Source organism: Acartia tonsa, chromosome 12, assembly GCF_053477335.1.
Source record: "Acartia tonsa isolate MP-2025a chromosome 12, ASM5347733v1, whole genome shotgun sequence".
Lineage (NCBI taxonomy): Eukaryota > Metazoa > Arthropoda > Copepoda > Calanoida > Acartiidae > Acartia > Acartia tonsa.
In genome coordinates this window covers 39,900,609-39,972,697 of record NC_137271.1, presented here as the reverse complement: position 1 = coordinate 39,972,697, position 72,089 = coordinate 39,900,609, and the positions used below count along the sequence as shown (strand labels likewise).

The 72,089-nt window shown below is 31.7% G+C and overlaps 2 protein-coding genes, 1 long non-coding RNA gene and 1 pseudogene across 3 annotated transcripts; all 4 read left to right on the top strand.

The window, feature by feature from the left end:
- Nucleotides 1-12,528: 12,528 nt before the first annotated feature.
- Nucleotides 12,529-14,310, top strand: LOC145333528 (uncharacterized). Its single transcript, XR_013884529.1, has 2 exons — nt 12,529-12,719; nt 13,879-14,310. It is a non-coding gene; the product is annotated as an uncharacterized LOC145333528 (long non-coding RNA).
- Nucleotides 14,311-35,763: 21,453 nt separating this feature from the next.
- Nucleotides 35,764-36,427, top strand: LOC145333527 (superoxide dismutase [Cu-Zn] pseudogene; annotated as a pseudogene).
- A 3,826-nt stretch (nt 36,428-40,253) lies between these two features.
- Nucleotides 40,254-45,357, top strand: LOC145333597 (uncharacterized). The gene is made up of 9 exons (XM_080178757.1): nt 40,254-40,271; nt 41,627-41,751; nt 41,898-42,155; nt 42,711-42,771; nt 43,044-43,120; nt 43,327-43,446; nt 44,359-44,423; nt 44,677-44,746; nt 45,209-45,357. Exons 2-9 carry the CDS (start codon nt 41,628-41,630, stop codon nt 45,214-45,216), a joined length of 783 nt encoding a protein of 260 aa, XP_080034883.1. The 5' UTR covers nt 40,254-40,271; nt 41,627; the 3' UTR covers nt 45,217-45,357.
- A 10,443-nt stretch (nt 45,358-55,800) lies between these two features.
- LOC145333982 (uncharacterized) lies at nt 55,801-61,348 on the top strand. The gene is made up of 7 exons (XM_080179252.1): nt 55,801-56,103; nt 56,712-56,849; nt 57,488-57,592; nt 58,082-58,219; nt 58,407-58,524; nt 59,784-59,866; nt 60,313-61,348. The coding sequence occupies exons 1-7, from the start codon at nt 55,830-55,832 to the stop codon at nt 60,528-60,530; spliced, it is 1,074 nt and encodes a 357-aa protein (XP_080035378.1). The 5' UTR covers nt 55,801-55,829; the 3' UTR covers nt 60,531-61,348.
- Nucleotides 61,349-72,089: the final 10,741 nt, after the last annotated feature.

Below are 72,089 nucleotides of genomic sequence, written 5' to 3'. Positions count from 1 at the left end.
AATTTGACTATGAAAAGTGGTGTTTTTATTGTAAATAAGTAATCAGTTACTGGCAACCTAAGTTTCTGACAAAGATAGGGATATAATTTTGTGTCTAGGCAACGTAATTTAATATTGTAATTTATATTATGACCAATGGAGATCTTTTAAAATTGTCATTGTACATAAAATGTAATTTTGAAATGCCTAGAACTTTTTTGTTATAGTATCTAAAGGCTTCAAATCTGGAGTATTAGGTCTACTTGTGGCAGTCTTTCAGCAGTTAAAGCGTTGTAGTTCTTGCAGGGTTCCTTTAAAAGCATCATTTATTTATCTTTTGTACTTTCTTTCCTAAGAAATTTAAATTCATTACCTCAAAAGAACATATAAGCTGAATCAGATATTCAAAGCACTAATGGGGATAGGTTTTTTAATGGTTTGTACAATGGGTATCAAATTTGAAGATCGCTTTTTAGAAAGAAATCTACTCTATCACTTACAACGTCTGGCCTACACTGCAATTTTTTTTCTTTGTTAAATATTTTCTCACTGAAAACTTAACAAAACATTTGATTTATATGTATACTACCTGTTTTTAACCAAAACTTAGTTTGATTAAAGAACAATAAATATTGTCTGCTATAAAGGTAACACCTTGCAGGTAAATTAAAAAAAAACAATTTTGATTCTATAATGGTTGTGTGTGTTTTAAGCTTATTTTAATCTTGGGATATTTTTGTCATTATATAATTTGTCCATTAATAATAGTTCTAAATTCAACATAGATAATGATTTATAACAAAAAATTCAATTTGCTGTTTTAGCATTCAGAAAGAGATTTACTCACTTGTGAATGGCTGAAGAAGTATGATCAGTTAACAATGTTGCATAATCAAAGATTACAGTTTTCTGAGATCAACAAATTTGGAGATTTTATCATCTCCATGAAGAACATTCTTATGCCAAGAAAGAAAGACAACTATGCCATCTTGTATTATCTAACGGAACATCAAATAATACAAAGTCAATCTGAGATTACAGGAACACTAAACAAAGTACTACAAAATATGATCAGGAATGATAACATTACCTGGGCATTAGATGAGGCCATAGATATCTATCTTACCACAGGTTCTGGGAGAGTTACAGGTAATGATAACTTTTTTACATTAACATTCTCCATTTAACTATATTTTCTTTATAGGTTCTAAGATAAAAACACATGGAAATGAATCCTTCTGGTTTGATTCTTCATCAGAAAAGTGGAATAGTCTCTCTACAACAGAACAAAAATGCATAGACTTAGAATATAGAAATGTGCTCACGACAATGGCAGAAAAATTTCATGACCCCTGTACTACACCTACATATTTGTGCAAACAATTTTGCTCAAACTCAAAGATTTTAGAGAAGTACATTCACTCTCATTCTGACCTGGAAAAACTTATGTTTTATGTCTCATATCCAACTTTTGATAACAAAAAAGGACTGAAATTGGTCCCATTTTGCTTTGGTGGTGTAGAGACCAAATCTTTTAATTCAAAAATAAAGAAAGGACAAATAAAATTAACAGAGCCATATAACTTTTGTTCACGAACAACACAAGTCATTACAGATGTAGGAATTTGTACAACAATTCATTTCAATGTAAGCTATTTAGAAAAAAACAAGTATGACAACATCCAAAGGTAGCAAAGCAAAAAATCATAGAAGGGAATACATACAAGTAGATTTTAAGGGTATTTGTTAAAATCTAGAATGGATTTATTAGAGAAAATAAATTCAAAGCCTCATTTCATTTTGTATGATGACTGACAGACTGATGGTCAAAGTAAATTACATACTGGATGCTCAAACTATTAAATTTGGAATGGTAGTTGCTTTAAAGGGGTATAATGTGGATTTGTGAAAAAAACAGTGCCGAATTTTGTTTTTACATTTTCTCTTAACACTATTGGTAGAGTTGGGACATGTTTTGAAAATTAAAATCATAACAATCTTAAATGTCATTGTCCATAGCAAATAAGAGTTTAACTTTATTAAGAAATAATAAGTTTGTCTTAAATGTTTCAAATTTGAATAATTTAGCGCAAAAAAAGCAAAAAAAAACTTTGCAGAATAAACCCGCTGCGGCTGTTTTGCTGCCGTTTTCTTTATAGTTCTATGTTGTACCACATTTTGGTCTACCAAATTTTAGAATTCTACTCCTATTTTAAAGTCTTAAAATACACCCCTTTGGAGAATTCTGTGAAAGCTACCGCTACCTTATTTGGACACTGCCATCCCAAAAAAGTTTTTAATTTTAATATCCTTAACTACAAAAATTTTGAAAATCGGACCATAAACACCAATGATATAAGGAAAAATGTGAAAACCTGCTAAAAGCAGACTGACCAACTTAACATTTCAGCCTTCTATTTATTAAGAAGCTGAGTAAATCCCATTTTCCCCATAGCATTAAACTGTTTTTAACCTATTTTTAAAAGTTATATCAAAAATATACTCCGACACCTGTAGAATCGAACTGCAGAGCTAAAAATGAGAAAAATAGCCCACATCGATTTTTATTAGGATTTTAAAGTTTATTTTTTACTATGGATTAAGTAAACTTTACTGAATCGTGAACTGTCTTTTCTTTTTGGGTAAAATTCTTGCTTCAAAGCAATCTTCATAAAATGATAAAAAGACAATGATAGTAAAAAAATAGCTCTTTTAATTTTATATTCAAAATTATTCATTAAAAGTGAAAGATGTAGGATATATCTTTGAATTAACATAAAAACTATGAGGATTCAGCATTAACCAATGACAAAGCTAGAAATCTTTAAATTTTAGATATAGTGTTTTCACAAAGTGACTTATTTCCAATATAGTAGAATAACTTTTATCTAATTAGAATAAAAAGAAAGAAAACTATACACATTAAAGATACATACTTTTTTAAAATATTTTTAAAAATAAGTTTTAATAATCTTATTTTATATCATATTTGTAAGTGTGATAAAGATAAATTTGTTGTATTGAATAAATATTTATTATTGTTTTTTACAAATTTAGTCCTCTACAGCCGACTTTTATGTGTTTTAAATGGATAATAGACATGAAACATTTTTATGTTATATTGTAAAGAATTAATTTTTAATTAGTTTTGATAGATAAAATCAAAAGACCTAACTTTACTGTATACTAGCATACAATATTTATGAAGCAATACACTCTAAAAGCTGAGTATTTTACCCACAAAGGAAAGAAACATCACAATTCGGAAAATTTATTTAAAATTGAAAATCCTAATAAAAATCGATGTGGGCAATTGTTCTCATTTTTGGCTTTGCAGTATGATTCTACAGGTGTCAGAGTATATTTTTGACATACCTTTCAAAGATAGGTTAAAAACAATTTAAGGACTGATGGACTTTATTATATTATGTAGGTAATTAAGTTTTATTTTTATTAGGATTCAAATCTAGTACCAAATCACAACAATAACAAATTATATAACGAAGGCATTACACTCATCGTTGATTCATTTTCTCATTCAAATCCACAAATTATGAACACCAAAAAAGACTATAGTACCCTAGAGATGTTTGAGAATGGAGTTTATGAGGATGAAGATACACCATTAGAAGATTTAAATGAACCAAAGATATTGATTCACAGCAGAAATGAAATACCACTCTTTTTTGGTCCTGATTCAAGAGTTGCTACTGTGAAATCATACAGCAGATATGAAATAGGGGAAGTAGTTATTCCTTTAGAGGTAACTTATCTAAATTTGTCATATGTCATTTGTCTTAAAGAGCTCAATAAGACACCTTGCTTTCTAGCAACTATAACATTAACCCTGTAATTTATTTTTTAAAGGGCGAATATAGATTCGATATGATATGAGCTTATATCAAAGGTGCCATTACATAGTTTTAGAATATCTATGCCAAATTTAAAAATTCAAAAAATCCTTAAGTAGATTTTGCAATTTTCATGTTTACTTCAACATATAATAAATCAGATGGCCTACAAAATCGTTTATTTTAGCCCTTTACAAGACTTTTTTTGACTAGTTTTCTCAAGTTTAATTGATTATTTCATTGACATGCATCTTAAATGATAATTTAAATGTTTATTTTCTTTAATTATATACTATTTTATTCAAATTTTAAATAGCGTCAACAATTTTGCTTTATAGTGCATCATAAAGATAAATATTAAGTTTTTAAATTTATTTTCTCTACTAAGATTTTAGATTGAATACAATATATTTATATAAAAATATATAATATGTAAAATATATTTACCTTATGGAGCCTGCGTAACAAACACAAACATGATGCAACTTTTAGCAAACAAAAATAATATTTTAATTTTGAAATATTTTTTTTTAAATTAGTTTTCAGCCCTCCCTTTTTCAATGTACTTTTACAAAATTATGTTATGAAAAATTTATTTGATCAAAAGTAAAAGTTGCAGCATCCTTTTTTTTCAAATCCTTTCGTCTTCATTGTGACTATGATTGAACAAAAGCTTTATGATACAACCTTCCGACACAGCCTTGTGTGATGCAGGGATGTTTGGATTTCTTAGGGAACCACACTAGTTACGTGAAATGACTTAATTATTTTGACGAATCAGTTCGGTTTTAGGCTAGAAAAGGACTTATACAGTTAAAATGTCAATGTCTTTAAGTTGATTATAATCTATATAATTGCACGCTTAAAATAAGCTCATATCATATCAAACCTATATTCGCCCTTCAAAATGTTTGTGGCTGTCTGTCCTTATTAAAAAGGTTGGTCCGATTTTTGTTTAACCCATTAGTGCCGAACCGGGTTTTAAAACCCGGTTCCAGAAAATGTAAAAAAACCGGTTTTTGGCTTCATAATTGCATCATTCTCAGTATGAATCCCCCCTCTACTACCCTGGCTTTCATTTCCCCCTGGAGCAGGTAGTTTTGCCTACTTCCGTTTGCCAGTATAGATCAACAAAGTTTGAAAATCATGAAAATTCAAAATACCCCATCTAACTTTTTTGTTTTTATAGTAAAGTCGCTGATTTTTTTAGTTAAATCTAAAGTTTATTGACAAGTACATTTATTTGTGAATTCGTTTTATTTAAATTATTATTTTTTATATGATTTTTTTATTGTTTTTTTACGCCCTATATAAGCCCGGTTCGGCATTTCCATTTGGAGTCTGAAATTTTTATTACCTGGTTTCACTAATAGATCTTTTTTGACAACAACAACAAAACAGGTTTTTTTTACCCGAAATCGCCGGCTAAACACTAAAGGACATAGGAAATCTTCTGCAAATCCCTTATCCCTTATCCCTGATTGCATGTTTGTATAATATATTTGAGAAATTTTTTACGTAGATTTCTAAAATAATGTTGATTTTAAAAAAAATTATTATTTCTATGTTTTTTTTAATCCAAAAATTTAATCGACACATATTGACAAGTTTCCGCATTATGGAAAAAAAGCTATAGATAATTTTTGATTTAAACCGCTTCTTCAGAACAAGTAGCAAAACTAATTATTACATGTGTTCTGAGATATTAAGAAATTTCAGAAAGTGAATTGAGAGAGAGAGAGAATAGAAAAGGGGGAAAGGTGTAAGAGTTTTAGAGGGAGAAAGAGAAAGAAGGGGTGGAGTGTTCAAAATCTGTTCTTTTTTTCTGCTAGTGAAAAGGTAGCTTTGTAAATAAAAAATTGTTTTAGTGTATTTAAATACATTACATTAAAAAAAACGTTATTTTATATATACATATATACTATATGAAGCTAGCTTTTTGACAAGAAAGTGAAAAAAACCGTGAGATAGATTACTCCCCCAACTTTCAACCCCCCCCCCCCCCCAACACCAACTAGACAATGTACATGGTTTTATTTTGGAGATAAATCTTTTTTTATCTAAATCTAAAAGTTTAAAAACTTTATATTTTCATTCTTATTTTCCTTTTTTTACTGTAAGTAATTTTTAACCGAATTTAAATAATAAAATTGCAAATTAAATCTACAAAATATCACCCCCTTCAGACAGAGAAAGAGAGAAATCAAGAGAAAGGGAGAGTGGGTAAAGGTTACGAAACTGAATGATATCCAGTGGATTAGAACCGGTTATGTTTTTGATTGTACAGGAGGAAAGATGACTATGATACGATGCGATAATTGGGTGAAATATTCTCCATACAATGGGTTTATTATTATTAGATAAACAATTCTAATAAACAAATACAGTTTTTAGACATCATAATTTCCCTAAACAACTTTTATCCGAAGCTAAATTCAAATATTTTAAGAAAGTTGTATTAATCAATTATTGCAAAAATACCTGTCAAATTGTTAACTCTCAATTAATTTTTTTTGTGGTATTATTGTGTCTATGTATTATTCCTATTGGTCATATTAAGTGATTGGGGATTTAGACATCCTATCTATCGTAAAATATCTATAACTGTCCAGAGAGCGGAAAATAGTTAATTTTCTTTGATTAAATTTTTTGTTTAAAAAAAACATACAAATAATCAAAATTTTAAAAAATTAACACCATTTTTGAAATCTACATAAAAAAATTCACAAATATATTGTACAAACATATTACAGGGATAAGGAATACGGGATTTGCAGGAGATTTCCTAGGTCCTTTGAAATTAATCGCTTCGTATTGTACTTGTAGCTCTATAGATTACATGAGGTTGTGTAATTTTCAATTACGGATCGTATCAAAGTCTTAAAAAGTGTTCATCTCACTTTTGGCGTTCAAAAATTACATTTTTCGATTTTTGGTCAAAATAACCGGGTTTTTACAGGAAAACCAGGTTTTAACGCCGGGGGAAAGCACCAAAAACGGGTAATAATGCCTGGTTGGTATTTATGGCCGAGCCGAACCGGGTTTTTTTGCAACTTTCCTGTGCACGCCACTAGCTCGATCGGCCCATAAAAGTGGCGCTCGGCACTAATGGGTTAAAGCACTTGTAATTTTACATCCTTCCCTATCACTTTAAAAGACTTCCTTAAAATCTATTTGTTCCATGGAGCTTTGCTATTTTGATACAAATTTTCCGTAAATAATATTAATAAGTATTAAACTTACTCTCTCGAACAGTCCTTCCAATCTAAAAGTACTTCCTAGCTGGACCTGTCTACCCTAGCTTTCAGAGCCTTCCTTCTCCCAAAGTTACAGTTTAAAACTTAATTACTAGGCTTCAAAGACAGTAAATTCAGAGGAGTTGCAGGAAAAATTCAGTGTTAACACCAGAAAATGTAGATATTTAAATGAAATCTACAATTTGGATATTTTTAAGTCTTATACTCAGGTATCTTCCATATTGATATCTTGTTATTTAATAGGAAATATACTTAGTAAGTGATTATATTTTTATCTTCTTAAGAAAAACTGCATATTTGAATGCAAGCTACGATACATCCGAAAGTCTTGTGGTTGTTTGCCATGGTTTGTGCTGAAAAAACTTGGAAAACAAAATGATGTAGAGATTTCTGTGTGCAATTTGTTTGGGAATAAATGTTATGAACAGAAGATGCTTAAAGCTAATGATGAACTTTACTTTTCATCAGTCTCTTCAAGTAAGTAACACATCTGAATATATACATATATACAGATTGATTCAATAAAAACTGCATTATCTTAAATCAGACAAAAGAAATGGGAATATGTAAAAAAATCATATATAGGTCCTATCCCCTGTGAAAAAATACATCAAACATTTTTTTTAAATCTCTTAAAACGACGGAGCATTATAATACATAAAATTTAAAGTGTGTGAGATGACTTTTTTGGATATTATTTTGTGCTTTTGAAGTTGATTCCTTATTCCTTAGTAAAATATTTCTCCCTTTTAAAAATATGACCACACATATTCTTTACTCGTTAGAATTTTTATTTAGCAGATTATAAATATTTTACATTTTAAGAATACAATTTATTTAAATCAAATTATTACAGTGCAGTGTAAATAGATCGTTTTGACTATTTTTCATAGCATTTCATCATTATTTAAGCTAAGATCTGCACATTTTCTGCACCTAGAACTGGTCTACAGCACATTTTATTTATCTGTATAACCTTACATTGAAAGCTGCCTGTAATTCATTCAGATTATTTGGTATTAGAAAATAGACACAAGATTTTAGATAACCTAACCGTGCGTGTGCGGTCACTGTAAGTGTCTATTTTTCTATTTTAACAGTCATTTCTCCCTCCTTTTCTGATTCAATCACATCCAGCTACTTGATTGGTTACTGTTAATTTATGATTGTTTACTTTTTTTATACTATAAAAATGCTATGTATTACGAAAAATAATGCTCTGAAAGAATTAATTCAACCAAAATATGAAAATCATTGAAACGAAATTAAAAATGAACCTAAGCACAGTTATGGAATCTCAATCATAAAGTTTTTTTTTTCAATCTTTGAAAGAAAGGTATTTTTAGAAAGAGGAATATACATAGAAAACGCCTATGTAAATTAGAAAATCCGCAGAAATCATAATTGCAGGTTATTTGCAGAATCAATTTCATGCCTTAAATGACCGATTGAGAAAAACATCTTTATATGAAAGTTGTTTATCTTTAAGTTGTGAATATTCTTAAAACAAAAAATATCTTCAGTGTTTCGTTTTCGCCTTGTATAGGAAAAGAGCTGTTTTACATTTAGGATGATAGATTTTAGACCATTTAAAAAATCATCTATTTTGTTTCGGTGCCTTTTTTTATCATAAAATGTTAGAAACAGCTTTTTTCCTATATAAGGCGAAAAAAGTAACAATGATGATATTTTTTTTTCTTAAGTATGTTCTAAACTTCAAATAAACAACTTTCATATAAAGTTTTTTTTAATCTGTCATTTAAGGCAAGAAATTAATTTTGTAAGTTAGCATTGCTAATTTCTGCAAATAACTTACAAATATGATTTCTTCGGATTTTCTAGTTGCAATCACTTTTTATAAATATCATTTACAACTTAATTAATAATTAAAGATACACACCATCTGTTTATTTTATAAGGAGAACCAGATTGTTCTTGTTATCCAGATTGTAAAGCAGTAGAGTACAAAATGGATTTCAAGGCGAAATCAGTGGAAGTAAGTTTAGCTGAAGATTTAAATCTTGCATGCACTGGAATCTAAAAAAATGTTGTTTCGTTAAAATATTTTATTACACCCTATAAAATCCTTTTTTTAGCTCTTGCCAACTCCAAATTTGGACATATTGGATTTAAGTATACTCCGTACTGGAGAAATTTCAAAATGGTATGATGATGATTGGGTAATTAACCATGGAGCAAACAAGTTTTTGTTACCTTACACACGAGATTTGTTGCTAGGTAACTATTGAACCAATTATTTTTTGTCTGTAATACAATTTTTGATAATATTCAATTGGATAAATTAAGGACCAGGTAGTAAATGGTTTGACAATGGAGACAATGCAACATATGATGTTATTACTCTGTATGATAAAAAAAGGTAAAGAATTTGAAATCTAATAATTTATTTTAAGAAAATATATTCTTAAATTAATAAATTTTTTTTGGTAAATTGGTAAATAATTCAGAAAAAAAGATTTAGGACTTTAAGTACTTAAATCAATTTATATGATCAATTATATGATTTTCAACTTTAGATATTTAAATGCTATATTGTCTAAGATTAATATGTTCAAATTCTTTAAAATGCAAATATTATCATAGTATAGCAAAACATTTACCAATTCAATTTAAAGGGACTGTGAACGAGAAAATTGCTCATCAGATTATCAAACCTTAACATCATCTCATTCAAATAATCTCAAAGATAGGGCAAAACTGTCTCTGGTTTCCCTAAAAATCGGCTTTTTCCGCCGATTTTTATTATGTCCAAGAGTGGGAAAATATTTTCGGACTATATAAATGTGCAGTTAATTGTCTTTTTTTCCTTCTATAGCTAAAACTAAACTTTTTGACATAGTGTGGTAGCGGCCGCAGTTTGTCAGCCGCTTCCCAAGTTCGGGTATTATGGCAGTGTGAACAGACGTGGACAAGTATAATTATAGAGAAGCTGGGCTTCTCTATGTTTCACCAAATAACAAACAGAATTTAATTGGGTGTTACTTTATTCAGAGCTTACAGGATACTGATTTATAATACAACAAAATGGTCAATGCATAGATTGGAATAATTACTACTAAAATTAGAGGTTAAAGTTATATACATACAATAAACACAATAGGCAATAATTATCCCCCATCCCTGGAAGGGGTGGGTGAAACAAGCAAATCAGATTAAACATAATAGGATTGTTAAACTAATGTACCCACATGTACCCACCCCCTTACTCAGGGGAGGTCCCTCGGACCTCCCACAAGTGGGGAGCAGGGTTGCCATAAAACCATGGCCTAGGGGTGCCGAATACCACAATAGTTCTCTATTTTTCCTAATGGTTAAGCTGATTTTTAACATAATCCTTTCTTTATAGTAATGTATAGTTACTTAGAAATTGATAAAATAAGCAATATTTTTTATTGAAAATGAAATACAATAACAAAGCTAGAAACAGGTTTTTTTATTAGTATCCAAGTAACTTTAGATGGCCCATCTCTTGCCCACCTTTAATTACAAATTTGTAAATAATTAAGGTACAATATTTCTTTATAAACAGTCTGATAAAAGTGTAAACTAATTCTCCAAAGTGGGTTATTTATTGTCCAACACAGTAAAAAAGGATATTATTATTTTAAATAACCTCTGAGATTCAACCCTTTGTAGACAGTGAGGTATTTTTTTGTCAATAATACGAATTCAAAATAGATCTTTATTACCTAATTACTACGTTATTAAAAAACTAATTAACAATTTTATTTTATAAAATAAATCCTTAACAGTAAGTAAATTGTTTCAACTATATATGACAAGTTAAATATCCCTACAAACATTATAAAAAACAAAAATGTTCAGATTTTCCCTGTTTTTTCATTTCTTCCCTCCCAAAATACCATAAAATCAAGGCATTATTACTGGATATTTTAGATAATCGGACGTTTTTGGTTGATCAGTGTAGTGAAATGTGCATAGAAAATGTTAAGATTTGATAATCAGATGAGAAATTTTTACGTTCACACTCCCTTTAATTTTAAATATGTCTAGGTCAAGAATAACATTTTAATATTTAATTACTTAAGAATATAAATTATTAATTCTATTTGATCTTGAATTTCAGCTGTGCAGGTAAAACTTTGTTGAACTGTCTCATAAGATACAGAGCCAACAATCTAGCAGTTGTCAGGATTGATTATGCAGAAAAGTACTTTGTCCAAAAGAACATAGTTGACAGAATGCCATTTAACAATAGGATTGCTGGATATGGTGGTACAATAGGTTAGCTATAATTCCATAAAAATTATATTGATTATTTTGGCCAATAATCTTGACTGCATGATCCTTATTTCAAAACTTATATAAGCCATATGACATAGTATTATCAATTCTTATTAGTTTTTATTGTGAATTATATCATAATTTTTACATTTTTATGAAAAATCTAAAACTTGCAGAGATACTAAAACTATTTTTCTCAGGTTTATTCCTTGGATTTTCCTTCATGAGTATTGCTGAGTTCATTGTCTGGATATTTTCTAAGCTCAGATCTGTATTTAGAAATATAAGATTTTAATTCAGGTAAAAATAAAATAAAATATTTTGATAAGTGATGGAGCGATCATAATAAAAAATATATATCTAATTAGTAAATATTCAATTTCAGGAGAAAATAACTCGAGAACCATAACAGAAACAAATTTTTAAAATAATCTAAATTTTTAAAATAATCTAAATGTTTAATATATCTTGATGTTTTATTTATTGCTTTGATAAATTTTAAAGACTAAACGTGTGTTTCTTAAAGCTTTGTTGTTCGTTATTCTGTGTGTCCAGGATTTCTTGAATTTGATTCCCCTAGAGGCCTTTAGGAGCATATCTGTTAGTTAAAGATAACTCAATAAAGAATGTATGTTAATTTAAGCAAACAAATATTGTTTTAGCTCTACTCTAAACAATACGACATTTAAAATCATTCAAATGTGTTTTACAGAATTTCAAATTTTAATTTAAAAAAAAAATACCATAAAAAATATTCCCCTAATAGCTTGAAATCCAATTAAATTTTGCAGGATAAAAACTGTCTCTGAACCATACCAAAAGGAAACATGTACCATATTTTATTTCTCAAACAAAACAAAATTATATCCTTTTTTTTAAGGAACCTATCTTTTTAACCCTGATTCTTTAGATCATTGTATTGGTGAGGGGGGAGGGGGGTGGTTAGGGGTGGATGGAGGATATATACAGTTTGAAAAAAGTGCCTGACTCACAATATTTTATTTTCATTCTTTCCTTAAAATAGCTAAAAATAATGTGTTTTTTTTTAATCTCAGCTACTGCCAACATTATCTGCGAAAATTTGTCTATACTTCGATGCGAAAAATAAATATTCCAAAATATATATCTAAATTGTAGCTGAACCTCACTTGGCTTCTGCATAATAGGACTTTTCGTGAATTCGGCCATGTAAACAAGATTAGCGTAAATCACTCCAAACCTGTTACATGTTAAAATACAAGTATCTTTAATAAAATATTGAATAATTTTATTCCCAGTATTTAATTGGTTTCGGTTGTGTGAATGTGTAAAATTAAACTCAGAACATTTCATCAGGATGAAGTTACTTGGAGGGTTTCTATACATGGTGAGTTTTTTTGACAAGTTATTTTTAAAAAATCGTTCTCAAATCTTTTAAGTTTACTTTATTTATTGTTACTCTTGATGTAATAAATTTTTCAAAATCGCAATTTATTTCCATTGCGGCTTTGTAAGATTAATACTATTATAATTTTGTAAGCCCGAGCTTTCGGGGCTAACAAAATTGATTTTATGGTATAATTTTTCAATTTGTTAACTGCGGAAAGCTGTCTATAATACTATGAGATAGCGAACTAATATTATCAGAGTTGCTTTGCCTATGCCTCTATAGAATTCTAGAATAACCCCTCCCCCCCCCCCCCCTCCAAATAATATTTTTTAAAATTCAATGTTATAGTATTTTTCTAATGCTAGTTTTCCTAAAAAGATTAAAATTTTCTTCAAAAATATTGTAGAAATTAAAATATAGCCATTCAATTATAAAAATTTGCTAACTTTTGTTTACTTTGGTAGCCCCTATATTACTTTATTTGGGGGTTAGAAAGAGGTATGACTTTAAGAGCATCTCTGTTTTTAGTAGCAAAGCTACTATATAATTTGAAATGTCCGTCTGTAACGTTTTGGGCGAAACGTGATTTTCTCTGCTCCTTTTCATGATTGATGCCTTAAATTTTCAGGGATTAAATAAGTTTCCATTCTATACATCTTCACCAGGTTTCAATAAATTATGGTGCTAGATCGATTCCTAGACTTTTGAGTTTTATGATTTTCTCGGTTCCTATTCAAGATAGAAGTCTAAAATTTTCATATATTAAATAAATTTAAATTCTGCATATTTCTATAAAGTTTCATTGAGACTTGCTTATGGGTTGGGGTGCTAGATCGATTCCTAGTTTTTGAAGTGTTCAAGGTTTTTTCAACTCCAAGTAAAGATAGACTGCCTAAATTTTCAGGGATTGAATTAATTTACATTTTACATATTTCCACAAAGTTTCATTAAGATTTACTTATTGGTAGTGGTGCTAGATCGAATCCTAGATTTCCACACTTCATAAAAGGTTTCGTGATTTGTTTTATTTTTATTTTGTATTACATTGCTCTATAGTTCAATTTTGATGACCATCATAGTTTTTGGGCTTCGCTACTTATGGATCTTGTCATCATTGTTTTAAAATAATTGATAATAATTCGATTATTTTGTTTAGATTTTGTTGTTGCTCGCTATAAGCCTGCCTTCCGTAGTTGAAACAAGAACTAAGATTCCACCACGACCAAAAAATTCCAGAAGATTTCGCACAATTGGAGTTCATCCATAGCTCAACTTGCTATGGAACAAAATCGTTCTTGGGTTATGACCGTTGGCGGATTTTTTGTGGTATAATGTTTATTAAGATAAACTTATTTCTGCTCATAATTGCGCGAAATGTATGTAATTGTACATAACTTAGAAATAAGATAAAATGCTAAAAATGTTCTGGATTTATTAAAGTTGTAAAAAATTCATCTTAAATGTTTCTAAAAATGTTGTAAATATTAATTGTGTAAATCTGTGATGGTTTTTGAAATAATATTTTTTTATTTGAAATTTCCTTTTTTAATTCTGTTTTAGGAATATCAATAAAATTATTAAAATGTTATTTAGTTTTTAGTTTTAAAAGTAAAGCTTTTCTTTAATTGGGTTTTATCCGTCCGTAAGTCTGTCTGTAACGGATAGCTTTTTACTTTAATTTAAGTCATGTTAGAATTGACCTATCAATTTCAAATTTTGTATGGTGATTCCTGTAATAGTTGGGTACGATTTGGAAAACATAGACTCAATAATCGTTACCAGAATGTTTTTATGTCCATTTTAAACATGTTTATATTTAACTAAAATTTTAACAACAAAATTTTATGTGTTAAATTTATCCTATTTATCTGATTCTTGGGATACTATTTTCAAGGATAACAAAGTAAAATGTTCTAAGCGAAGCATATCTATAATAAAGTCCTAAATACGTAACTATATCTTTAATCATTATCCTGTATTTAAGCAGTTTTTCAACAAATTTACTTGCAGTATTGATTCGACATTTTTAAAAGCGAAGCTTTTCTATAATTAGGGTCGGTCCGTCCGTACGTCCGTCCGTCCGTAACGGATAGCTTTTTTCATTAATTTTGGCATTACCAAAATGTCCCTACGTCCATTTTAAACATGTTGATTTTTTTTACATTTTTAACAATAAACTTTTATGTGAACTAATCATCTGATTGATCTGATTTTTGGTATGTTGATTCCTGGGACAACAAAGTATAATGTAATAAGCGAAGCAACTCTATAATTAAGTCCTTAAAATGTAAGTATGTCCATAAACATTATCCTGTATCAAGCAGTTTTTTAACAAATTTGCTTACAATTTTGCTTTGACCCTTATGAATTTATATTATGATTATTCAGTTCTGACACTATACAAGTGTTAATGTCCGTATGTCCTACCGTTTCAGTGCTTCGCTTTTATGGATGTTGTCATCCTTGTTACATTTATGTGCTGGCATTGACGAAAGTATTAATGTTCGTTTGATCTAACGATTTAGAGCTTCGCTTTTTTGGTTGTTGTCCTCCTTGTTTTTTAAAACTTATGAATGTTTGCGTTCTAAAAGATCACTAAAAAAATCTAACTATTAAATCTTAATGCTAGTGCAGTGCTTAAAAAGAATTGTAGTTTAATTGAAGAATAAAATCACGAAACCTAGTTTTCTTAAAACTTTTGTATAAATAGATTATCTAAGAGAATAAATTATTTTGATTTTAATACGTTCTTTAATTCGTTGGCTGTAATTTGGGGTCTTTCATTAATCCTGATTGGTTGATACAAGCTAGCACCGTCTAAACTTAACCAACAATAATAAGGGTACGTTTGTTTCTCATAATTGTAGGTATGCATAAATTTATACATTTATGATTTGAACTATGTAATATTTAGTCCTTGAGAGTTTATTCATATAAATCCGCTATTATGAATTTATCCTTACTTGTTTATAGATTTACATTGAGCTACTGCGAGTAAAATAAAAATAGAATTAAAGTCCTATTATTTGACTTTTTTAGGGTTTTTAAAGCAAACTTTTTAAAGAACATTTAGAAACCTGAATTAGTTTTCCAAAATTCTAAGCTCCTCTAAAAAATTTTTTTTTTCTGTGAGTCGCAAAAAGCAATTAGTGTATTTAGTCTTTATCATTCTAAGTTATAAATAGATTTTAAACTTAGTTTTTTTTAGGAACTTTCTAGACGAAGCCCAATCTGTACCACTTTTGATTCCTGTAACGTCATAAATATGAAGGATTCTCCATCTCATCTTTAGGGGTTTTCTTTCCAACTTCTCCTCGTATCTCCCTCATTTTTATGACGTCACAGGAATCAAAAGTTGGGCTTCGTCAACTTTCTAGTGTAATGGTTTTTAACATTGAAAGTTATTATTTTGAAAGCTTTTCATAGCATATTTTTAAAATTTTTGACATATTTAGGGTGCGAAACTTTACTTTTATCATATTTTTGGCCCAGAGTGCACTGCTTGAAAAGTATAATACTTGGCCCCCTGTTCACACAGGAAACGGATATTCCTGTTGATCTACTAAAAATGTCATTCATCTGGATCCACATAAGAATCGAAATAACAAAATTTTTTAAATACCAAAACTACTAAAAATCTAATATATTTCCTCCTTTTGTAGATTAAAATTATTGTTATTCTATGTATAAAAGTAACTGGATGTCTATTTGTCTTCTGCGACAAAGGATCTAGCTAACCGATATAGTTCTCCTTTATAATTTAGCTTCTAATTTGGGGAAATCGAACCTAAAAAGGTAACTCCAAACAATTAAAAAAAAAAAATTGAAAACGGGCAGGGGTTGACTCCTCCTCTTCTTTAAGGACCCTAGAGGCGTAGCCGCTAATTATGGCGTTGCTACAAAAGACCAACTCTACAAAAGACCAACGCCAACAAAAAACTTACTCTACAAAAGACCAACGCCTACAAAAGACCAACTCTACAAAAGACCAACGCCTACAAAAGACCAACTCTACAAAAGACCAACGCCTACAAAAGACCAACGCCTACAACGTTGGTCTTTTATAGAGTTGGTCTTTTGTAGCAACGCCGTAATTATTAATTATTAAGTTATAACTTCTAATACGAAGGCTATGCAATGAAATAATTACCCATTAATGAACTTTTTCGATCAAAAATACAATCTATACTGCACTACATCTGAACATGATTATTCTTAGGTTGTAGTGTTTAGGTACAACTCTACCTGGGTAGTGTGCTGGGGATCCTTATTCATGATTAAACAAACTATGATGTCTTTATATTTCCCAAGAATAGAGTGTGTATGTACATATATTTGTTATTTAAACTTAAAAGACTTTGCATCAAGTGTTCAATCAAAGCAACAAAAATAACCTTTGTATGGAAGTAAGGAGGGAGGGGACATTGGGCTCTTTAATACACTAGTACCCATAGTCTTTGGGTCTTTTAGTTGAGTGTTCAAACGTTTTATTCACTAAGTGTAATCTACAGAAGGGGAAATTTTGTATCCATCATTGGGTATGTACATCAAGATATCGGCCATTGTCTTATCCCTTTAGATCTCTGGTATGGAAGTCATATCTTTGCAAAGTGATGTATTATGGCTTTTCATTAGCTATTGTACTTTATGTCACAAGCTTAATATATAACAAAAGAATGTAACATTTTCCATCCTTTAGTTTGACTCGTTGGTAGGCAGATCTGTTAAAGCTTTTGCTAAAATCGCTGATTATGTCTAACAAATTTTTTTGTTAATCTATAAATGAACGTTTTGGAGGGTATTGTATACACACGTATGCATCAAAATAAGAAAACTCAAAAGTTGAAATTCAGGGACAAAAGGCATGTAAAATAAAGTGTTTTTTTCAGTTTAAATTAAACTCAGTAGTTTAAAAACTATAGAAAGGGTCCGTCAAAGAAAATCATTTTTTGCCTCTTACGTATTAACTAATAAAAGTTACATCTATAATACAAAGTAGAATGATGTCTGTCCGTCCGTCTGTCCCTTAAGATCTCGGTAACCACTGAACCGATCGGATTCTACTCTTCAAAGAATATACCTACTGGTCTTGTGGTGGTTTTAGGCTATTTTCTTGGGGGGATGGGACAAAATTCACATTTTTTCGGCTGGGTAGTTAATAGAAGTGAAATTATACCTCTAGAGGCAAAGCCTCTATAGGCTAGGGGCGAAGCCGCTAGTATTATAAATTATGCTATATTCTTAATCTAAATACATTCATAAAACTTATCCCTTTATCTTAAAGGGAATATTCTAATTTCAAAAGACCAGTGCCGACTTTACCCAGGTTCTACGAAGTACCACAAAATTTCACCCTTTTTACCGGAAAAGTGGTAAAGCTGGTCAAGCTGGTAAAATTTACCAGTCTCGTGGTAAATTTTACCAGCAAAAATTTTAGCCAAGAAATTAGTAAAATTTTACCATTTTTTTTGTAAAATTTGACGAAACAAAAAACCCCGTTTTTTGTGTTTTAAATTAATTACAGCTCTTCATAATCAATTGTAGTACTTTAAAATAATGATTTCTATACAATGAAGCCTAAATTTAAATTTTTTTTTTTTTTTAAATTTTACCACATTTGGAAGTTTTACCAAAAATGTGGTCAATTTTACAACTTTATTTTTCAGGTTAAGTCCGAATTTTTGGACTTAGACAAAAAAACGCAATTTGGTCAATTTTTACCAAAAAGTTGGTCAAATTTGACAAGGTATTTTTTTAGGCCAAGTCCAGATTTTTGGACTCTGACAAAAAAAATGAACTTGGTAAAATTTGACCAACTTTTTGGTAAAAATTGACAAGGTAAATTTTTAGGCTAAGTCCAGATTTTTGGACTTTGACAAAAATAAACACTTGGTAAAATTTGACCAACTTTTTGGTAAAAATTGACAAGGTATTTTTTTAGGCCAAGTCCAGATTTTTGGACTCTGACAAAAAAAATGAACTTGGTAAAATTTGACCAACTTTTTGGTAAAAATTGACAAGGTAAATTTTTAGGCTAAGTCCAGATTTTTGGACTTTGACAAAAAAAAAACTTGGTAAAATTTGACCAACTTTTTGGTAACAATTTTTACTTTTTATTGAATTTTTTCGCATAAAAGAAGCTAACTTTTTTTTAAAACCTTGAAAATTATTTCATCATTTCTTTTAAAACATCCTCCCGCATCGTCAAAAATATATCAAATTTAATATTTACTTATTAGAGCTAGCTTCATACGAATTAAAATTAAAAGAAAAAAAATCCAGGTGTGTACGCAGATGTGCCGTGTGCATTTGAATTTATCAATTTTTCATCTTTAATATAAATATAAGCTTTCGTATATTCCCCTGAATGTTTCTAAAAGAAAGACAGAGATTTCGAATTATAGAGTAATTTCGCTACAAAACTTATATTTTTAAGTTTTGAAATTTATGGCACCTCTGTGCGCGCATGCGCACTATTGATAAGCTTATGATTATTTGAATATAGAGTGCCAAAAATAATTATTAGTTTTGATTCAATTTAATCAAATATTTTGAATCAAGAAGTAAATTACTACTCAATTTTCTCTAAATATTTAAATTTGTAGAATTTACAATTTGTTTGGAAGATTTTTTTAAGCAAGATGTTTAAAAATGTGGCAAAATTGTGGAACAACAATGTTTCATGATTTCTATATTTATGTTGTATTTGCCAACCGGAAATACCACCGAGATGGGTTTTTAAAAGATGAATGCCACATTTTTTCGGCGTTTTTTAGACATTGATTGATTGAACGTTGACGATAGAATTTCAAACAGAGTATATAACATAAAAATACTGAATTTTAATTTTATTTTTTTTTAGCAATTTTTCTAATGTCTAACACAGCTCTAAAAAGATGCATTAATTAATATGCAGCAAAAATGGATTGAAGATAATCTTTTTTTTTCTATGAAGGCCGTACCATCAAAAGCAAAATAATTAAATAAATCATTGTATACTCTTTTAGATTTCGCGAATGTCGCGCTTGTTATTCATAGCGTAAAAAATGTCGAAAAAACCCGGCATTATCTTTTAAGAACCAGGCCGGAAAAAGATTCATATATATGGTTAACAACTATATATATTTAAATATTTTTTTTAATATTGAATGCACTATATTTTTTTATATTCTATCGAATATATTTTATATGTCATTACAAAACTATATTACATTCAATATTAACATTAAAAAAAAATAACATCAATTTAACCTTTTTAACCCTGTAATTGGTTATTGGCTTCCGTAGTTAAACCACGCTTGAGCTAGCATCACCAGCATGGCTCTGCCTAGGCTTATCATTAGAAAGGCCAGGGTATTATTATTGGTTGAAAAGTTTGTACATTATTATTACAGGTATTGTGTCTTTAAAGGGACTGTGAACGTAAATTTTTCTCATCTTAATATCAAATCTTAACATTATCTCATTCATAATATCTCACAGATAGAGCAAAACGCGCTTTTGTTTGCTTAAAAAACGGCTTTTTCCGACGATTTTTATAAGGTACAGGGAAAGGAAGAAATTTTCCGTATTATATAAAATGTCCATTAAATTGATTTTTTCTCCCAATAGCTAAAATTAAACTTTTTCACATAGTTCTAGATTTTTCCTAACAGTTAAGCTGACTTTTAACATAATCCTTGCTTTAAACCAATGTATAGTTACTTAGAAATTGATAAAATAAGCAATATTTTTTATTGAAAACCAAATACAATAACAAAGCCAGAAACAGGTTTTTTTATTATTATCCAATTAACTTTAGATGGCCCATCTCTTGCCCACCTTTAATTACAAATTTGTAAATAATAAAGACGCAATATTTTTTTATAAACAGTCTGATAAAAGTGTAAACTAATTCTCCAAAGTGGGTTATTTATTGTCCAACACAATAAAAAAGGATATTATTATTTTAAATAACCTATGAGATTCAACCCTTTGTAGACAGTGAGGTATTTTTTTTGTCAATAATACGAATTTAAAATATGTCTTTATTACCTAACTACTACGTTATAAAAAAACTAATTGGCAATTTTATAGCATAAAATAAATTCTTAACAGTAAGTAAATTGTTTCAACTATATATGACAAGTTAAATATCCCTACAAACATTTTAAGAATCAAAAGCGTTCAGATTTTCCCTGTTTTTTCCTTTTTCCCTCTCAAAATACCATAAAATCAAGGCATTATTCCTGGATATTTTTGTTAATAGGACGTTTTTGGTTGATCAGTGTAGTGAAATGTGCTTAGTAAATGTTAAGATTTGATAATCAGATGAGAAATTTTTACGTTCACACTCCCTTTAATGGCTTTTCACATGTCTTATTTTATAAAGTAGGAAGGCTTTTTTTTGTCTGAAGCTTAAGATCTCGGAATTTCACCTTGCATAGAGCATTCGTAAAATGTACTGGGGTGCCCTTTCTTTACTGTTTAGTTTTAATAAGAATTAAAAAAAAAACAATATTAGGGTTACTTTTCCTAGGAGTGAGAATATATATATATAGTTATAAACATTCCCTGATCTTATGAGAAGCTAATTGAATAGGAGAACCATACAGATCGATCCAGCGGTTTGTAAGCTCAGCATTGTTAATTTTTAAAATATGCATTTTTAAACTCTCTTTACAAACTAGAATGGAAGAAAATAAAACCAAACAAATCAAATACATATAAGACCGATCTTTATTTATCCATCTTTCTTTATTACTTTAAATATATAATATTTATTTCCATATTTTTATTCTGTTCTTTACTTAGGAATGATAACTTTTTAATCTAACCAAAATATTCAGGGTCTGCTGTATTCCGGGCTGTTAGAAGAGCTTGTTGATGTGCTGGAGATGAAGGGGGCGTCGTATGAGAGCGGCGGCGAGGCGCTGGTGTCCTGTGGCATATTGGAGTCACTCCTTAAAAGGACTCTCCACAGAAAAATAAACTTTGGATTTTTGAAAATCTAACCTGAAATTATTATTCTCTGTTCAATTTTAGGCATTTTTTGTTTTTGTGGCATCGCGATCGAAGCCCTTTGAAAATTTTTACCGCCCTTAAGTGAATCCTCCCGCCATTCAATGTGTGCTGCTTTAGTGATTTTTAGCTTCTATGTTGCCGCATTCATCGCCCTTCTCCGCCGCTACTCCGCTATTCATTGCTGTATGTCGCGGTTCAATACATGCTCCCCTCTCCCTTTTTCAGAAATTGAGTGGAGGCTGGGGGATTTTGTGTATAGCGATGTAAGCGGTGTATAGCATTGTATAGCGGAGTAGTGGCGGAGAAGGGCGATGAATGCGGCAACTGCGATTTTATTGGGCGGAGGCGAACACAAAAAAGTGGCGGCAATATTGTCCAGCAGTTAGGAAGCATGAGTAGAGTGGAGGCAAAATTTATAAACCTTAGATTGTGTATGGTCTGTATATGACGTGGTTAATATATCCGCGGTGTCCGCGGAAACGCGGTTTTGTTTTTTAGCGGTCCATGGCGCACACCAACAAATTCTCGTTGTGTGTGTGTAGTTTTTTTGGAGTAAAGATACAGGTTGACATAGGACAGGGAAGGCAGGAATGTGATAGGTGGGAGGGAAGGGGAGGGGGGCACCAGGTATTTGCAGCTATGGCTGCCTGGCTTGCAGAGGAGTTAGTTGAGGTTAAGGCGAGAGCGGCAAGGGGCTGAAATAGTTTAGTACAACTTAGGGAAGGTGTTTAAAATTGTAGACCTGTAAGATAGAAAATATACAGGTATTTGACAATGGAGATTAAATTGATTATCCCCCATGGTTAGAGACAAATTTATTCCCCATGGTTAGAAACAAAATTATTCCATCTATAGATTTAGATCATCAGTGCATGGAAAACTAAGTGGTAGTTTATACCAACCAATCATGATTTTTTAGTTTTTGAGAAATAGTGTTTGTAAAACTTAGGGTATTACAGTTGCTAGATAATAAATTACCCCATCTGTTTTTTGTATGAAACCAACCAATCAAATTTCAGGTAAAGTTTTGGGCCAATTAATAAGATAATGTGGCAATAAAATTTTGGGTACCAGTATAATTTACAGTCCAATGTCTCCTCCCTCCCTGAAAATATTATAGAAATTTTAGATGATGTAAAAAAAACAGATAAATAGGATGATTATATAACATAAAAATTGTTGCAAAAAAGTGGAAAATCAAAATTACCATTTCTGTAGATCAAAAATAGTGGTTGAAATAATCAAACACTCAACTTAAGGAATCAACCAATCAAAATTCATTGAAGTCCCAAAAGTAATTAATCCAACGAATAAGAAAACATGCTGGGGATAGTGTAATAAACAGCCCATTGTCCCATCTCTCTCTGCATTTCTTATCTATCCCATGTTAACATTTTTCGTCAATTGTGCTATCCCTGTAGACAACTCTTCTATACCCAGGGAGGAGATAACATTGAACTGTAAATTACAATTATACCCAGGGAGTGAGGAGACATTATTAGTCTTTACAGTTGTATATCACAATTGGTAATCTTGAAAACTTTGGGTTATTGAATTTTGATTGGTTCAAACTCAACCAATAATATTGATCCACATTAGGGGTAATTTTAATTATCATCATTGTGGATGTAAACGTTCATTATCTTATTCCTGAATTATATAAAAAGTTCCATTTTTATTTGTTACAATATAAATTTCATTTCTTTATTGAAGTTACTAACTACCAGGGATCTAAAGGGATAGGTAAGATAATAGCCGATAAATTTATGTTCATCCATTTGATTCTACACAAAATTACCCGTTTGTAGATTACAGTTAGTGGTTGATGGACACTAGGTATACTTAATGAACTATCCTTTCAAAATTTAATTAAATTTCTCAAAGTCTAAAGTTGTTCTGCTAACAAATAAGAAAACTTTGGGTATTAGTGTAATAGACAACCCAATGTCCCCTCTTTCGTTATCAAAGTCCAATTGATCAATAATTTTGATTTATTTCTTTTGTCATAATTAGGAAATTTATTGTCCATTTTTTTATTACTGCTAAAAATTTAAAATACTAAATTAAAGTAAAACAGAATCATAGAATCCAAGAAAGTTGAGTACTGAGTACTAAAACCCTACCACACCCCAATATTTTGATTCAATTTGAGAATGCTGGGATGGAGGTAGCTTATTCTTTGTTTGTTTATTATTTTAATATTTATATTTTTTATCGTTCATTGTCTTATCCCTTGTGATTCCTGAATCAAAGTATTTGAAGGAATTCTCTAATATCATGGAAAAATGCATGTCGATAATATATCAGCCTTTAACATCTTATTGTAATTTTAAGGAAATTTAAGGGGGAGGAGGGGGTATTTTTTTTCTATTGGTATTTTTCTTGGTAGGGTTTGGTATCCTCCCCAAATATAGGGAGGGTGAAGATACCCTTGCCCGAAACAGCTATAAACTGTCCTTATGGGAAGCTACACTGTAAAGGAGAACCATATAAGTTCAGCGGTTAGCAAGGCAGTACAGAGAAACAGACACATAATGATTCCTGCTACTAGGGTTATAAAATAAATATTTTTCCAGTATGGCTTCGACACCGATTAATATCAGAAGGATAAGATTAGGTTCTCATCCAATCATGTATAGCATCATATTCCAGATAATTTTCCACGGGGCTAGCAAATCTGGTATTTATTTTATAATTTTTCATTTAAATCCACGGAAAGCTGTCAATGAATAGCTATTCCAGTATTAAAGTAATTTCTGCGGTTTCACAAATAACAAAACGAAGCATAAAGGGGAGGGGGTTAATGCAACAACTTCGTAATCAATGAGTAAATTGCACTTAGAATTCGAATTTTGATCTGAAATTTTGCATGAGTAATCCTTGGTAGGTCTATTTTCCCTAAATTGAACAAAAATTTGGAAAAGTAACAACTTGGTTTAATTCATGGTAAATTGTAGATGCCGCATCTAAGTTTCAAATAAATTAAACATGTGAACGCTACTTTTAAATAAAAGCTTTCCTCCCAATTAAATTAAGTAAGTCATAATTATGTATATGAATAATTTGATACACATGCTGACCTTGACAGACACACTTCCTTTAATTGGAGCAGAGCTTGCCATCTGACTTTCAAGGCGAAAGTCATAGCTATCACAGCTCAGAATTAGGCAACCTTTATGCACTATTTGACCTGTTTCTTATCAATATACACATATATATGGACCATGTAGGCACACCTATTGTATTTTATCAATGTTATATGTTTATATCCAACCATATACCTATTGTTAATTATCTATTTAACTATTTCTGTATATAAGCCATACCTAAGCCTTTTTCTCAGATAACTTTCTTATTTAAAGTATCATGAACAATTTTACACTCACGCTAACTTACAAACACAGTCTAGAGACAGACAACACTCTAAATCCAAGTATTTAGTTTTCTTTTTAGCTTGCAAACACTTTAAAACTCAGTTATCATTTAATTCACAAACCAACTGGTTCTCCCTCTTCTCTCCTGGCTTAAGAAGGTAAATGGCTTAGTTTACTAAGCATGCATTGTTTAGTTTAAATTTAGGTTCCTTTCTACTTGGCATATATTGTGCATATGACTTATGTTAGAGGCCTAACTATATGCACAATCATGACTTGGACTTGGGCACATCTCATCCTACACTACTTACACTTACTATAAGTATTATGTAACATTAATATCTGACTGATCTACATGTAAATACAATTAACTTTATTAAACTGTTTTCTTTCCTTTTTATACTTTACTATACTTATCTTATATTGATCTAACATCAAAAACCAACCTTTACTCTTAGGTTAAAGCACTGTAATACCATGCATGGGTATTTATGAATCGCCACGGATTCAATAAATTCGTATTATAATTGTGGGAGTAAAAGGACAAAGCATTCTATACTGACACTGATGTTGAGAATACTTATGAGTATTTTATTTAAATTCTATTTTTAAGCAGTACTCATGAGAGAGCGATCCCCACATTCAAACCCATGGGCAAGCACCCTATTCACACTACCAAAATAATAGTGTATTGCTGCGATATGACTTAAGATCTTATACGTTCAGTCAAACGGCCGGTCGGATTGCCGCCAGCCGCACATGCGCTGAACTGCCTGTGGATGAGCTACAAAAAAGTGGTAATACATGTGGCTGAGCCACAAACACACAGATCATTCCCTTTTATGTCAAATCATCTAGGATTAAGCTAGAAAGGTGTTTAACCCATTAGTGCCGAGCACAACTTTTATGGGCCAATCGAGCTGAAAATCTCAGGGAAGCTTTATAATGGTAAAAACGGAAAACATATTTTTTTGTTTTGATCTAGTGGCGTGCACAGGAAAGTTGCAAAAAAAACCGGTTCGGCATGGCCATAAATGCACAACGGGTATTTTGACCCGTTTTGGGCGGTTTCCGCCGGCATTAAACCCGGTTATTTCGACCAAAAATTGAAAAATGTAATTTTTGAACGCCCAAAGTGAGATGAACACTTTTTAGAACTTTGATACGATCCGTAATTGAAAACTACACAACCTCATATAATCTATAGAGCTACAAGTAATATACAAAGCGTTTTATTTCAAATTTAGTGTTTTGGCTATAGGTACCACCCTTTTTGGTTAAAAAAACCCATTTCTCGAAGTTTTAAAAGACACACACTACAAAAAAAGAACATATAAAATTTGGGTGTTACATATCAGAAAACGAACATAAAACTATTGGGTGACACATATAGAGATTACTAGGGTTATTAGGGTGGCTCAAACCCTTACTAATGACGTAAACTGTTATTTTATTGGTTGAAAAGTTAAAACCGGGTAATAAAACCAAAACCGAGCAGGGTTTTAAAACTGTCGGGTATTTATGGCCATGCCAAACCGGGTCATAATAGGGCGTAAAAAACGATAAAAAAATCATATAAAAAATAATAATTTGTATAAAACGAATTCACAAATAGATGTACTTGTCAATAAACTTTAGATTTCACGAAAAAAATCAGCAACTTTACTATAAAAACAAAAAAGTTAGAAGGGGTATTTTGAATTTTCATGATTTTCAAATTTTGTTGAGCTATACCGGCAAACGGAAGTAAGCTAAACTGCCTGCTCCAGGGGGAAATGAAAGCCAGGGTAGAAGAGGGGGGATTCATACTGAGAATGATGCAATTATGAAGCTGGAAACCGTTTTTTTTTACATTTTCTGGAACCGGGTTTTAATACCCGGTTCATCACTAATGGGTTAAGGTGTCTATAGAAAGCTCTTTGCATGCCCTAACAAAAAAACTCTACAGGATTTGGGTTCTATCTCCAATATTTAAAATACATCTTCAAGATTTTGTATTTTTTAAAATTCCTGTTGCATAAAATGTGTTGTAATATTAGAGACCCCATATCATTTTGAGTTTATTGTCAGGCAATAATTCTGCATCTTTAGACACCTTAACCACCCTTGTAGGTCAATCCTAGCCAATTTGAGACAAGAAATAATGTATTGAGAACTGCTACAAAAACTGGCAGGATTTTTAAAATTAAAGATTTTAGGGAAAAAAATCACTTTGGTCAAAAAATTCCAATACCTGCGAATCAGAAATTACCTCTAATTTATGAATAAAGCTTAAAAAAACATAATGATATGATAAAAAGTATGATTTAAAAAAAAATTTGGATGAAAAAAAGGATGTTCTTTAGACTGATTTTTAACCAAATTCTAGTTGCGAGATCTTAATGGAACCAAGACAGGCATCATCATCATTGCCATATCATTCATTAGCGATCAAAATAAAAAGTTTTTTGGAAGTATGTTTTTTTGGGTAGAAATAAAAAAATGACCAGAATAACCCCACGCTACCCTAGTTGATTCCTACATAATTAATGATAAATTTATCCTGAAAATAAGAAAAAAACAGCTAAAAGGCTGAGCTGCCAGCTGCCAGCCATTCGCCATTACTTTTTCAACTTTTTGTTCAATTTAGGGAAAATAGACCAACCAAGGATTACTCATGCAAATTTTCAGATCAAAATTTCAATTCTAAGTGCCATTTACATATTGATTACGAGATGGTTGCATTAATACCCCCCCTCCCCATTTTTACAAATTTTGTATTAGCCAACAAGTCTGCAAATAATCTAATAAATATTTCTTTAAAGCGAAGCCATTCTATAATTACGGTCGGTCAGTCCGTCAGTAAGTCCGTCCGTCAGTCCATAACGGTTAGCTCTTTTCGTTAACTTAGGCATGCTAGTTGTCCTATCAATTTCAAACTCTGCATGGTGATTCCTGTAGTAGTTAGGTACAATTTAGAAAGCGTAACAACTCTATAATCGTTACCAGAAAGTCCGTACGTCCATTTTAAACACGTTGATTTAACCTTTTTAACAACAAGTTTTTATATGATAAAATCATTCGATTGATCTGATTTTTCGAATACTGATTTCTAGGACAACAAAGCATCTCTATCCTTAAGTCCTAAAAATGTAAGTATTACAGACAATTTTCCACGAATATCAAATTAAGATATCATAAAAATAATACCCGCATTGTTAGGCCGGACCTTTTAATATCCACGGAAAGCTGTCTATAATACGACGCGATAAATAACTATTTTTGTATAATAAAGATGGTTGCGTATATCAGTAGCGATAAACTGTTTATTTTATGACTATTAGCCTACTATGTTTTTTTTTAAGCGAAGCTTTTCTATAATTAGGGTCGGTCCGTCCGTCCGTCTGGCATGTTAGAATTGTCCTATCGATTTGCATGGTGAATCCTGTAGTAGTTCGGTACGATAGTTAGTAGTAGATAGTTACGTAGCAACTCTATAATCGTTAGATTGTCCGTACGTCCATTTTAAACAAGTTGAATTTTAACTTTTTTTAACAACAAGTTTTTATATGGTAGAATCATTCGATTGATCTAATTTTTGGAATACTGATTCCTAGGACAACAAAGTACATTGTTATAAGCAAAGCATCTCTATACTCAATTCCTAAAAATGTAAGTATGTCCTTAAATATTATCCTGTATTAGCGTAGTTTTTCAACAAATTTAGTTAAATTTTGTTTATAATTTTATACTTTTATATTCTGATTATTCAGTTATGGCACTCTACAAGTGTTAATGTTCGTTTGTCCTACCCTTTCAGAGCTTCGCTTTTATGGATGTTGTCATGCTTGTTGTTTTATTTTCATTGGAAAGGGGACTGAGAAATTTTTCAACCAATAATTTTAATCTTTGGAAGGAGTAATCTTATTTATTATCATTAGGGATGTAATATATTTTTCGTCCATTATCTTATCCCATTAGATCCCTGTTCAAACTCTTCAATTTATTTCTACAAAAATATTAGTATTGTTTAGTCATTGTTGGATATTGTTTAATTATTAAAAAAGACATGTTAGAATAGTCCTATCGATTTTTTTGCCTGGTGATTTCTCTAACAGTTTGGTATCATTTAGAAAGCATAGAAACTCGATAATCAGAAAGTATGTACGTCCATTTAAAATATGCTGATTTTTAACATTTTGACATTTTTTATATAGTATGATTATCCTATTCATCTGGTTTTTGGAATAATGACAACAAGGCACAGTATTATAAGCGAGGTGTCTTTATAATCAAATCCTATAAATGAAAGAATGTCCCTACTGTTTCCTAAATTTACGCAGTTTTGTAACAAATTTATGTACAATTGTGTTTAGACTTAGAAATCAATGTTCTGCTGTTCAAGTTCTAACACTCTACAAGAGTTATTGCTCTTTTGTCCTTCCATCCTTTTGCTTTTTGATCTTCACTTTTATGGATGTTGTCATCCTTGATATGATGAGTAGATTTAATAGCATTGTAAACTTCTATCCTTATATAAAAGTAGCAGGTTGTTTGTCTGTGCAATGTGTAATAAAGTATCTTACTAATAATTGAACCAATATGGTTACCCTTTGCAATGAAGCTTCTTACAGGTTCTAGGCCTTTTCTCTGCTTCTCCAAGCTACGTTGTCTTATTTTTTCATTTGTAGCATGAATTGTAATGAGGGGAGAGAATATTGCGTATGAGAATGAATAAGGATCGGCGAGTTAAATCTCTAGAATGGAGAAAATATTCTTTAGCGGCGAACATATATTGAGTGGAGGTAAAGTGTAGAATATATTGTTATAGCGGTAGTACAAATAGGCGGCGGACAAAATTTTCAAAGGGCTTCGATCGCGATGCCACAAAAACAAAAAATGCCTAAAATTGAACAGAGAATAATAGTTTCAGGTTAGATTTTCAAAAATCCAAAGTTGTTTTTTCTGTGGAGAGTCCTTTTAAGGTCATACAGTGGCCCAGCAGTGAATTGGAACACATTACTTTTGTTACTAGGTATGTTTTTCATGTTTTGATATACAAGTATTACACTGAAAGCTAGGTAAAAAAACAAGGTTGACATCATCCATAATGTATATCATAGAAATAAAGAAAAATACGCACAATTTATAAAAATAAGTTTCTTTGTCTTTTAAAGCATGACCGACGGACGTAGTAAATTATATACTGGTTTCTCGCCGTCTGTCTTGAAAAGGATCGCATGTTAAAGATTGCATCACAGACGTATAAAGTGGACAAACAAAGCGTATTATAATAAAGTAGATTCTTTATAATAAGAAATATATTCAAAAGTTTAGAAAAATTTGTTTTTCATTCTTTTTCCAGCGTGGCTTTGAAACAAATTAAAATCGATTAGAAACGGTTCTCAGCCATAATGATAAAACATGTATACTGACCATTTTCCAAATAAAAATCATAATACAAGTACCAGTTTTGGTAGCCTAAGCCTTAAGCCTCTCAGGGCTAACAAAACTGGCTTTAATTATATGATTTTTATTTGAATATCCACAGAAAGCTATCTATAATACGATGGAATAAAAAATATTATTTAGGGCTGTAAGAGTGATAGATCTAATCACAAACCTGGACATGGCAAGTTTTTCAGACCCACGCGGGACTAACAACCTTCATCAACACGCTGGAGTTAGAGGTGGACCACTGTAGGAAGCATCAACCCTTCCATACCAGGTATAACTCATTTCAGTATGGCTTCAAAACCGTAATATCTGGAGGATTAGAACTGGTTTTCAGTATAAGACTTTTCAGTAATTGAGAAAAAATCTTAGTGGGGGGACGGTATGATCAGGAATAAAACAATTAATTTAGACTTTTCATGGGTATGCTTCATGTCATCAAAAATTTAAAGAGTTATATGTTTGGTACAATACCCCTAAGCGGCATAATAGTTGTGCCCTTATATTTTCAATTTTGAAATAGATGGTTTTAACATAAACAACAATCTTGTAGGTTGGAACTAAAGAGGAACGACTAACCAAAGTTATTGAGGAGGCAGAAACTATTCATGACGTAGCGGCCATAGCCGCTCAGGAGGAGCTGGCGGCGGCTCAGGATGCGGCTGCTGCCTCAGCCGCTTCAAGCACAGGTAAAGGATTTATACTTACAGGCTTGTTGATAGATTAATGTTGATTCTAAATGTTGACCCTTGTATTAAAGTAACAGGATGTTAGTATGGGTGGCGAAGGATCTCTCATACGGCATAGTTCTCTTTTACATTGAAGCTTTTTAAAGGTCCAGTGTAACTATTTTGTGGTATGGTACCTCTAATGACCCAAGGCCCCTATAGGCCTTTTATAGCAAAGCCACTATTATTAAAAATAATCTTTAGTTCCCTCCAATTTTTCCCTTTTTTCCAGAAGAGATCATTTTTAAATTATTGCTTATAGACTGAAAATGCTTTACATACCTAAATATTGATTTTAATCTTATATTGTATAACACAAACTTTGCTTAAATAAAAATAAAATCCTATAACGTAGCCCTATACTATTGAAAATAGTTAAATATAACAAAACATATTATTAATATCAATCTATCTGATTATTTAGGACGTACCCAAGCCTGGTTTGACCTGCCTACCCACGCGGGCTGCCTTGCTAAAATCTTCTAACAACCTATCTCTATTTAGGATGTACCCAAGCCTAGTTTGACCTGCCTACCCCAGCGGGCTGCCTTGCTAAAATCTATGCTCAACTTCTTAAAGAAGGCTATTCAGGAATGGGTTATTAAATGATTTAAGACGAAGTAAAATATTGTTTAAGTTTAAAAAAAGATTGTACTAAAATAATTTACGTTTCTGTTGACAAAACGGGAAACATGGTTCTTATGGGATAGGACAAAAGACGAAGTATTGAAATTAAATCAAGATTTACCTAATAAAAATTAATTACTCAAAGTTTTTGAGTTGACGAATAAGTAAACTTGTTTCTGAAACTTTGGATACCATTATGATATTTACACCATTTTACCCTCCCTGCCTGGGGTTTAGGTCTAAATTTATCTAATATTAGTACTTGTTTGGGACAGGGATCTAAAGGGACAAGACAATGGCGGATAAATTGATGTACATCAGCAATGATGATACACAAAATTACCCCTTCTGTGGAGTATAATTAGTTGTTGAAAGCTTTAGACACTTAACTTGATTAATCAACCATTCAAAATTCAATAAAAGTCCCTAGAGTTGTTAAAGCAACGAAGAAGAAAATAAAGCTTTGGGGACTAGTGTAATAAACAGTCCACTTCCTTCCTTCATTTAATCCTCCATAACTTAGGACCCCGCGTTCAGCGACTCCATACGCCACGTGATGGAGGGAAGTTTGCCCAACAGTTTGAAGCATATAATCAGTAATGCCGAGTACTATGGCCCCAGCCTGTTCTTGTTAGCCACGGATGTTGTTACTGCTTATGTTTTCCAGGTAAGCTTTCCCTTTATTTTTTCTCGTTCTGCGTTTTCAAAGATGTTTAGTTAGATAAGTTTGCTGATTTTTTTGCCACGTGTCAAGATGCCTGTAGGAAATGAATGAGGGGGGAGAGGGGGAGTCGAACCTACACACTTTTATTTTTGCTTTCAAAAGAAAAAATTTAGGTGTGAGAGTAAGGGGGGGGGGGAAGTTCTGACACATTTGCGTAAACAGCGAGTATAGGCTTTATCTTTGGGACGGACGGACAGACAGACAGACATCGTTCTACTTTGTATTATAGATTAGATATTTAGTAGGGAGGGATGGGACATTGGGCTGTAAATTACACTAGCCCCCAAAGTTTTCAAATAACATTTTCTTATTCTTTGGCCTAACAACCTTGGGTACTTTTATTGATTTTTTATTGGTTGGTTCATTAAGTTGAGTGTCCTAACATTTCAATCACTTATTGTAATCTACAGAAGGGGTAACGATGTGTATCATCATTAGAGATGAACATCAATTTATCAGCCATTGTCTTATCCCTTTATATCCCTGTAATTATCTAATTAACTAATGAGCAATTTTATTCCAGGTTGAATAACAGTTATACGAGGGAATGGGGCCGGTGCCCAGCAAATCCAGGAGGTTGCGCAACAGTTTTCGGCCAGAGCAGTAGAATCAAGAACACTTGTGTGTTTGGCGGCGCACCCAAGGGTCCTCAGCTGCGCGACATTGAGAACGGCTGCTGATTATTAGAATTATTATTTTATGTTCAAGTTAAATAAATATAAAAATACAACAAAAAATTTTATAATTTTTTCTATTTTTAAAAGCGAAGCTTCTCTATAATTAGGGTCAGTCGTTTTTTACCACTTTCTCACGATTTTTATCACCCGATTTTACCACAATTTTTGGTCAATTTTTACCCGATTTCCGGTAAAATTTTACCAATTTAGGACAAAAATATTACCAGGTGTTGAACAGTTTTACCACTTTTTCGGTAAAATCTTACAGAAATTTGCGGTAAGATTTTACCAAAAAAGTGGTAAAAATTGGTCAAAATCTGGTATAAATTTGCGTCCTAAAATGGTAATATTTTACCGGAAATCTGGTAAAATTTGACCGAAAATTGTGGTAAAAAAAGCTGGTAAAAACCGTGAGAAAATACCACAAAAAGTGTTTTTACCACGGTTACGGTAAAAACTAGGTTTTTTTCTGGTATTAATTCAGTCCTGGGTATAATTATAAACATTATTCATGATTCTAAATATTCCAGCTACTACTCTATAACTATGAAATGTCCTACTGTCTGACTTAGAAAATTTGCTCAGTATTTCTTTCTCAAAATATTTGTTCTAAAAATAAGCTTTGTTGTTTATTTATAGCGAGCATATTTGTTTGTAATTCTGATAATCCTTGTATAAAAGTAATAGGATGTCTTTCTGTCTGCCTGTACCGAAGGATCTAGCTAACCGCTAGATCGATATGGTTCTCATTTACAATGTAGCTTCTCATAGGTTTTGTAAGACTAATAACTATTTCGGGTGAGGGAACCATCATCCTCCCAAGAGAAACCGCCCCAAGAAAAGAAAAAAATATTTTCTTTCAAAACTAAAATTGAAAAGAGAACGTTAGGGGCGTAGTTGCTAGTAATATATTAATGAATATTTTATTTTCAAATAACTTTGAATTACAATGCTAAACAATTTTTGTGTGTGTTTACCTTGAATATAATTATATAAACTACGCCTTAAAAACAAGATAAATATATAAATATCTACATTTTTGTAGAAAAGAATTCGGTCAGCTTGAATTCCGTAAAGTTTTCCTTAAACAAAGGAGGGCAACATCCATAAAAGCGAAGCTCCGAAACCAAACGGTGGAACAAACGAGAATTAACACTTGTAAAAACTTAATAAGCAAAATGTAATATGAAAAATGTATCAACAAAATTTAAATATGATCATTAAATCATACAAAATATTTTGTAAAAAAGGTTAAAACGTCACTATTAAAGAGTTGTTACGCTTTGTAGATTGCACCCAATTGTTACAGGAATCATCATCAAAGTTGAAATTGACAATTTTAACATACATGGATTAACGTATCTAACCAAGAGGTACGTACGGAAGGACGTGCGTTCGAACCTTAATTATAGAAAAGCTTCGCTTTCAACAATAGACGCGGAAATATATGAGTAAAAACATAATTGCAAAATAAACTTATTTTTCATTTAATTTTTATTTTTGGTGTGCTTTCACACAAAGTGCCGTTGTGCACTGATAACCCCCTTTCTTTATTTTTAAATTAAATTGAAAATAAGGTGGTAGTTTATTTCCTATGCCTTACCCCTTCGAGAGTCCAGTATCCAGTACGCAATATAACTAAAAAAAATAGAAGTGGGAATTTTGATTCTTAGGACAACAAGGTACATTGTTTTAATGTTTCGCTGCATCGCTAACTCACCAAAATTTTTTGGTGAAAAATCCTCCAAAATCTTATAAAAAATCCACAAAAAAATCAATAAAATCTTATGTTAATAACCATTCTTTGATTTTATTTATTTTTTTATGTGATTTTGGAAGATTTTTCACATAAAAAAGCAATTTTGTTGAGGCAGCGATTCAGCGACCCTATTTTTTAAGAATCCACCTCAGGATTATATATATCTGTTGAAGGTTTTTAATTACAGAATAGTTTAGCTTCAAATACATATTTAGGAAGGAGGAAAGGGGGGAGAGGTAGGGTTAAAGAATTATTTTCTTTCTACCTTAATCAGGATTTAATTTTTAAAAGGGGCGTATTTAATGCCAGGAGTTTAATAATGTACAAAATAAATTATAAAAAAAAGACGTAGTTTACACAAATTTATAAGCACAGCTTCTCTATGACTAAGGTTAATTGGTCCGTGGGACAAAATTTATATTCTATAAGCGGATATAAAAACAAGAGTTTTGATTTTTCGTGAATATTTCTCTAACTAATGGTATATTCAAGCATTTACTTACAATTTGTGATATATTGTTAATGTGTTTATATATTTAAGCTGTGCTATTTAGGGATACTACTGTCCCTATTTCTCTAAAAAACCAAAAAGATCGGGCCCTCTATGAGTTTATAATCGTAGATGAGGGGGGGGGGAGCGGGGGTTTACCATTACTAACCCCTAAATGTATATAAATAGCGTCACATGCGATTTAATTTCAGTAACCAGAATACTATCATTGGATTAAAAAATGAATAGATTTTTTCTTATTTTATCCTTGGCTATTACAGCCACGACCCTTGTTGAAGGTTTTTATCTAAACGTTCCAAAAAATGCGCCAGGATTGTTTCCAGTCTCCAGTGGCCGTCAAAGAACAGCACAAGTGCTGCTTGTTCCAGGTTCTGATCCAAATGTGTCTGGAAATTTGATCCTTAAAACAGGATTGGACAACAAAGGTGTCCTAATCACTGGATCCATCCAGGGACTGAGACCAGGTGCTCATGGGTTTCATGTTCACATGACTGGTCAGCTGGGCGGCCAGTGCAAGGATGCCGGGTCTCATTTCAACCCCGCTGGACATCCCCATGCCGGCCCCGTGGACTCTATCAGACATGCCGGCGATTTAGGCAATATTTTCACCACTGCCAACGGTCACACTCAGGTAAATGTCCATGACGCACATATTACTCTGGGAGATGGTGGCAGATTTGATGTTGCTGGCCGCGCGGTTGTCGTGCATGCGGGAGAGGATGATCTGGGCAAAGGAGGCAATGATGAGAGTTTGAAGACAGGGAATGCGGGCACCAGATTGGCCTGTGGAATCATACACCTTACTAATTAAGTAAAAGCTATTATAATTATGTTATCAAACAGCCATTAAATAAATTAATTGAATTATCCATGTACTCTATTAATGATGTACAATTTAATTTTCTTAAATAAATCTATTTTGTTATTAAATAAAGTCTTGTTTCTTTTACAATATTAGAATTTCGTTTGACCTGATAAGGCAAAGCTTAAAAATCTTTTTTTTTAAATATAGGTTAGGTTAGGTTGTATTGGGTAAACAGTAATCCTGCAGGGTTAGGGTACCGTAGACACAGAAAATATCCTAGGAAGTGTAATTATATGAGTAAAGAATAAATGATTATATGAAACACATTGCATAAAATAAATTCTATGAATTATTATTATAATAATTGATACTGATTGTTATAGAGTGATTATTTGAAACGCATTATATGAAACTAGCGGCTACGCCGTTAGAGGCCTCTAGTGGCACTATAAATATTTGATGTTTTAAAAAATAATAAGATACCTTGCAATGTTGCGATGGAGTCTCTACTAAATTGCTACGATACTTTGCAATGTTACGCAGGAGTCTCTATTCAAGGAAAACAAAATTCGATTTATTGTGATTTCTCTTGGGAGGGTGGTGGTATCCTCCCCAAAAATAGTTATAAACCTTCCCGGGACCTATGAGAAACTATCCTGTTAAGGAGAACCCGATCGGTTCAGCAGTTAGCGAGATCCTTCGGTACAAACACACAGACAGACACACAAATACACAAACAGACATCCTGTTACTTTAGTATAAGGATTAACTTTAATAAATTGTCATTGCTTTAATTGATACTGAATTGTTATAGAGTTGCCAAAATCTAAAATAAAGAAGGACATGGTCAAAGGAATGTTTTAGGCTATAAATAGAGTAGAGGAGAGTGGGGTACGTGCCCCTCCCTTGAAATATGTCCTTGTTGTATAGAAATTAATTAAATATTAAAGTTGGTGGAAAACAGAAATGTGGATTATGAATTATTTAAGAAATAATACAGGTAAACAAATCACATTCTACAAGGGTGGAGCTAAAATTTAAAAATAGGAAAATCAACCATACTAATCAGGCTTAAGGAAAAATAAAGCGGCGGAGCTTAGGATATGCATTCTTGGGTAAATTTTCAAATAATAAATACAGGTATTACAGTTAGGGAGTTTAATCAATTTTTATAGACGCAGAAATATAATCTATGATTATATGGTTTTGACCCTCTAAAAAACGTAATATACCATTCCACTTTCCCCTGTCTTGGTGATGATATCATCAACGCTGATACGATTTTTGAAATGTACCATTTCACTTTCAATGGTACATTTATTTACTAAGTATATTTGCGATTACTTTTATTTAATGAAATCTTCCAATTTTTAACATGTACAAAACGGCCTGCTTAATTGCTTCAAGATCCATGTCAGATCTATATAGGAAATAAATGTCTATAAACGAGCTCAAGTTTCCAAGGAATATATGATTAAAACTCATAGTGCTCCAATAATCCATAATAAACTCTCATTGCCCAGAACGATAAGACCCATTATTTTACTTTATTAAAAATAAATTCATTTTTTTCATTTCATGTTGCTATTTACCTTATATTGATGTATTTAATTTCTAATCATAAGAAAGAAAATTTAAATTTATAATATGATAAATTTAAGAAAACTATGTTTTAAAAGAATTCGATTGTGGCGACATTTTGTGTGTTCAAATATTAAACTAAAATTGTAATCATCATCATTAACCCTTTGGTGATGGTAATGTAAAGAAAAAAATATAATTTAAAAAAATCTTTTAAAAATCATTTAAATTATTAAATATTTACTTTCTTTTAGATAGTAATGCCGGGTGAGGAAAATAGATTTATTGAGAAATAGATATGCATATAGAAAACTAGCCAATAGGGAGATAATTATATCGAGCCAACTCTAGTGTTTACATATCAGCGTATTCATAAACATTGATTTCCTTATTTAAATTGACATAATTTAAAAATAGTAAGTATGATTTCAATAATGTTAAGGTTAAAAGTGTAAACCACCATTCCAGTTTTGCCTCTATTGAAAGTAGAATGGTACATTTCAAAAATCGTATCTGCATTGATATCATCATTAAGAGAGGCAAAATTGAAATGGTAGATTACAAAAATCATATTGGCTTTGATGATATCATCACCAAGAGAGGGGAAAGTGGAATGGTAGACTATGTTTTTTAAAGGGTCAAAACCGTAGTCATAGATTATATTTCTGCTTCTATAAAAATGGATTCAACTCCCTAACTGTATTAAAAAAATCTATGTGTTATTAATCAAATTGATAAAAGGTGAATCATTGATTTTGTAATGAATTATTATGATTTGGGTAAATTGTTTAAGATATAAATACAGGTATATTTAAACTTTACATGATATTTATCACATTATAAGAGGGTAGAGCTTTAAAGTGGGTGGAGCTTGACAATTATTTTAAAAAATCACAATATACAAAAGTTAAAGCTTGATTTAAAAATAGGGGAAATTACTTTACTTATCAGGCTTAAATTAATGAAAAATAAAGTGGGCGGAGTTTAGGATAAAAACAGAAATGGACCAATAAATGGGTAAATTTTAAGTAACAAATACAGGTATTTACAGAATTTAGGTGATATTAATTACATTTTAAAAGGTTTGATGTATGATATAAAAATAGGGGAAACAAAAACGTAAAGTGAGTGGAGCTTATAACTAAAGAAATTTTTTACACCTTACAGGGGGGGGGGGGAGGCTAAATCAGCCCCCCCCCCTCTATTTTTTGTAGGTAAGATAGAGAGTTTTGACTTCATGACTTTTTAAGTTTAGTAATTATACGCCGGCAAGAGTTGATTATATAAGGATATCTGGTCTGTGTCGGTCGTGGTGTCCGGCCAAAGTCGGTTCGGTGGCATCAAAATTAGATATTAGTCCATTTATTCATAAAAAGCGAGAATAGAAAAATACAAATGTGGAATACCATTCAATTCATTACATAAATAAAATCATAATAAAGTATAAAATCCTTAAAATAGAAAATAACCATATCATGCATGGACGAATTTTAAAAACTATTCCAACGAACAAGGGTGGGTGAACTACAAAGGGAGGAAAGCTATGAATAAAAGACGCAAACTGAAAATATCAAACAAATCATACAAAACATAACCAAAAACTTAAAAACCTGTATTTCAGCTAGAGACCCAAACATTTTTGTTGTAAATCTTTAAGCAATAATAAACTTCCGTGAATGGTAAAGTCATGACCGTTTGACCACTTCTTGACCGATTTTTGAATAATTTTCAATTTCATACATGTAATTTAGCCGTCTATAAGCTGCCAGCCACTGAATTTCAAACCAGCTCTAGAACAGCTAAATTTTTATCTAGTTTTTTTATTGTGATAAGAAACAGATAAAAATATTAATTGGTGCCGCCAACCGCCGTTTTACCGCCGAATATGGCGGTTTCCGTTATTTGCCATTTTTCGGCGATGGTCATAAAAAGTTATTTTTTTATTATAAGAAAAAAAAGTTTCACCTAAAATTTGGTAATACTAGCTTTAAAACTGGTCGCTCTACAGCTGTTTTATTATTTAGCGACTGGCCGCTAAAAGGCGGCTAAGGAGCGGTCTGACTGCTATAACTAGAAAAAGTAATTTTCTATAAAAATACACCAAAATTTTTATATTAAGGTGGGGATTAGGTCCCGATCTGTGTGGGTTAAGTAGGTTAAATTGTTTGAGGTACAAATACAAGTATATAATACTCTAATCTTACATGATATTTATAACTACATAAAAGGGTGGAGCTATGGTTTAAAAATAGAGAAAATAACTTTACTTATCAGTCTACCATTGATTTTAATGCTCAGTTGCAGTTCGAGAGTCTTGGTGAGAACAGGTACATTTATATTCAAATTTTCATCTTTACAAACGGTAATTTTTCATCAAATTTTCGTTGTCATGTAATTAATAATGATATGTTTAACTATTAACCCTTTACAGTCGGGCCCCTTGCCGCACCTTAATCGGTCAGGGGGGGGGGAGGCGTTCAACGCTCCCCCCCCCCCCTATTATCTCAGTTCCTATTAGAGCTAGAGGGCTAATTTTTTTTGTGCAAGTCCCCTATTTGATATTGAATTTCCGACCTTTTTATAAGTCTAAGTTAATTTTTGCTTCCTTCACCCTTTTATTTAACAACCTTTGTTTTTAGGTCTTTTTTTACTTAAAAATTTCAAACGGCTGTAATTTTCTTGTTTTTGAAGCTAGAAGAACAATTTTTTCCAGAAAATGTTTATCTTTATGTACATTTTACATTAGAAATATTAAAATATAAATTTTAGCGTCGCAGCTGTACTTGGCAGCTGCCAGCCGCTGCATCCGGCGGGAAAACGGCAGCGGATCTTCATGAAATTTTATTACGTTATGTATACATCTAAGAAAAAGTTTAAAGTTTGAAGTCTCTAAGTCAAAAATTGCGGCCACAGGAGCCTTTTAAAGATTTCTGGAGACCTGCAGGATCAGGACCTGCAGGATCATAACTGGAACCTGAAAGTGACTTGAACAACTGCATTTCATATAAGGATGTACTAATAGAGGATATTTTAGTATTTTGGTATGATAGAATGCTTTGTTTTAGCCAAAAAAAAATATTTTTGCTCTTTAACTGGATGACCCTGCCAGGTTTGCTGGCATCCTATGCCCGCCAGGATGGAGATATTCAAAAAATTCTAACTCTCAGTTATGTGTCATACCCATACTTAAAAAGTCACGCAGTTTGGGCTCTTTATCTTTCACACACAGAAAATGAGATAGGATAACCGGAGGATGGGGCGTTCAATGCCCCCCCCCCCCCCCCCAGCCGTTAAGGGTTAAATTTATTATTTGTATTTCTTTTTAATAATATTTGTTTACCCTTTCATCAGAGGCGATAAATAGATGTTCATCTCCAATGATGATCCCCAATTTCACCCCTTTAGTATTTTTTGTATTTCTTTTTATAAATATTTATTTACCCTTTAATCAGAGACAATAAATTAATATCCATCCCTAATGATGATACACAATTTTATCCTTTTTGTACAAAGATTGCAATTTTCTAGCCAACGAAAAAGAAGTCAACGTTATTATAAAATTTTAGGGACTAGTGTAATGAACAACCTGATAATAAATGGTTCCCTGCTCTATATAACTCTTTATTATGAGATTTATAGTCTCTTAATTATCATTATGACAAGTCAAGCTTATTTTTTCTAGGATGGCTTGCTATATGTTTTTGTTACTCTCGATCTGTCTATTCTCAAATGCAATTGGTCATCCAACTGACCAATCAGAAGGCAGATCGGCGCAAGGAGTTGGTATTGGCACGGGAATTGGATTGGGTAAGAGAACTTTTTGTATATTTAGTAATCATATGAAGATTATTTCATTTCCCGAAATCATACAAAGCTTAAACTAGAATTATTAAATCCACACAGTTATATCATCCCTTTCTGATGCTCATTGATAACAGCCATTTGTAATTAAGGTGGAAATGCTATTGTGAACATCATCCTTGATGGCAAACACAATGTACATCGTGACGGGAATAATATTCATATTACCAACACTGGCGTTGCTACAAAAGACCAACTCTACAAAAGACCAACACCTACAGAAGACCAACTCTACAAAAGACCAACACCTACAGAAGACCAACTCTACAAAAGACCAACACCTACAGAAGACCAACTCTACAAAAGATCAAGGTGCAGTGATGCAAGCTGGATACTTGATCAATCAACAGGTAGGCTTTAATTTAGAAGTTACTGTGTAGCTTTCCTTAGTGCCATAGGAAAATGGGGCTAGATGTCACCGCTTTTGGCCTACCTATTATATTGACGTCATAGTACAGGGAAAGAGAAAGGGAAGGGGGAGAGAAACTTCCTAGAAAAGAGATGGAGTATAGGGTATTTCCTGGCGTCAATAGAATAGGTAAGCCAAAATCAGTTTTATCTATCCCCATTTTGCTAGAGCACAATAGACAGCTACGTTACTGTTAATGATACAGGTGGCCTTATGCTTTGTTGTATTTTATTAAATAAAAGTAAGCTGTTAAAAAATATTTTAAAGTTGAACCCAATGCACAAAATTGTCTTTGCACCATTTTAGATTTTCAGGTATGACCCAAAAGTCATCTTCCTAAGTTAGCAGCCGCGATAAGGGCTTTTAATCAAACTTTATTTTCTTTAATTATTTAAAAGAAATACATTTGGCAGCTAAATGTTATCATTCATTGGTTCAATGCTTTTTTAATGTTTTGAAAAATGTTAATCTAATTTTATAAAATATTTTATCGCAGGATTTTGTTATACAATAATTGAGCAAGACTTGACATGGGATGAAGCTAGACTTGCTTGCAGGTGATCTATAAAATCACTTCTTTCTAAATTTTATGCAGTAACGCTATGAAAATGTGATTTTCTTGACTTTTACTAAAGATATTCTGCATTATATTTGTTAAGATCTTTTTTTCAAAATTTGTATCCAGTATACAAATAATTTGCAGTTCTATTGGGAATCTATATTACAGACCTCATTAGGCCTAATTTAACTTAATCAACACATGCTTTAACAGCCAATCTAAACATTAAAGTCTTTAAAACGACCATTTATTCATAATCATATTTTGTAGGGCTAAGAGTGATTTTGATGGGAGAGCTGAATTAGCTTTTATCAGAAACCAACAGGAACAAGAATTCATCACAACAAGTAAGTAGAATTAAATAAGCATTAGGAGAATTGATTTATCACCTTCAAACCTCATTGTCTGTCAATAAAACAAAAAATAAAATGTCCTAATATTATCCTTTGTAAAGAAGTAGTAATGTTTAATTTTATCCTTTAGATCATACTAACCACTGAACCAATTGAGTTCAACAATTTAGATAAGAATATAAAAACTATTTGATTTTCAGATTTGCTACAGACCAGATCTTGTCCTGGTAACTGGTATGATTTTGTTTGTGGGGTTTGGATTGGACTTAGAGATACTGTGGGAGATAACCGACATTTTGAATGGTCCACTAAGTTTCCAGGTATCTATAATACAAAGTTGAATGATGTCTGTCCGTCCGTCTGAAGCTAAAGATCTCAGTAACCACTGATCCGATTGGATTCTACTCTTCAGGGTATATACCTATTGGTCCTGTGGTGGTTTAAGCTATTTTCTTGGGGGTTGGGACACCCCTAACCTCCCAAAAAATGAAAATCCCCCCCCCCAAAAAAAAAATTCTTATTTTTTTCTAATTTTAATGTTTCTTATGTTTTTATATATTTTTATATATTTTTATATTTTCTTACACTTTTCTATATTTTTTTTAAAATTTTTTCTTCTTTTTAAATTTCTATTCTTCTTTTAAACTTTGTTTTATCAAATTCAAAAAGATTGTAAAACCTTCCTATTCCTGTAGGGGCAAAGAAATTTTTAAAAACTTTAAAAAGGAGAAAAAATTTTTAAAAATATAAATCAATCTAAAGAAATATAAAAAATTATAAAGAGTAATAAAAAATTATAAATTACAGAAAATATCTAAAAAATGTAAACAAAATTTTTAAATTTTTCCCCTGAACCTTTAGGAAAAAATCCTCGAGGGGCTAAGGGCGAAACCGCTAGTAATATATAAAGTCTTAGAGCTTTTTGTTATTTCTGATTTTGATTACTTTTGCCTAGGTCAGGTTATCTTATATTGGGCGCTGAATAGCCTCTTAGTAAATTGCAGGTTTTGGTTTCGCAAGGTCAGATCCTCTGAAGGGGTCAGGCAAAAAGAAAAAAAACTAACCTACCTCCCTTATTTTCAATATAATATAAAACAAGTGGGGAGATTTCTATGGTTGCTGGGCCCATTAAGTTAATTTTTAGTTAAAGCTTCCATTTTTTTCTTGGTAGCACAGCCTAATTAATATGAATGTTTGTCAACATGCAAAGTAATTAGTATATTCTATTTCAGTAACCTATACAAATTGGCTGCCAGGAGAACCTAGCACAACCTATGAAAGATGTACAGCCCAACAGGTTAAAAATTTTATTTGTGTCTGTCCATCTGTCAGCCATATTGTCTGTTTGACGTGCTGCATAAAAATATTTTTTTCGAATAATGATTTTTCCAATAATATAAAACATTTGCAGATTAATCAAAAGAATCTAAATATTTTTAATACATAACAATGATGATAAACAAAATTACCCCTCTGAAGTTTAAATTATTGGTTAAAATGTTTAAACACTTTGTGTAGTTCTTGAAAATTGATGCATGTTTTTATTTTAGACTCTAGGCACTTATCAATGGTGGGACTCCCCATGTGATGCAAAAAGACCCGCACTCTGTCTTAAAACAGGTAATAAATTATATTGCAGTTTTAAATTACTCAAAAAAAAGAAAGAATTTGAAAATACGATCCTTACAAAAAAGTAATACTGAGTCTGTCTGTCTGTTTGTACCGAAAGATCTGACTAACCGCTGAACAGATATTGTTTTACTTTACAGTGTAGCTTCTCAAAGGTTTATAATCATTACAACACTCCCAAATTAAATCGCCCTTAAGAAAAATGAGCCCCCGTAAAAAATATTTTTTTTGAAACAAAATTGAATAAGGGTGTGACTGTGAAGGGGTTGATTCCCCTCCACCTTATGTCCACTAGATGCCTCTAGGGGCGTAGTAGGAAATAATAAAACAATCGCGAGTTTGAAAAGAAGCCTGGATAAAAGGATATATGAACATATTTGAAATAGATTAGATATACACTTCTATACTTTGATTATGATTTCTAAACTTCAAAACAAAAATTTTCTTTTTCAGGAATTTAAATTCTAAGGTAAAGCACGAGAAGAATTTAAATAAACTATATCAATGTCCAATAAAATTATATATTTATCTATCTAACATAATGTTTTTTAAATCTATTGTTATACAAGTATTTAATCCTTTAATAAATCTAATAGCATTAATTTATATCATCTTCTTTATTTATACTAATAGAAATAACTTTAAGTAAGTTAATTTAATCTTGAAAGTCAAATTTTATTTCAACAGAAAAAATCTATCTATAATACAAAGTAGAACGATGTCTGTCTGTTTGTTTGTCTGTGTGTTTGTCGGTTTGTTTGTCTGTTTGTTTGTTTGTAGCGAAGGATCTCGCTAACCGCTGAACCGATCGGGTTCTCCTTTACAGGGTAGCTTTTCATAGGTCCCGGGAAGGTTTATAACTATTTTCTTGGGGGGTGAGACAACCCCAACCCCACTAAAAAAAATTGGTTTGATCAAACCTCTTGGGGCAAAGCCCCTAGAGGCTAGGGGCGAAACCGCTAGTCTATATATATTTCTTTCTTTCTTTGAAATCAATGCAAATAAATAGTTGAATATCTGTTGGAAAACATTTCAATCTTGTGTTCCCTTTGGACATATATAATAAGTATTCCATTATTCAGGAATTGTTACGAATAGGAAATACTTTTTTTTTAAAGAAGTTGTATCAACTTTTTTTTATAGCTAGCCGGTTCTTTTAGTAAGTAGTAGATGTAAAATTTTTCATAGAATTCAGATATGCAATCGGTTTTTTTGTAGACCTCTTATTTTTTAAGTAATTTAAGTTTTTTATAAAAAAAATTAAGTCGATTTTAAGGTACTAAAATGCAACAAAAAAAAGAAAGAAAATGGCCATTATGAACAAAAATATTAAGATCTTTAATTTGACACCTTACTTTTTCAATTCTGTCAGGTAATTATTGAAAAAATCGATTTTTTTAAACCCACGAGAATAAAAACTTTGAACTTAATTTTATCATTCCACAGGTAAAAAAATATGGGTTCATATATACCTTTAGAATCAGAAAAATATTACAAATCCATTGTAAGCAAAATTGAAAAAAAAGTTTACAATATAGTATATAAACTACAATAAAAGGAATTATATGAAAATATCATATTACATTATACAGGCAACGTCTTAATTCTTGAATTGAGTATAAAAATGGGAAGGGGGTAAAGAGGGGGTAAAAAAGGGAAGACGAAAGTGTTGCCTGAACAAAAAATATAATTGGCCATTTGTTTATTTTTTATTTTTTTAATTTTTTCAATTTTGCTTACAATGGATTCGTAATATTTTTCTGATTCTAAAGGTATATATGAACCCATATTTTTTTACCTGTGAAATGATAAAATTAAGTTCAAAGTTTTTATTCTTGTGGGTTTAAAAAAATCAATTTTTTCAATAATTACCTGACAAAATTCAAAAAGTAAGGTGTCAAATTAAAGATCTTACTATTTTTGTACATAATGGACATTTTCTTCCTTTTTTTTGTTGCGTTTTAGTACTTTAAAATCGACTTAATCTTTTTTTTAAAAACTTAAATTACTTAAAAAATAAGAGGTCTACAAAAAACCGATTGCATATCTGAATTCTATGAAAAATTTTACATCTACTACTTACTAAAAGAACCGGCTAGCTATAAAAAAAAAAGTTGATACACCTTCTTTAGAAAGAAGTTATCCTATTATAGTAATTAGGTTTTTTTTGTTTGATGCTTTATAACATTTCAACTAGTACTGAACTGATCGATTCCTCACTTTTAATGAAGCTTAGCATAGATCCTAGGATGGCTCTAGGTTATTTTTCTGCCCTATTCTTGTCCTTTGAAAACAGAGTTTCTAGATGCGCTAAAACTTTGGGGACTAGTGCAATAAACAGCCCAATGTGTCCTCCCTCCCTGTCTTATTCCGCATTATTTTGGACAGATCAGAAATTCAGTTTTGAAATTCTTTAACTCTTACAGATGGGGGGGGGGGGTCATATTGACTCCCCCTCTAGTTTTTTCAATTACATTTTTTTGTAGGTAAGATAGAGAGTTGTGACTTCATGACTTTGTAAGTTTAGTAATTATACGTCGGCAAGAGTTGATCTTATAAGGATATCTGGTCTGTGTCGGTCGTGGCGTCCGGTTAAAGTCGGTTAGGTGGCACCAAATTTAGAAAAAATTCTAAATAAATCTTAATTTCTTCATTATGACTTTTGTGTATAAGATAGAGACATAAAAAAAATTTTGGTGAATACTGGGATATCAATTAACATCTGAAAATAGTGGTGTTATGACCCCTTTACCAATTATATGTTATTATGCTTTTAATATGGACTTGTATCATGTATATCGTGGCTTCTATTACAGCTAGAGACCTAAATAATTTTGTGGTACATCCTTGAGCAATATTAAACTTCCGTGAGTAGTAAGGTCATGACCGTTTGACCGATTTTCTATTTCCTACCTGTAATTTTGCCGTTTGTAAGCTGCCAGCCGCCGAATTTTAAAACAGCTATAGACCAACCAAATTTTTTATGTAGTCTTTTATTGTAATCAAAAACAGATAAAAATATTAATTGGCGCCGCTAACCACCGTTTTACCCCCGTAATCGCCGAAAATGGCGGTTTCCGTTATTTGCCGTTTTTCGGCGATGGTCAGAAAAAGTTATTTTTTTGTTCCACCTAAAATTTGGTGATCCTAGCTTTAAAATTGGCCTCTCTACAGCTGTTTTAATACTTAGCGGCTGGCCGCTAAAAAGCGGCTAAGGAGTGGTCTGACCGCTATGACTAGAAAAAGTAATTTTCTCTAAATATGCACATGAACCACTAGAAAAAAATTTATGTCTCTAACTGTAACAGGAGCCGAGATAGAGGGGGGAGGTCAAATTAGCCCCCCCCCCCCCCCCCCCCCAATCTATTAAGGTGGGAATTGGGGCCCGTGGGTTAAATTGGTTTCAACATTGAACATACAAAACAAATACATATGTATTACATATTTCTTTTTATATGGTTTTATCTTTCATTTTCAAAGCAAGAATAATAGCGGCTGGGCCATTTATTTATGAATGAAGACAAATTAGATTTTTAAGTAAAAAGGATCCTAGAAACAAAGGTTGTTAAATAAAAGAGTGAAGGAAAATATTACTTTGACTTACTTTAAATCTAAAAAAGGGTCAGTTGACAATTATAAAAATTACAAGAAAAATGACAAAGGACAAAATAGCAAGAATCGATATATAATTACTTGGATGTATCCTTGGAATTTTATGTACTCTATTAAAATGATACTTCTTTTACATGCCTAAATAACAATAACATGCATCCAACCCCTTTACACATCCCCTCCTCTCCTTCTGGATAAACGAACAGACCAACAAATAAGGTAAAATTACCAATATGCATTAGCGAATAATTTTAAACAAAACACTTTAATAATAATATGAAATGATTTTAAAAATTTATTATATTTAACCCTTTACAGTCGGGTCCCTTGCCGCACCTTAATCGGTCGGGGGGGGGGGGGGGTTATTATCTAAGTTCATAATAGAGCTAGAGGGCAAATTTTTTTTGTGCAAGTCTGATAATGAATTTCCGACCTTTTTTAAGTCTAAGTCAATTTTTGCTTCCTTCACCCATTTATTTAACAACCTTTGTTTTTAGGTCTTTTTTAACTTAAAAATTTAAAACAACTGTAATTTTCATATTTTTTAAAGCTAGAAGAACAATTTTTTTCCAGAAAATGTTTATCTTTATGTAAATTTTACATTAGAAATATCAAAATATATATTTCAGCAGCCGCAGCTGTACTTGGCAGCTGCCAGCCGCCACAGTCGGCGGTCGGCGGGAAAACGGCGGCGGATATTTATGAAATTTTATTACGTTATGTAGACATGTAAGAAAAGCTTAAGTTTAAAATTTGAAGTCTCTAAGTAAAAAATTGCGGCCAAAGGAGCCTTTTAAAGATTTCTAGAGACCTGGAGGATCAGGACCTGCAGGATCATATCTGGAACCTGAAAGTGACTTGAACACCTGTATTTCATTAAGGATGTACTACTAGAGGATATTTTAGTATTTTGGTATGATAAAATGCTTTGTTTTAGTCAAAAAATATTTTTGTTCTTTTCCTGGATGACCTTGCCAGGTTTGCTGGCATCCTGTGCCCGCCAGAAACGTTTTGGGGGAAACGTTATTTACCTAGCTCCTACAAAAGATAGAATGCTGAATTTTTTTGTCAACATTTCCATCAAAATGGAGCATAATTAGCATCATCGGTAGCGGTCGGACTGCTTTTAAGCAGCTTTTTAGCCGCTTTCAATTTTCAAAACTGATTTTCTTGGCTCCTGTAAAAGAGAAAAGGCTGAAACTTCCATTAACATTCCCATCAATATGAAGCATAATTGAGTATAATACATCAAAAGCGACTGAGCTGCTTTTTAGCAGCTTTTTAGCCGCTTTATTTTTTTAAAACTGATTTTCTCTGCTTCTGGTAGAGAGAGAAGGTTGAAACTTCTAGTCAACATTCCTATCAATATGGAGCATAATTAAGTATGCAACATCAATAGCTGTCGGACTGCTTTTAAACAGCTTTTAGCCGCTTTTATTTTTCAAAACTGATTTTCTCGGCTCCTGTAAAATATAGAAGGCTGAAACTTCTTAACAACATTCCCAACGATATAAAGCATAATTAAGTGTTCATCATCAATAGCGGCCGGACTGCTTTTAAACAGCTTTTTAACCGCTTTTACATTTTGCAACAGATTTTCTCGGCTCCTACAAAAAATGCACTACTGAAACTTCTTGCCAATATAACAGACTTTATGCCCCATACTTAGGTAGTCTTTAGTAGTCTGACTGCTTTTAAGCTGCTTTTCTTTTTAAAACTTTCAGACATAAACATTAATTTTTAAGTGTTTCGTGATTCCCTACTCATTTGAATTTAGAAATTTAGTAGAATACTTTAAGAATAATCTTTAAAGATGAAAATAGTCATCAAGTTTCAGAAATTTACTAGTCATTTTTTATAATATTACCCCGATGTAGTATAAGACGCAAAATTCAGAGTCTCAGCATGGTGCCAAGGTTCCCCAATGTCTTCTATTAAAGGGAATATCATTGCATTTTATTATAAACATAGTGTTCTCAAATTTCTATTTACTTTCTTTATGCCAAAATTTGATAATAGTAATGTAGGTTTCCTCCCCAGACAAAAATTCACCCCTTCCCTTTTGCTTGCACCTAATTTTTACCCTTGCCCTCCCCCCCCCCCACCCTATTTTTCCTTTTTCTTTTTCTTCTCCCTACTCATCTCCCTTCATAAATCATCCCTTTTTCTCAGGGAAATGTTCCCCCCTCCTTAATCCTGATTAGCTGCATTGGTGACACCCCCCCCCCCCCCAATGACATGAACGCCTCCTAAAAGCTCACCTACCCCTAACCAATCTATGCACGCTTCTGTTTGTCATCTTGCCTTTGGTTCCCTCTTTTTCATTTTATATTTTACCCCTTTTATAAGCTTACCCTCTCCCTTTTCCTCTTACTCCACCTTTAAAAAACAATATCTTCCAACAAAAATTTATTTAAGAATTATTTTAATAAAGATGTAAATTTCATAAAAATAAAGTTTTAGCAATAATAATTAACAACAAAAAAAACATTAACATGTACTATCAGAAACAATTGGAATTCTTAATTTTGATTGACATCATTGAAGTTATTTTTTGAGCTATTATATTTTATTTTAAACAGCTATTTTTGTTTAATAGTTTCATTTTCACTCTAATATAGTTAAATTTATACCAATAAAGATGATAATAAACAGATACTTATTTCAGAACATACACAAGTTCTATAATAAGGAAATGTTCAAGTTTTTTATTGGTTTTTGTTTTTATTAACGTATATCAGAAAAATGTGCAGAATTGTAGAGATTCAAAAGCATGAACAATTATAAATTTTATCCTAATAATTACATATTTATTAGGAAAAAAATATACACTGTTCAGACTTTTGAACAAGTTTAAAGAGTTTCTTTTTTCTTTGTTTGTTTCTATGTAAATCTTGAATGCATTCTTCTTTACCCTTTCATGTCTAACAATAAACTAAACTTACAGCGCCCGCCTAAATATTAACACAAAGGGTTAAAGTGTTTATCTAAAGAAGCAAATTATTGGAGAGCAAATACTATATTTACCATGAAATTGTATAAAAGAATTTATCTTTCCTTTAATATCCTAAATAAAATTTATCAGAAAAATTAGTAATATTTTAATCACTTTAATCAGTCCACATACCTCTTAGAGGCTGTGAAGCTTCCCCAAAAAGTTATTCAGTTCAGTTATTAGTTTGATGATAACATAAACAAAAAATATTATTTGTCTAAAGAGAGAGTAAACCCCATACTTAGCATTTGTTGTAGAAAAAGTCAGTTTACATCAACTAGACTGATCATCTCTAAATAATTACTTTTTTAATTCAAAGTTTTTTAAGAACACCACACATTGGAAATATAATAAATGCGTCCGTAGGTGTAAAAAAGGGGTAGTTTACCAATAGCTCAACTGACCCACCCCTCCCCCCAAGCACACACACACACACACCCCCTCTAGCATCTTTAGACTGTAGTAATAAGAAGTTAATGTTCAGGGAATGGGGGGTATTGATATATAAATTATTATGGTACTCAAAGTTTTATTATTTGGCTCTCTCAGTATTAATTTTTTTAGTCAATAATTTTAAAATACAAGAGAGTATTTTTGTTATCCTCATTAAGGATGTTCATAGTCTTATCCCTTAAGATCCCTGCATATACATATGAAGATACTACAAATCTATAAATAGTATATGTAAACAAATATGCAGGCGTGGGGTTGCTCTGTAATGTAATAAAAAAATTAAAATAGAAAAAAGTAACTAAAGTTACTGTGAACATCATATTAATTCTTTGTGATGATATCACAAAAAAATGATAATTAATTTTGAGAAAGATGCTTAAGTTCAGATGATTAGAATTTCCACAGTTACAGTTGACTAACCACTCATATTATCATAATAAATATCCTTGCTCACAAAAAAAGAATTATTAATATCCATTATTCCATTGTATTAAATTATCTAAAAAAATTTATTCATTTTGGGGATGTCCTTATGTACATTTCTTTGTTTATTTATTTCAATAAGTTTAAAAACAATTTCTAACGCAGTTTTTGGGAAACACTCAAGCATGTGTTATTAATGATTGCATATTCAAATTTCTTGACCCTATTGAAATATTTGGACCCCTGCTAATCTTTTTTCCATTTTTCCCTGTTAAGAAGTTCAGACAAAACTAAGGTTATTAGAACATCAAAAGTTAACTATTTTTATATCAAAAACCAAAAGTAATTTTTAATTTTTGTTTTAAATATTTGATTCTTTTAAGGAATCTAAAGATTTTTTTATAGAAGTTTTTTCTTCTAAAGTCAACTACCTAACAGTTTAAACGTTAGAAATACTCCTAACTTGATTACTATAGAGATTTTCTAATGGTGATTTTCCATGCATTATGCAATTATAATAATCAAGTTTAAGAGTGAACAACTAGGGTTTTAAGTTTTTGCATATTTATTTGCATATATCTCTCTTTCTTTTCTTTGATATGACAACAATCAATCAGCTCTATAACTCACTTTGTCTAGAATTTTAGGCTATTTAGAAAGAAGAGGGGGGAGGGGGGAGTTGTACGTGACTCTTCCTTGTAGATATAATACCGAGAAGAAAAATCCATTCAAAAAATGGTATTCTTTTTTAAACCAAAGAGAAGATGCTTCTTCGTATAAGAAATCTACACAAGAAATATATAAGAAACAAGGATAACAACATCCATAAGTAGCGAGGCTCAAAGTTTATTGACAGACAACTGGAAAAAAATTATCTTTTGAGTATGTTAAAAATACATAAATGAAATAAATCACGAAACCTTTTAAGAATGTATAATGTCTTTTGAGTCATTAAGTCAAAAATAAAAAACGTAAAATCTAGGAATCGATCTAGCACCCATTATTATAAACATTATTCATGATTTCAAATATTCCAGATGCTCTATAACTAACCATGCTGTCTGACTTAGAACATTTGTTCAGTAACTTTTTTTCAAAATATTTGCTCTATAAATCAGCATTGTTGTTTATTTAAATATATTATATATAGCAATTTTGTTTATATTCTGAGTAACAAGATGTCTATGTTACAGTCTGTCCCGAAGGATCTTGCTAACCGCTAGATCAATATGGTTCTCATTTACAATATAGCTTCTTATTGGTAATAGGACGATTATAACTATTTTGGGTGAGGGAACCATCGCCCTCCGAAGAGAAATCGCCCCAAGAAAAAAATCCATTTTTTTCTTTTTTCTTTTAAAACTGCAATTGAATAGAGGACTCTTGGGGCGTAGCTGCTAGTAATATATTATAAATATTTTATTTTCAAATAAATTTAAATTACAATTCTAAAAATTTCCTATTTTTTTACCTTGAATATAATTATATGAACTACGCCTTAAAAACAAGATAAATATATAATTATCCACATTTTTGTAGAAAAGAATTCGGTCAACTTGAATTCCATAAAGTTTTCCTTAAACAAAGGAAAGCAACATCCATCAAGCGAAGGTCTGAAACCAAAAAGTAGAACAAATGAACATGAACACTTTTAATTGTTCAAATACAGGATTCTGTTTTTTTTAGGACTTGATTATAAAGATACTCTTACAGGGATCATCATCTAAAGTTTAAAATTGATAGGGCAATTCTAACATGATAGATTAATGTTTCTAGACGTGCGTACGGATGGACAGGCATCCATACACTAATTATAGAAAAGCCTCGCTTTTAACAATAGATGCGGGAATATTTCAGTAAAAATGTTTTTCATCTAAATATTAATATTTTTGGGTGCTTTCACAGAAAGTGCCCGTTGAGCATTGAAAACTCCCCTTCCTTATTTTTTATTTTAAGCAAAAATATGGTGGTAGTTTATTCCTTATGCCTTACAGTCTGTAGGTCTATTATAAACATTTTTTATAGTTTTTTATAACTTTTAGGTAAATTAATTCAGATGAAATGATTCGTGTCTGATTTTAAAAATTATTATTCCTAAGACAACAAGGTACATTGCTTATATGGTACAAGTGTTAATGTTTGTTTGTCAACCCGTCTTATTTTAGGGACTTGCTTTTAATAGGTGTTATTTTTGAATATAATGAATTTGCTAAAAATGTTTAGTTTTACCGAGAACACACCAATAATTTGTTGAAATATCTTTAAACATGAAGAATGTTAGTCTTTTAATTAGATAAATATTTTCTAGATTATGACATTAACGTAAATTTTTCTAAATTAAGATTTAGTTTTTTCCTTTTGTAATATTACTAATAATTTTAAATGGGCGGAGATTTTAGTACATTCCAAAATTGTTTTGTATGTGACATTTAGTTGAAACCAGGGGCTGCTATTCAGCCAAATAATTGTAATTTAAAATGTCGCAAAATTTAATTTTATTTTATATTTTTGTCGATTTCTCTGGTGAGGGTGATGGTACCCTCACCCAAAATAGTTATAAACCTTCCCGGGACTTATGAGAAGCTACCCTGTTAAGAAGAACCCGATCGGTTCCGTAGTTAGCGAGATCCTTCAGTACAAACACACAGACACACAAACACACAGACAAACAGACAGACATCCTGTTACTTTAGTATAAGCGGCTTCGCCCCTAGCCTCTAGGGGCTTTGCCCCAAGAGGTATGTTCAAACCGATTTTTCGTAATTTAGATTTTAAAAAATAAATCTAAAAAAAACAAGGATGACAACATCCATAAGTAGCGAAGCACAAAAAATAAAATCATAGATGGCAATATGTACAAGTAGATTTAAAGTGTATTTATTAATTGATTTTTTGGAGAAAATAAACACGAAACCCTGTTTTATTTTGTACAATGATGACAATCAAAGTAAATAACATAAAAGATGCTCATAACAATGGGAAAAATTATTTTGATACTGATATCCCAAAAAAGTTTTAAAATTGGACCAAAAACACCAAAGATATGAGGAAATATGTAAAACATGTAAAAAAAGCAAAAACCTGCTAAAAAGCAGTCTGACCGCCATTCTTGTTTTCTTAAAACGACAGGAAATTTAATTTTTAAATCCTTAACTAAAAAAATTTGGAAAATTGGACTATATACATCAAAGATATAGAAAAATTTTAAAATAGCCAAAAACCTGCAAAAAGGAAGCCTGACCGTCATGGTTGTTTTCTTTAAACAACAGGAAATTTAATTTTGATATGTATAACTGAAAAAATTTTGGAAATCGTACCATAAACACCAAAGATATGGAAAAAAATGTGAAAAATAATAAAAAAATAGCCTAAAACCTGCTGAAAGACAGTCTGACCGTCATAGTTGTTTCCTTAAAAAGACAGGAAATTTAATTTTGATATCTATAACTAAAAAGATATTAATCTTATTGATCTGCCTGACTGTCTTTACCTCCCTTTTGAATTATCACATAACCATAATATTACCTTTATCAGATTCAATTTTCCTTTTTTAGTTTATTTTTTTTTGTATATAGAATTATATTCTTTAGGATGCGGCCATTTAACATATTATTATCACTACTGCTTTCATGGAGTCCAGCTTATGGCCAAAGACGTTTTACAAGTCACAATTTCAACATACAAGGAGGGGCCGGAGTCGGCCAGGGAGTTGGTGTTGGGTCCAACGGCGGCGTTGGAGTCGGCACAGGTGTGGGTATAGGCGGCAGTGCTAATGTTCAGATTGTTGTTGATGGGAACGGCGGCGTGAAGGTGAGACCGAATGATGCTTGTGGTGGCAGCGACTGGATTCTGGACCAATCCACAAGTAAACCATTTTTTAATTTTATTTTTTAAAGAAGCTTTTCTAAATTTATGGTTGATCCATCCGTCTGTCAATAATTCTTTTAGTTAATTTAGGCATGTCAGAATTGTCCCTTCGATTTCAAATTTCTATTGCTTTCATCGATAAACTTAATCTCCCACTACCATGAAGAAAAGCCCTTGGAGAAAAACTGTAAATGTAAAAAAAGCTTTAATTCAAAACTAAAATCGCCTAAATTAATTTTGACTTAAAATCTCCCCCTACCATAAAGAAACAAACCATTAGCCCATGCAGAAAAGCTAACTTTTTTAAAATCTTTAATTTGAAATTAAGAAATGAGTCATCAAAAACGCCTATTTTTTTAAAAAGCGAAGCCTTTCTATAATCAGGGTCTGTCCGTCCGTCAGTCTGTAACGGTTAGCTCTTTTCGTGTCCTTAAACAATATCCTGTATTTAAGCAGTTTTTTTAACAAATTTCAATTTGTTTCGATTTTTACACATTTATATCTTGATTAGTCAGGTATTACTCTCTACAAGTGTCAATGTTCGTTTGTCTTAAATTACAGCACTTCGCTTTTATGGATGTTGCTATCCTTGTTTTTTTTTTGTAGATACTTGTTACAAGATATTTGCAAGTGACATGACCTGGGAAACAGCAGAACAGCAGTGTAAATCTCTGACGGATGGCAAGGGCCAATCTACTTTGGCTGTTATCAAATCCTCTAATGAACATGAATTCATTGTCAAATGTAAGTATTATATTTATAAACTAGCGACTATGCCCACTAGGGGCCTCTAGGGGCACTTGAGGAAAGAGGGATTAGGGGTTAGTGGATTGGACTTATAAGAAACTTCATTGTAAATAAGAATCATATCCGTCCTGTGGTTAGCAAGAGCTTATGCTAGAGACGGACAAAACATCCTATTAGTTTCATTTAAGGATAGTTATATGGGTAAAGAATATACATATATGGCTGATAACTTTCTTTTATTTTTTAATACTCATATTCTTTTCTGATATTTGATCCAGCTTATAATATTAATTCGAGAGAGAAAAAATCACGAAACCTATACGTGATTTTATCTCATACATAGTAAAATCGACGAACTTTTATCACTCCGCCAAATATTGTCTTAGATTTATTTCGCTTGTTGGTTATACCATATTCCTGGCTTTGATCTCTATAATAGTCATAGCTTGTATATTACTAGCTGCTTCGCCCCCAAGAAAATAACTTGAAACCACCACAAGACCAGTAGATTTATTCCCTGAAGAGTAGAATCCAATCGGTTCAGTGGTTACCGAGATCTTAGGGGACAGACAGACGGACAGACATCAAGCTACATTTCCTTAATACTTTTGCTAATTAGTTATTTTTTCTTTCAGCTCTGCTCAGTCAATTTGTGTGTGTAAGTTCTGGTGGCTATAGGGCAAATGGCTGCTCATTCTGGATTGGATACAAACACAACAAATGGGTGGATGGTTCCCAAGGTAATATTCTTTATACGTTGTTTGAAAGTTATTTTACTACCCAATATCTAAAAAGCCTGTTGAATCATTTATATGTTTTCCTAAAAGTTGAAGAATAATAAGCCTAGGTCCTTTACGTAGCGGGACAAAGTGTCTCAAAAGTCAGCCTTGTGAGTCCACATCATAAAAATGAGGGATTATCAATTTCTTTTTTAGGGGTTTTCTTTCCCACTTCTTCTCTCATCTTCCTCATTTTTATGACGTCATGTGTCTAATTTTTGAGTAACTTTCTGCCCCTAAATTGCCGACTTTAATTAAAAGCAGCTTATAGTGCCTAATAAAAAATGATAATACAAATAACCAATGGTAGGCCACTATTATATGTATACTAGCTTATCATTGGTCATTTGAATTTTTTAGACACTATAAGCTGCTTCATATATTTTCACTACAGCTTGATAGGTCTAAGATTAAACCTTTTGCAATATAACACTCATCTTTTTTCTTCAGTGTCCTACACAAATTGGATCCCCAGAAACTGGAATCAAGGTTGTGCTGCAGTTCAAGATGTGCCTTCGTACCAGTGGTTCAATGGGGATTGTAATAGTTACAGGCCTGCTCTTTGCCAGAAGAAAGTCAGTCCTTTAGGTAAGGAGGCTATCTCTTTTTAAAAAAATTCTACAGGGTGTTTCAAGGGAAACGTTACTTTTAAAAACTTAATTATTCATAGAAAAAAATTAAATTAAAAAAAGGCTCCTTGGAAAAACAAGTTTTTAAGGCATAATTTGCCTCTCATCCTTATTAGGTAAAGTTTGATATCTCATTTGAATTTCAGTTTCCCAATCTGGCGGTCAGCCTGCTGGCGGTGACCCCTGCACCAACTACCAAGTCTTGGATGATAGAACTAGGAGTGTCCACTATGGCTGGGAACATAACTGTGACAAGTTTGGCAGGTAAATAACATCCGGGGATTACCCTCTTTTGCCACTGTATTCAAGAAATAAAATAGATTAAAACCTGTCTACTACCAATATAAAGATTCTCTGAATTGTATAAAACATTAGATTCATTGGGTAGGGAAATCTTAACTGACAGACAAAAATTGTGGTAGCGGACGCAGTTTGTCAGCCGCTTCCCAAGTACGGGTATTACGGCAGTGTGAACAGACGTGGACAAGTATAATTATAGAGAAGCTGGGCTTCTCTATGTATCACCAAATAACAAACAGAATTTAATTGGGTGTTACTTTATTCAGAGCTTACAGGATACTGATTTATAATACAACAAAATAGTCAATGCACAGATTGGAATAATTAATACTAAAATCAGAGGTTAAATATATATACATACAATAAACACAATAGGCAACATTTATCCCCCATCCCTGGAAAGGGGTGGGTGAAACAAGCAAATCAGATTAGCCATAATAGGATTGTCAAACTATAAATACTTTTAATTCCCTCGGACCTCCCACAAGTCGGGAGCAGGGTTGCCATAAAACCATGGCCTAGGGGTGCCGAATACCACAAAATCACAGTTTCATTGACCTTTCAATAAAAAGCGTACTTCTGAAGCCAATGGTTGATAACACCAGATTATCATGTACTCCTATAAAGTGAAACTTGTAGCTGACAAAAATTACTATATTACCCATCCCCCACCCCATCGAACCTCTTTATTCCCTCCCTTCTTACTGGATTAACGAACTGACCAATAAATGATGTTCATGCTAGCAACCTAAATTGACGACAATTGTTCCTCTGTCATAATATCCACGTATATTTCTATATTCCTTACTAGCGGCTTTGCCCCTAGCCTCTAGGGGCTTTGCCCCAAAAGATAATTAAAAAAAAAATTGGAGGTGCCCCAGTATCAATTTCAAAATTTTCGGGGAAAAAAATTGGATCTGCCCCAGTATCAAATTCAAAATTTAAAAAAAATGGGGAGTGATTTTTTGTTTTTTTGGGGGGGTTAGGGGTGTCCCACCCCCCATAGCTTAAAACCACCATAGGACCAATAGGTATATACCCTGAAGAGTAGAATCCGATCGGTTCAGCGGTTACCGAGATCTTAAGGGACGGACGTACGTACGGACGGACAGACAGACAGACGGACGGACGGAAGGACGGACGGACGGACGGACATCAAGCTACTTTTTATTATAGATGATAACGTATATTTCTATAAAATTTACTAAGAAATACTTGTATAGGAGTGATACCAGCCCTGATTGGAAGGGTGCCGGATGGTACAAATTCGAACATGCTGGAAACAAGCTAGCTCAATCTTCTCCAGGTAAATAACATTTCCGATTAATATCCGCTGGTTTAGAACCGGTTCTCAGCAATACTGAAAAATCATGTAAAGCACCGTATTACAGAATATTTTCCACGAAAATTAAAATATAAATTATAAAATTAAAACCATCTTTGTTCGCCTGGGCCTTCGTCCCCTCTGCGATAACAAAACTGGTTTTAATCTCATAATTTTTAATTTTATATCCGCGGAAAGTTGTCTATAACAAGGACGTAAAAGCTTTTTATTTTTTTGAGCAAATTCATTCTTTTAGGGGGGGGGTAAATCTTTATATCGTGTAGACAAGAACGTCCAAGCTTTTTTAATTTTTAGGGGGGGGAAGGGGTAATCACCCCTTTAACTCCCCCTGGTACCTGGTCTTTATTTGTTATTGTTACGCTATTTTAAGATACATTTTTCATTAAAAGATTTTGAATTTTATCTAGGTAAACGTAAATGTGGAACAGATAAGCCAGGATGGACAACATCAAGCACACAACACATGCACCAGGGCGAGACCAGAGACATTCAGATCTGTTTCCACTCCTTTGACGATCCTTGTGGCCACAGAGAGCAGGGCAAGGTGAAGAACTGCGGCAGCTTCACAGTGTATTATCTGCCTGATATTGCCATGTGTGACCTTAGATACTGTGCAGCTTTTTAATTACCACAGCTGTTGCCAGGGATAAGACAATGAACGATAAAGTGCTATACATCTCCAATGATGATATTATTAGTTATTTCTCGCATCGTATTATAAACAGCTTTCAGCGGATATAAAATGTACAATTATAAGATTAAAACCATTTTTAGCCCCGAGATGCCGAAGGCAGAGGCTAAAAAAATTGGTTTTAATCATAGAAAACTTGATATAGTATGATACTAGGCATGTTGTTTCCGTATGGATGAGAACCGGTTCTAATACATCGGATATTAATCGGTTTCGAATAATTACGATAAACAAAATCATCCCATCTATGTATAGATTGGAAGAATTGATTAAAAATTTTGATACTACTAGTTTTAAACCAACTAATCAAAATTCAATAAAAATTTTAGAATAAGATTCCAATTGTTATGATCAACTACGCAAAAAAATTGTCAAAATCTAATATTCACTTCTAGTTTAAAAATGAACTATTATAAATACCACATAAAAACTATTCCAATGATCAAATTATTAGGGATCTAGAGGGATAAGACAATCGTCAATCAATTGATATATACAGACCAAATGATGATACACAAAATTACCCCATCTGTAGATTAGTGGTTAAAACCAATTAAAATTCAATAAAAACCTCAATGTTGTTAAGCTAATGAATAAAAAAAAGTTATTACATTAGTGTAATAAACAGCCCAATGTCCCCTCCCTCCCTTAATGTCAAATCATAGATGTTATCTAATATTTACGCCAAATCTACTTAATTAAAAATATTTATTAAACATTATATATTATAATTCTAAGTATTTATAAAAGTTATATAGATTTATTTATTTATACAATGTATTAATGTATCAATTTTTTAATGTAAAATGTTCTGTACTAGGTTGATAAAATAAATTAATAAAAACTAAAATCAATGTGTTTTTAGTAGCGAAGCTACTCTATAATTCGAAATGTCCATCCGTCCGTCTGTAAGAGACAGAAATGGAGAAACGTGATTTTCTCGGCTCCTATTAAAGATAAATGCTGAATTTTTCAGGGATTAAATATGTTAACATTCTTCATATTTTCACAAAGTTTCATTAAGTTTCGTTAATTATTTGGGGTGCTAGATCAATTCCTACATTTTTAAGTTTTCATGATATTCTCAACTCCTATTCAAGATAGAAGAATGAAATTTTCAGGGATTGAATAGAAAACTAGATTTTCTTGGATTCTATTAAAGCTTAAGCATTTTGGAATGGGCTAAAATCTCTTCCCATTTCATGTTTAAAGATATTTAAAATTTTAACAAATTAAATGTGTGTTCTCGTTAAAACTAAACAGTTTATGATAACAGATAATCTGCTCTTTAGTTCACCTTACCCGTTTGTCTATTTCATAATGAATTTTGTGCTTCGCTACTTATGGATGTTGTCATCCTTGTTTTTGAATGTAATGAATTTGCTAAAAATGTTTAGTTTTGCTTAAGCTTTAATAGGAGCCAAGAAAATTAAGTTTTCCATGAATAAGGAGGGCCCAACCATTTAGAATTAATTTGTATGTTACTTTTATCACATAGTTATTAACTAGCGGCTACGCCCCTAGAATCCTCTAGAGGCATTTAAGGAAAAGTCAACCCCCAATTTTTAATTTGAGTTTTTAAAAGAAAAAGCAAAATAGAATCTTTTTTTGAGGGGGGGGGGGTGAGTAATTTAGTGGAGATACCCTACCCCAAAATAGTTAAAAACCTTCCTCTATAAGAAGTTTACTGTAAAGGAGAACTATATCGGTAAAGCGGTTAGCTTTTTATTACACTAGTCCCCAAAATTTCACATTAACGTTTTCTTTCGTTGGCTTAACAACTTTGGGGACTTTACCAATAAAAAGTAACAGTATGAAAAAATCTTCTAAAACAATAATGGAAGATTTTTTTACTTGATAATAGTGGCGAAGCCACTAGTAAAAAAGGTTGATGGGGTGAAAGATCTTGGTTCGTAATGTATTATCATAGTGACTAGCGGCTTCGCCCCTAGCCTCTAGGGGCTTTGCCCCAAGAGGTAATTCAAAAAAGAAATATTAAGTACTTCTGGTGCTGCGACCATTAAGGAGGACTTTTTTTGGTTGGGGGTGTCCCATGCCCCAGGAAAATAGCCTAAAACCACCACAGGACCAGTAGGTATATTCCATGAAGAGTAGAATCCGATCAGTTCAGTGGTTACCGAGATCTTAAGGGACAGACGGACGGACGGACAGACAGACAGACAACGTTCTACTTTGAATTATAGATAATTTACCTGTCTTTTATTTTTCATAAACAGGGACGTCCGTGGGAAAAGGAAAAGGAAAAGAAGGGGTGTTTAATCCCCCCCCCCCCCTCAGCATTAGAACTACTCATTTTCCTCACCTCAATTGGACGTCCTTTTTCTTCATTGTAACCCAGAAACCAAATTGGAGGAGGGGTTGCTTCAGAATGTCCCTAGCATTTTACCATAACATTTATATTTTTTATTTCATCTTTAATTTAAAGTCATTTCTGTTTGTTTTAAACAAGAAGAATAGTATCCATAAGTAGCATATAATTTTGGAAGTGGAAAATATTGTATATTCTCTAGTTAAGGAGAGGTGATGGGTTCAAATCTGAGCACAAACCGCGTCACGGACAAAGACATTAAATATTTTACCTACATCTATCTAAGATGTGGATATAAAGTGTTTAGAAAAGAGAACTAATATTATGACTAAAAAAGATGCATAATATTTATCAGCAACCTAAACATACAAAAATATTTAAACATATAGCCACGCGTGTATTTTTCATATCAACCAGGACATACGGATAGCCTATCATTATTTTTATCAGACATGTTAGCAGAAACTTCTGATTATTGTTATAAGAATTCAAAAGATCTATTGGTAAAAAATGTTGAAGATGAAAAATAGTTTAAACAATCTTTAAAAAACAGGAACTATTATTTTGTGTGAGAAAGGGGCGGAGTTTATTAACCAGATTATACTTTAATAAATTGAGTGTAGGGACGGTGCTAAGGGGGAGGGGTGGTAACAAAATTTTACTTAAATTGATATGCTTTCTAATTTGAATTAGTAGGTGTTCAGTCACACAAAGAATCATATATCATTACTTAAGGAAAAACAGATAAAAGTTTAAAACGACCAAGCTAGTATTGCTTGATTCACTTCTACAAGAGATATTGTTTGAAACAACATGTCCGATCTAGAGAATCAATTCCAACAAATTTTAAAAATGTACCGGAAGAGGGGGGAGGAGGGGGTAGAAACTGAAGAAGATATATGGGAGAGAGTTCTTGAAAATGATTTGGATTATCAGGCAAAACTCCAAAAAATGTACCCAGATGAGTATGGCAGCGGCAGCTCAGGAGACGAAGACGACAGTTCCGATGATTCTGGAAACGATACGACCGCCAAAAAGAAGGCCTGCTGCAAAAAGACAACTGCAGCCGACAAGTTCAAAAGATTCTGGAGACGATACAGCCGCCAAAAAGAAGGCTGGCGGAAAAAAAGACAGCTGCAGCCGACAAGAGAAAAAAGAAGCAGCCGCAAAATGAAGGCCGGCGGCAAAAAGAAAGTCGAAAAGGGAAAGAAGAAGCAGCCGCCAAAGCAGCACAAACAGAGCAAGGCCAATTAAATATTATTTTTTTCAATTTATGTTTTTTGATACAAAGATATTAATCTTATTGGTCTGCCTGTCTGTTAGATAACTCTTGGGTCTTTCCAAGTATTTTTGTCAAATTTATTACAATAAAAATATTTATTTAACATTATATATTATAATTCTATTTTTAAAATTTAGTTATATAGATTGATTTATTATCCATTTTTGAATGTAAAATGTTCTGTATTATGTTGATAAAATAAATTAATAATAACTAAGATCAATGTGTTTTTCTTTTGTATTAATATTTGCTTTAGAATTTGGCTGGGAAAATTTAATTAATTATTAGACACTTACACATTACATGTTCTTATTTAACTAGCGACTCTAGAAAGACAACCTTTTGATTGCATGATCTTTTTTAGAAGTCATTCGGGTGTATAGTTAAAGTGTTGAGTCTGTTTTTTTGGGAGCATTTCGAAACTACGTGCCTCTCAAAACAGCAGTAGCAATTAATGTTATCACTTAATTTTTGTGATTTCATATTTTGTTGTTATATTCTAAAGAGCTATAGGCGCCGCTTTCCATTCAAAACATTCCGGAACGTAGAGGCTAGTTGTAAACTAAATCTTAGCAGACAAACATGCACACACCTTACTACTTAATAATTAGGAAAGAGTTATCATTGTATAATAAATTCACAAAACCTTTCAATAGTTAACTCTGTTAGTTAATCTTTTCCAGTTTGGCTTCGAAACCATGTGATATCCGTTGGATTAGTACCGGTTCTCAGCCACAAAATTATGTATAGCATCGTATTATAGTAATTATCCAGGAATATTAAAATAAAAATCATAACTATTTATTTTAACATCCGCGGAAAGCTGTCTAGAATATGATGCGAAGAATAACGGACACAGTAATAGTGTCTGACTGATTATGACGTAACAAAAAAAATTAGCCAATGTGAGGCCGTTATTGACCAATGGTAAAATTTATAGTGGCCTCTCATTGGCTATTTTTTTTGTTACGTCATAATCAGTCAGACACTATTACTGTGTTCAGAATAACTATTCTTGATTTTAATATTAATAATATCAATAACTAGCCTACAGCTCACGTTGTTTGCTGGTCTGTAATGCTCTTGAGAATATTAAATATCCGTACTGGAAAGGTAGAAGGCTAATGCAATTATTAAGATATGACGAAGCGGCCTCAGGCCGCCTTAGGGTCCGAGTTATTAGGAAAAATTATTATATTATAAATTATAGAGTAGCATCTCTACTAAAAAATATTTTAGCAGAAAATCTTACTTGAACTTTGTAAGTCTGTCTGGTACAAAATCAGAATTATGATTTACTGAAAATTAAAAATTAAAAGCAAATTTGTCCGTGAGGATTTCGCTGACTAAAAAGCATCATATATATTTAATTAACTTTGTCAGTCAGTCCGTCCATTATGCCAAAGTTTTAGTAATTAGATTTTATGGTATTTTATGTTTTAAGTTTACTGTATATATTTCTATTGACATCTAATGTTTTAACCATATTGTCCGTCTATTTTATTAGATTTTTATGAACTTCACAAAGTTTATGGATGTTATCATATGTTTCTTTGAACTTTAAGTGAAATGTCTGTCTGTCTGAAAGAAACCGTAAAGAAGTAAACGTGAATTTCTCTTCAGTTATAAAAGATCAATGGCTGGAATTAAAAACATCCCCATAATGATGAACTTACTTTGTCCGTTGGAATGCTTTGATATGCATCTACTATCAAAGATATTATATAAATTCTATTGTAAAGATTTCCATGTTTATTAGCTTTACTAAGGACTTATAAATGATGTCATCCTTGTTTAGCTTTAAAATTTCTTAGAAATTCTATATGTTCTATAATTAATATCTTATCAAGAGTAAGGGCACATCAAGGGTAAACCTTGGTGGGTTAGGGCCCCCTGCAATTAGGCTTATGCAAAAAAAACTATCCCTTCTAATTTACAATTTATTTCTAAAATATGGAAGTGTATTTTCAATGCTCGATATGCACTCAATATGGGAAAGCACCCTAATCCTCACTTTGGCTGACCTTGCTTTTTTATTAAATATAATATTTTTTCCCCTCTTTATTTAGAAATGTCCGTCTGAGGGTAAAACATAATTCACCATCTGCTATTAAAGATAGACGGTTTTAATTTTTGAGAATATACCCTATACCTTTAAGCATCCAATATGTGATTTACTTATTCCATCAGCCTGTCGAAAATACCCTGCAAGGCATTTAATTTAAAATGTAAAAATTTTATTAATCAAATTCTAAATTAGACAGACGATCACGACTGATTTTTTCTAGAGAAGATTTTCCTGATAGATGAATATCTACTTTCTACCTTATTTAGTCGGTTAGTCTGTCTGTAACCCTCCAGATGACATCAATTTCTGTAGGGAAATGTGACTTTTCTTCTATTGAAAATAGAAGTCTAGCCTATAGTCCTTAAAATAAAGTAAATGGATCTTGGTGTGTGTGTGTGTCTGTCTGTACTAAAAGATCTCTATAAACGCAGAATCGATATGGTTCTCCTTTACAAATAAGCATCCACTATATAATTTACCTGGTCTGTCAGTCTATCGGTAATGCTCTGATTGTCATTTGATTGATAGAAAGATGAATTTTTTCCTGGTAAAATTTTACAGGGTGATGAGCATCTACTTTGCATCTCAATTGGCCCGTCAGTCTGTCTGCAAAAATATGTTTTTCCACTTTTTTTATGAAGGTTAAGATCTCAATAACTACTGAAGCAATTGGGTTCTCTATTTTAGGTAAGCTTTAAATAGGTCTCATGATGGTATTAGGCTATTTCATTTTCAGATGATTTTGAGCTATTTTTTCTAGCCTGTTTCTGCCCCTTTTAATTGAGAGCCCCTGGATGATAGGTACACATCCGCTAGTTTAAAATATTCTTATGCATTTAGAATAGAAAGAGATAAATATATTAACTTACACATAAAGATTACTTCAAGTTCAACTACTTACGTTAGAATTTCTGTCCGGCTGGTTTTAGTTATTTATTTTATAAAAAAAGCCTTTGATACTATGAACGTATTAACATTCTGCCTTAGCGTTTTCTTGTTTTTTTTTAAAAAAAACTCTCTAACACTTGCTTTTTCTTCCATTTTCTTTTGATTTCATAATTTAATCTTCAAATACGTATTTATAATAAAGCCATTTTCATTCTTTCAAAAATGCAATTTAAATTGCGGAATTTATTTTCCAATATATATTTTTTTATAACTGTCAGGAAAGGGTTAAAATGTTTTTAATTTTTGTTTCAAAATTTGGACACATTAGGGAGGGGCGCTAGAATCAACTCATTTTAAAACTAAGTTTTCTTAAATTTACTATATTATGAATTTAAATTTTCTTTTTTAATAATAGAATTAAAATACTTCAATATTATGTAGATAGCAAGATGAAATAAAAAGAATGAATTTATTCTTAATAAAGTAAAATATTGGGTTTTATTGTTCTGGGCAATGAGAGTTTATTATGGATTATTGGAGCACTATGAGTTTTAAACATTTATTCCTTGGAAAACTTGAGCTCGTTTCTAGACATTTATTTCCTATATAGATCTGCCATGGATCTTGAAGCAATAAAGCAGGCCCTTTTGTAAATGTTAAAAATTGGAAAAATCTATTAAATAAAAGTAATCACAAATAAACTTAGTAAATAAGCAGATTCGTTCCAATTTTAAGTAAAAACAGACAAATACATTTTTTTTTAAATCTAAGCTGCAAAGTTTAACAATCTACAACAGATTTTAAAAGTTTCCTTTTAAAAAATGCGGCAAATTTCTGTGCATGTGTCTGTTCTTGACCTTATCTCTCCTGTATGATAGCTGAAATAACATTTGTCTTGAATTATCAATTTAATATGCAATTTACAGGTGCCCTTGGTAAAAAAAAATCAGGGTAAAACGGGCAGGAAAATCTTCGAAAAAATGCTAGTATTCTAATTGTTGCATTGCATTTCATTATTTTTTTTTAAATAATGACTCATAGGAAAACAAAGTACATTATCATAAGCAAAGTATCTCTATAATCAAATCCTAAAAATTAAAGTATTTCCATTTACTGTATTCTGTATTCTGTTACTTAATTGTGCATATTTATGTACAATTTTGTTTAGACTTACTAATTAATGTTCTGTTTAATAAGTTCTGACACTAGTTATTGTTAGTTTGTCCTTATAAAATCTAAAAGGACTAATCTACCTTTTTCTACATCCAACTAAACAAATGGGTAAAATTTATACCCTTTCAAATGTCAATTTACGAATTTTTGTGGACATTTATGGCCTGTTACATGTCGAGGGGAGGGGAAAAATATTTATATTGTATGTTTAAGCAATTTTATCATCAAATATAAATTTTATGCTCACAGAGATTTTAAATATTCTGCAGCTTGTGGTCAAAAATTGAAATTTTTAAAAACGAGGCTTTTCTATAATTAGGATAGGTCGGTCCTAACGATTTCAAACTTGCATGCAAACTAGCAACTCTATAACCAAATGTTCTTTTACTGTATCCTGTATTTTTGCAATTTTGCAGCAAATTTAAGTACAATTTTGTATATGACACTCTACATGATTATTGTTAAATTTGTCCTTCCTTCTAATTTTAGGGCTTCGCCTTTATGAAAAATGTCATCCTTGTTTGATACAAAAACAATTGAAAAAATTTGTTTATAACGTGCCTGCAGTTGTCGGGTTCGGGGCTAAACCACATAGCTTCGTAGTATAGGCATTATAAATTTTACATACTATTGCTATGCAGAGAGAGAGTGGACGATGGGCTATTTAGTGTTTTACTCTGATGGATGATTCATCAAGATGAGGGTTAAAACGTTTTAACTACTTACTATAATCAAGAGGTAATTTTGTGTATCATCATTGGGGCTGCACATTCATTCATCGGCCATTGTCTTATCCCTTTAGAACCCTAATTGCTATGTCCTTCGCATTACATCTACATTAAGAGTTGGGGAATGCATAAAAACTCAATTTAATTGATATTTTATTCTTGAGGAGTTTGTAAATAATTTAAAAATACATTTCGTTTTGCACAGTCACATTACAACATCCATACATCTTCTTTTGTTGATAGAAAACACATATTTTTTAGCTACGCTCCTTACAATATTATCGTCCTAGTTATTTACAACGCTTTAATGCCTTTAAAAAAAGGAATCAAATAACAGCACATGACATGTGACATATGAACCTTTCTAAAAACAAAACGCCGTAAAGCATCGAAATTAGAGACAATTTTTTTGTTTATTTTTAGAATTTTTGGGGGGTGGGGATTAAGGGATGTTGTCAACGAATGTTTTCAAGAAAACATGCTAAGTTAAGCTAAGGTGTCAACTGGAGCTAATAACTCTAGAATGTAGAAATAAGGGTCGAAGGGGTTTAAATGCTTACTTCTGAAACTGATATAATAGCAAAGCTCAAAAATCAGACATTCAGACAAACGAACATTAACCATTATAAAGTGACAGCACTAGTATTGAGGAATAAAAGGAATTGTTAATAATGTATAGTAGTTATTTTTCTGATAAGAAATAACTAGACTTAAAAAATGACATTATATTGAGCAATCTACGTTGTTAAACTCTATTACTATACTTAGTAAGTTGACATGTACCGGTTAAAAGAAAGAGACAACGTATCTAAAAATAAAAGAAAAATAGTCAAATAGTTACTAGAAAATAAGACAATGTCAAAGGGAGAAAAAAGAGTGTCATAAAATCAAGGATCTAAAGGGATAAGACAATGGCCGATAAATTAATGTACATCTATAATGATGAATCACAAAATTACCCATTTTGTAGATTACAATTAGTGGTTGAAACGTTTAAACACTTAACCTAATGAATCAACAAATCAGAGATCACTAAAATCCCACAAGTTGTTAAGCTGACAAATAAGAAAACATTGTTATAAAACTTTTGGTACTATTGTAATAAGCAGCCTATTGTCCCCTCTCTCTCTGCAGACTTCCTTGTTTTAGCTTTTTTTGGGCATGTTTTAAAGATCCAAGTGTAAATTTAATAAACAAACAATTAGTCAGTTTTTTGGAATATTTGCTAACTTGTTCTACAAAATATGAAATACTAGCGGCTTCGCCCCTAGACTCTAGGGGCTTTGCCCTAAGAAGTGATAAAAAAAGATTAAGGTGAAATTCGTAAAAGGACCAGGGAAATCTTCTGCAAAAAAAAAAGGACCAAGGAAATCTTCTGCAAAAAAAAGGAAAAAAAAGGACCAAGGAAATCTTCTGCAACAGGGGGGGTTGTGGGTGTCCCACCCCCCAACAAAATAGCCTAAAACCACCACAGGACCAGTAGGTATATTCCCTGAAGTGTAGAATCCGATCGGTTCAGTAGTTACCGAGATCTTAAGCTTCAGACGGACGGACGGACGGACGGACGGACAGACGGACAGTCGGACAGACGGACAGACATCATTCTACTTTGTATTATAGATGAATAAAAATAAACACTTTATTTTTAAATTTTTAGAATATCGTTCCCTAGCTCTATCATTAACATATTAACAAAGTCCTTCCATATGCATATGCGACCCTATTGAACCTCAAATTCTAGTTTCTTAATTAAACATAAATATTGCTTTTTCAACCGTCTTCCTGAATTACAATCAACAAGAATGACAACATTCATAAAGGCAAAGGACAAACGAAAATTAACACTTGTAGAGTGTCAGAACTCAATAATAAGAAAGATAAATGCATAAGTCTAAACAAAAATAAAAAGTAAATTTATGGCAAAACTGTTTCAGCATACTGTTTAAGGATAATTGTATCACATAGATCCGAATAAATAAAATAACGAACATTAATTTACATATTAAAGTTTATTGATTAAATTTATATGCAAAAGCAAAAATATTTTAGCAGAAATTAAATATTATGAAAGATTTATTATTAAAATTCCAATGATTGCCCTTAATTTAGTTAAATAAAGTAGAATTTTTTTGTAGCATTTATCCTATTATATAAAGTAATAAGGTTTAATTGTCTGTAGCTCAAGATAACTACTAAAGTATCGGGATGGTTTTAGGCTATTTTTATGCCCTGCTATATCCTATCCAATACAGGACCACTAGATGCTAGGGGCATATCCGCTAGTACTCTATAATATAAAGTGAAAGAAACAAAATTTTTTCGGCTCTTAGTCAAAATACAGGGCTGAAACTTTTCAGAAATCCCAACACGAAGAAGCATAATCAAAATTAAAACATCCATGTCAGTCAGATTGCTTTTTTAGCATGTTTTGGGCTTTTTTATACTTTTTACATTTTTCCCCGTATCTTTGTTGTTTTTAGTCCGATTTTCAAAATTTTTGTGGATAATATGTCAAATTCAATATTTCATTGTTCTGAGAATCCAATGTAAAATTTACTTTGACCGTCAGTCTGTCAGTCATCATACAAAATATTAAACAATAACAAGGATGACAACATCCATAAAAGCGAAGCTCTGGAACGGTATGACAGACAAACATTAACTTTTGTTGAGTGTCAGAACAGAATATACAAAATATGAAAATATAAGGTTTGACAAAATTATACGTCAATTTGTTGCAAAACTTCTTAAATATAGAATTCTGTTTAAGGACATACTTACATTTTTAATACTTGATTACAGAGATGCTTCGCTCATAATATTATACCTTATTGTAATAGGAATCAATAATAAAAAAATCAGATCAATCGGAAGTTTTTATCACATAAAAAATTGTTATTAAAAAAGAAAAAAAAATCAACATGTTTATAATGGACGTACGGACATTCTGGTCATGATTATAGAGTTGCTACGCTTTCTAAATCGTACCTAACTACTACAGGAATCACCATGCAAAGTTTGAAAT

Coding starts and splice junctions, on each gene's coding strand:
- LOC145333597 (XM_080178757.1), top strand. CDS start 41,628: ATGGCTTGCTATATGTTTTTGTTACTCTCGATCTGTCTATTCTCAAAT. Junction 42,772..43,043: donor GAAGCTAGACTTGCTTGCAG/GTGATCTATAAA, acceptor CATATTTTGTAG/GGCTAAGAGTGATTTTGATG. Junction 43,121..43,326: donor ACAAGAATTCATCACAACAA/GTAAGTAGAATT, acceptor TTTGATTTTCAG/ATTTGCTACAGACCAGATCT.
- LOC145333982 (XM_080179252.1), top strand. CDS start 55,830: ATGCGGCCATTTAACATATTATTATCACTACTGCTTTCATGGAGTCCA. Junction 58,220..58,406: donor GAAGAAAGTCAGTCCTTTAG/GTAAGGAGGCTA, acceptor TTTGAATTTCAG/TTTCCCAATCTGGCGGTCAG. Junction 59,867..60,312: donor GCTAGCTCAATCTTCTCCAG/GTAAATAACATT, acceptor AATTTTATCTAG/GTAAACGTAAATGTGGAACA.